This window comes from Hyla sarda, unplaced genomic scaffold, assembly GCF_029499605.1.
Source record: "Hyla sarda isolate aHylSar1 unplaced genomic scaffold, aHylSar1.hap1 scaffold_1783, whole genome shotgun sequence".
NCBI classification, from domain to species: Eukaryota; Metazoa; Chordata; class Amphibia; order Anura; family Hylidae; genus Hyla; species Hyla sarda.
Genome location: NW_026608428.1, coordinates 149 through 69553, shown reverse-complemented (window position 1 = coordinate 69553; position 69405 = coordinate 149). Strand labels below are relative to the sequence as shown.

At 45.8% G+C, this 69405-nt stretch overlaps 20 non-coding genes and 2 pseudogenes across 20 annotated transcripts; all 22 read right to left on the bottom strand.

Annotated features, from left to right (window-relative positions):
• Nucleotides 1-1384: 1384 nt before the first annotated feature.
• LOC130313810 (U2 spliceosomal RNA) lies at nt 1385-1575 on the bottom strand. Its single transcript, XR_008861668.1, has one exon. It is a non-coding gene; the product is annotated as a U2 spliceosomal RNA (small nuclear RNA).
• A 2087-nt stretch (nt 1576-3662) lies between these two features.
• LOC130313809 (U2 spliceosomal RNA) lies at nt 3663-3853 on the bottom strand. Its single transcript, XR_008861667.1, has one exon. It is a non-coding gene; the product is annotated as a U2 spliceosomal RNA (small nuclear RNA).
• Nucleotides 3854-5957: 2104 nt separating this feature from the next.
• On the bottom strand, nt 5958-6157 carry LOC130313815 (U2 spliceosomal RNA). Its single transcript, XR_008861673.1, has one exon. It is a non-coding gene; the product is annotated as a U2 spliceosomal RNA (small nuclear RNA).
• Nucleotides 6158-9778: 3621 nt separating this feature from the next.
• LOC130313808 (U2 spliceosomal RNA) lies at nt 9779-9969 on the bottom strand. Its single transcript, XR_008861666.1, has one exon. It is a non-coding gene; the product is annotated as a U2 spliceosomal RNA (small nuclear RNA).
• A 2088-nt stretch (nt 9970-12057) lies between these two features.
• LOC130313807 (U2 spliceosomal RNA) lies at nt 12058-12248 on the bottom strand. The gene has a single exon (XR_008861665.1). It is a non-coding gene; the product is annotated as a U2 spliceosomal RNA (small nuclear RNA).
• A 2111-nt stretch (nt 12249-14359) lies between these two features.
• LOC130313814 (U2 spliceosomal RNA) lies at nt 14360-14559 on the bottom strand. The gene has a single exon (XR_008861672.1). It is a non-coding gene; the product is annotated as a U2 spliceosomal RNA (small nuclear RNA).
• A 3633-nt stretch (nt 14560-18192) lies between these two features.
• On the bottom strand, nt 18193-18392 carry LOC130313813 (U2 spliceosomal RNA). The gene has a single exon (XR_008861671.1). It is a non-coding gene; the product is annotated as a U2 spliceosomal RNA (small nuclear RNA).
• Nucleotides 18393-22013: 3621 nt separating this feature from the next.
• Nucleotides 22014-22199, bottom strand: LOC130313817 (U2 spliceosomal RNA). Its single transcript, XR_008861674.1, has one exon. It is a non-coding gene; the product is annotated as a U2 spliceosomal RNA (small nuclear RNA).
• Nucleotides 22200-22892: 693 nt separating this feature from the next.
• On the bottom strand, nt 22893-23052 carry LOC130313818 (U2 spliceosomal RNA; annotated as a pseudogene).
• Nucleotides 23053-25148: 2096 nt separating this feature from the next.
• LOC130313812 (U2 spliceosomal RNA) lies at nt 25149-25334 on the bottom strand. Its single transcript, XR_008861670.1, has one exon. It is a non-coding gene; the product is annotated as a U2 spliceosomal RNA (small nuclear RNA).
• Nucleotides 25335-30723: 5389 nt separating this feature from the next.
• LOC130313819 (U2 spliceosomal RNA) lies at nt 30724-30941 on the bottom strand (annotated as a pseudogene).
• Nucleotides 30942-33029: 2088 nt separating this feature from the next.
• Nucleotides 33030-33220, bottom strand: LOC130313806 (U2 spliceosomal RNA). Its single transcript, XR_008861664.1, has one exon. It is a non-coding gene; the product is annotated as a U2 spliceosomal RNA (small nuclear RNA).
• A 2090-nt stretch (nt 33221-35310) lies between these two features.
• LOC130313804 (U2 spliceosomal RNA) lies at nt 35311-35501 on the bottom strand. Its single transcript, XR_008861663.1, has one exon. It is a non-coding gene; the product is annotated as a U2 spliceosomal RNA (small nuclear RNA).
• Nucleotides 35502-37593: 2092 nt separating this feature from the next.
• LOC130313803 (U2 spliceosomal RNA) lies at nt 37594-37784 on the bottom strand. The gene has a single exon (XR_008861662.1). It is a non-coding gene; the product is annotated as a U2 spliceosomal RNA (small nuclear RNA).
• Nucleotides 37785-39876: 2092 nt separating this feature from the next.
• Nucleotides 39877-40067, bottom strand: LOC130313802 (U2 spliceosomal RNA). The gene has a single exon (XR_008861661.1). It is a non-coding gene; the product is annotated as a U2 spliceosomal RNA (small nuclear RNA).
• A 2090-nt stretch (nt 40068-42157) lies between these two features.
• On the bottom strand, nt 42158-42348 carry LOC130313801 (U2 spliceosomal RNA). Its single transcript, XR_008861660.1, has one exon. It is a non-coding gene; the product is annotated as a U2 spliceosomal RNA (small nuclear RNA).
• A 2104-nt stretch (nt 42349-44452) lies between these two features.
• Nucleotides 44453-44643, bottom strand: LOC130313800 (U2 spliceosomal RNA). The gene has a single exon (XR_008861659.1). It is a non-coding gene; the product is annotated as a U2 spliceosomal RNA (small nuclear RNA).
• A 2093-nt stretch (nt 44644-46736) lies between these two features.
• LOC130313822 (U2 spliceosomal RNA) lies at nt 46737-46927 on the bottom strand. The gene has a single exon (XR_008861677.1). It is a non-coding gene; the product is annotated as a U2 spliceosomal RNA (small nuclear RNA).
• A 13955-nt stretch (nt 46928-60882) lies between these two features.
• On the bottom strand, nt 60883-61073 carry LOC130313821 (U2 spliceosomal RNA). Its single transcript, XR_008861676.1, has one exon. It is a non-coding gene; the product is annotated as a U2 spliceosomal RNA (small nuclear RNA).
• Nucleotides 61074-63161: 2088 nt separating this feature from the next.
• LOC130313820 (U2 spliceosomal RNA) lies at nt 63162-63352 on the bottom strand. The gene has a single exon (XR_008861675.1). It is a non-coding gene; the product is annotated as a U2 spliceosomal RNA (small nuclear RNA).
• Nucleotides 63353-65438: 2086 nt separating this feature from the next.
• Nucleotides 65439-65629, bottom strand: LOC130313811 (U2 spliceosomal RNA). Its single transcript, XR_008861669.1, has one exon. It is a non-coding gene; the product is annotated as a U2 spliceosomal RNA (small nuclear RNA).
• Nucleotides 65630-67720: 2091 nt separating this feature from the next.
• LOC130313799 (U2 spliceosomal RNA) lies at nt 67721-67911 on the bottom strand. The gene has a single exon (XR_008861658.1). It is a non-coding gene; the product is annotated as a U2 spliceosomal RNA (small nuclear RNA).
• Nucleotides 67912-69405: the final 1494 nt, after the last annotated feature.

Genomic DNA, 69405 nt, shown 5'->3' with positions numbered 1-69405 from the left:
TCACCAAACAGCTCCATAGTCACATACACAGCAAAGGAGAGATGTTGTTTACACCTAGTGATGTCAGTGGTATTGAGTGACATCACAGCACAGTGCTAAGGCTCCTGGGCCTGGACACAGCAGCGGCTGCAATATCTCAACGGAGAATACGTTTATATCTATGTGTGTGTGTGCGCATATATATATATATATATATATATATATATATATATTTCTCCGCCGAAATCACTTTTAAACCCATTTCCACCTTTTTTTCCCTTCTCTTCCTCTTACTTTTTTTTCACGTTTTTTTACGTTTTTCTCCTTTTCGCCTCTTTTCTGGGCGTATTATTCTTCTTTTTCTTCTTTTTTTTCGTCTAATGCATACCCCATCAGTGCAGCAATGCTTATTCAATACCGCCAGCAGATGGAGACACTGGGGGATAATTTTCTAAGGATTTATACTGATTTTTCCTGTCTGAATTTGTTGCACAGAAAGTTGCAGGCCAAATATGTGTGACATTTCTGCGACTTTAGCTTCTAGAGCATTTTTACAACATTATACATAGGTGCTGAATACATAAAAAGCGACTGTTCAGCGACAGACAAGTCGCATCGGCTGAAAGTAGGCCAGAATGTCAGTCCATGTTGGAGCAGGTTTAGATACAGTCTAAAGCATAGATCTCAAAGTCTGTGCACAGAATTTAGCAAGGGCCTCGCACCTTCTGATGCATCAGGTAGGTGCACAATAGCATAGCCTAACCCTCTGTACTTTGGTCTATATTGATGCGGGACATAGACAGCCAGCTGATGACCAATCCATTAGTGCAATGGATGGCTGGAAGCATTTGTCTTTGCCTTTGCAATACCACAGAAGCAATGCATGGTCAATGTACAGCAATGACACACCTGTGTGAACAGCCAGGAGACCCCCCCCCCCCCATGTTATGTTACATAGTTACATAGTTAGTACGGTCGAAAAAAGACATATGTCCATCACGTTCAACCAGGGAATTAAGGGGTAGGGGTGTGGCGCGATATTGGGGAAGGGATGAGATTTTATATTTCTTCATAAGCATTAATCTTATTTTGTCAATTAGGAACATTCAGCACCCACCCGCTATCAAGGCAGCTGCCTATCATGTCATGCCCTACCTGCACAGGTGTGCTGGCTACTCAAATGATCCAATTAAGGAGGCCATTTAGTCAGCAGCAGCAGAAGTCCTGTGCCTGGACGCTCCAACAGGGGCCAGACACAAGCAGAAGCAGAAGCAGCAGAAGCAGCAGCAGCACCACCTTTTGTTTTTTGGCTGCAGCAGCAGCAAGGCCCACAGGGCTGGCTAGCTGGCTAGCCAGCAAGCAGGTAGCAATGAAAGTAGGAATCTTTCTTTTTAACCCTGTAAGGGGGTGGTGCACTGTACCCGAAGATACTGCCATATCGGGTCAATGCATAGGGCGACGGAAGCAAGCTTCGAAATCGGCCCCCGTTCTCAAAAATCCATTTAATATATGGTCCCCAGATAGGGGACGTATCAGATATTAAACTGATAAGAACAGATACTACACTTGATCTTAGCCAAAAGGCCGAGAAGCGATAACCGTGAAAGGGGCGGGCCCAACAAGGTCCCCTTCATGGGCACTATCACTGCTTGCTGTCAGGGAGGCTGCCAGACAATTTTCCATGCACACTCTGGGCTGGGGGGCAGTCAACCACCAGTACACACAGCAGAACCTAAACCCATACCATTATTGCTAAGCAGCAAGACAGGGGCCCATTGCACTCCCACGGGGCCTTTTTAAATGCAATCCATAACCCGGATTTGCCAGGAACCCTTCTTACTCCTCCTACTTGCATGTGACACTGGGCTTAGGATCTGCATAGGAAACACACACACAAGCACACACCTACCTTTGTTGCCTGCAGATGCCTCCTTGGCTGTCCCCAAACGGTATCAAACCAACACCCACGGGAAGCTGTAAGCATAGAGGACATGCCTGCACCCCATTGGACTTACCTGTGTGGGTTAAATCCGGGTTATTTGACAACCTATGGCGGTGATGGTTCTGCTCAGGCAGAGCAGTGCTGATGCTCCTCATAAAGCTGTCGCTGCTGTGAAGGTTCTAGGTGACATCACAAATCCCTTTGGTTACATACACAACAAAGCTGGGTTGTTGTTGTTTACACTCTGCAAGGCCTGTGGAAGTGAGTGACATCATAGCACTGTAGTTCTGAGGGTTCAAGATGGATGCAACAATCTCCTGTTGCTTCTATGAAGGCCGTAATAGACGACATCACCAAACAGCTCCATAGTCACATACACAGCAAAGGAGAGATGTTGTTTACACCTAGTGATGTCAGTGGTATTGAGTGACATCACAGCACAGTGCTAAGGCTCCTGGGCCTGGACACAGCAGCGGCTGCAATATCTCAACGGAGAATACGTTTATATCTATGTGTGTGTGTGCGCATATATATATATATATATATATATATATATATATATTTCTCCGCCGAAATCACTTTTAAACCCATTTCCACCTTTTTTTCCCTTCTCTTCCTCTTACTTTTTTTTCACGTTTTTTTACGTTTTTCTCCTTTTCGCCTCTTTTCTGGGCGTATTATTCTTCTTTTTCTTCTTTTTTTTCGTCTAATGCATACCCCATCAGTGCAGCAATGCTTATTCAATACCGCCAGCAGATGGAGACACTGGGGGATAATTTTCTAAGGATTTATACTGATTTTTCCTGTCTGAATTTGTCGCACAGAAAGTTGCAGGCCAAATATGTGTGACATTTCTGCGACTTTAGCTTCTAGAGCATTTTTACAACATTATACATAGGTGCTGAATACATAAAAAGCGACTGTTCAGCGACAGACAAGTCGCATCGGCTGAAAGTAGGCCAGAATGTCAGTCCATGTTGGAGCAGGTTTAGATACAGTCTAAAGCATAGATCTCAAAGTCTGTGCACAGAATTTAGCAAGGGCCTCGCACCTTCTGATGCATCAGGTAGGTGCACAATAGCATAGCCTAACCCTCTGTACTTTGGTCTATATTGATGCGGGACATAGACAGCCAGCTGATGACCAATCCATTAGTGCAATGGATGGCTGGAAGCATTTGTCTTTGCCTTTGCAATACCACAGAAGCAATGCATGGTCAATGTACAGCAATGACACACCTGTGTGAACAGCCAGGAGACCCCCCCCCCCCCCCCCCCCATGTTATGTTACATAGTTACATAGTTAGTACGGTCGAAAAAAGACATATGTCCATCACGTTCAACCAGGGAATTAAGGGGTAGGGGTGTGGCGCGATATTGGGGAAGGGATGAGATTTTATATTTCTTCATAAGCATTAATCTTATTTTGTCAATTAGGAACATTCAGCACCCACCCGCTATCAAGGCAGCTGCCTATCATGTCATGCCCTACCTGCACAGGTGTGCTGGCTACTCAAATGATCCAATTAAGGAGGCCATTTAGTCAGCAGCAGCAGAAGTCCTGTGCCTGGACGCTCCAACAGGGGCCAGACACAAGCAGAAGCAGAAGCAGCAGAAGCAGCAGCAGCACCACCTTTTGTTTTTTGGCTGCAGCAGCAGCAAGGCCCACAGGGCTGGCTAGCTGGCTAGCCAGCAAGCAGGTAGCAATGAAAGTAGGAATCTTTCTTTTTAACCCTGTAAGGGGGTGGTGCACTGTACCCGAAGATACTGCCATATCGGGTCAATGCATAGGGCGACGGAAGCAAGCTTCGAAATCGGCCCCCGTTCTCAAAAATCCATTTAATATATGGTCCCCAGATAGGGGACGTATCAGATATTAAACTGATAAGAACAGATACTACACTTGATCTTAGCCAAAAGGCCGAGAAGCGATAACCGTGAAAGGGGCGGGCCCAACAAGGTCCCCTTCATGGGCACTATCACTGCTTGCTGTCAGGGAGGCTGCCAGACAATTTTCCATGCACACTCTGGGCTGGGGGGCAGTCAACCACCAGTACACACAGCAGAACCTAAACCCATACCATTATTGCTAAGCAGCAAGACAGGGGCCCATTGCACTCCCACGGGGCCTTTTTAAATGCAATCCATAACCCGGATTTGCCAGGAACCCTTCTTACTCCTCCTACTTGCATGTGACACTGGGCTTAGGATCTGCATAGGAAACACACACACAAGCACACACCTACCTTTGTTGCCTGCAGATGCCTCCTTGGCTGTCCCCAAACGGTATCAAACCAACACCCACGGGAAGCTGTAAGCATAGAGGACATGCCTGCACCCCATTGGACTTACCTGTGTGGGTTAAATCCGGGTTATTTGACAACCTATGGCGGTGATGGTTCTGCTCAGGCAGAGCAGTGCTGATGCTCCTCATAAAGCTGTCGCTGCTGTGAAGGTTCTAGGTGACATCACAAATCCCTTTGGTTACATACACAACAAAGCTGGGTTGTTGTTGTTTACACTCTGCAAGGCCTGTGGAAGTGAGTGACATCATAGCACTGTAGTTCTGAGGGTTCAAGATGGATGCAACAATCTCCTGTTGCTTCTATGAAGGCCGTAATAGACGACATCACCAAACAGCTCCATAGTCACATACACAGCAAAGGAGAGATGTTGTTTACACCTAGTGATGTCAGTGGTATTGAGTGACATCACAGCACAGTGCTAAGGCTCCTGGGCCTGGACACAGCAGCGGCTGCAATATCTCAACGGAGAATACGTTTATATCTATGTGTGTGTGTGCGCATATATATATATATATATATATATATATATATATATATATATATATATTTCTCCGCCGAAATCACTTTTAAACCCATTTCCACCTTTTTTTCCCTTCTCTTCCTCTTACTTTTTTTTCACGTTTTTTTACGTTTTTCTCCTTTTCGCCTCTTTTCTGGGCGTATTATTCTTCTTTTTCTTCTTTTTTTTCGTCTAATGCATACCCCATCAGTGCAGCAATGCTTATTCAATACCGCCAGCAGATGGAGACACTGGGGGATAATTTTCTAAGGATTTATACTGATTTTTCCTGTCTGAATTTGTCGCACAGAAAGTTGCAGGCCAAATATGTGTGACATTTCTGCGACTTTAGCTTCTAGAGCATTTTTACAACATTATACATAGGTGCTGAATACATAAAAAGCGACTGTTCAGCGACAGACAAGTCGCATCGGCTGAAAGTAGGCCAGAATGTCAGTCCATGTTGGAGCAGGTTTAGATACAGTCTAAAGCATAGATCTCAAAGTCTGTGCACAGAATTTAGCAAGGGCCTCGCACCTTCTGATGCATCAGGTAGGTGCACAATAGCATAGCCTAACCCTCTGTACTTTGGTCTATATTGATGCGGGACATAGACAGCCAGCTGATGACCAATCCATTTGTGCAATGGATGGCTGGAAGCATTTGTCTTTGCCTTTGCAATACCACAGAAGCAATGCATGGTCAATGTACAGCAATGACACACCTGTGTGAACAGCCAGGAGACCCCCCCCCCCCCCCCCTCCCCCCCATGTTATGTTACATAGTTACATAGTTAGTACGGTCGAAAAAAGACATATGTCCATCACGTTCAACCAGGGAATTAAGGGGTAGGGGTGTGGCGCGATATTGGGGAAGGGATGAGATTTTATATTTCTTCATAAGCATTAATCTTATTTTGTCAATTAGGAACATTCAGCACCCACCCGCTATCAAGGCAGCTGCCTATCATGTCATGCCCTACCTGCACAGGTGTGCTGGCTACTCAAATGATCCAATTAAGGAGGCCATTTAGTCAGCAGCAGCAGAAGTCCTGTGCCTGGACGCTCCAACAGGGGCCAGACACAAGCAGAAGCAGAAGCAGCAGAAGCAGCAGCAGCACCACCTTTTGTTTTTTGGCTGCAGCAGCAGCAAGGCCCACAGGGCTGGCTAGCTGGCTAGCCAGCAAGCAGGTAGCAATGAAAGTAGGAATCTTTCTTTTTAACCCTGTAAGGGGGTGGTGCACTGTACCCGAAGATACTGCCATATCGGGTCAATGCATAGGGCGACGGAAGCAAGCTTCGAAATCGGCCCCCGTTCTCAAAAATCCATTTAATATATGGTCCCCAGATAGGGGACGTATCAGATATTAAACTGATAAGAACAGATTTTTTTAAGTTGCCCTCAGAACTCACTCAGAGTTCCAAGATCTTATTTGAAACTCAATTATTGTGTTCATCCTTGGGTAACATAATTTAATTTCTTTTCTTAAACACCAAATGAAATAAAAAGAAACATTTTAAAATCAATACATAAAGAAAAAACTCATAAAATAACTAAACCATACCTTACTTTCTAATTAACAAATCTCCATTAGAAAGTCATTCCCTTCCTCCAAGCATACACCGTTAGGAAATCAATCAAACCTAGACTGATATTCCCTCTAGTCACATCACTCTTGGCTTGAGATGCCAACCAGGCTGGAATTTTATACGCTTCAATGAAACGATTCATATCCGCCTTAAAAGAAAAATAAACTTTGTCCCGCACCTCCTCCTCCCGTGACTTAAATCTTGCTTTTAGCTCAATCATTTCTTTATCAAATGTCCGTCTTTCTGTTTCTGACAGATTCTCCAATAAACTTCCAAGCACACCACCATATTGTGACGGCACAAACTCTTCCACCTCTTTCTTTTTCTTCTGTTCCGCTGCTCTTCTTATTGGAACCTGTTCTAGCTCAGGCTCTTTTGCTTCAACTACTTCCTCTCGGCTTCTTTTAACCGCCTCTTTTTTCCCAACCTTTTTCTTGGGACAAGAGCCAAGAAGATGGCCCTCATTCCCACACAGATGGCACTTCTTCTTCTTCTCACAATTCTCCGCCTCATGACCTTCTTCTTGGCACTTGAAGCACCACAGGAATGTACATACGTCCTTACTATGGCCATACTGCTTACACTTACGGCAAAACTCTTGCATGCCGGAGAAAAACAAGTCACCGTTTACCGTTCCAATTTTAAACCGCCCTGGCGGGACTATTAGCTTACCATCCACCGTTTCTTTAAATTTTACTTCAAACTTCCATTTGGTAGTCCATAATCCAAACTGGTTCAAAATCTTACCTTTGGGCAATACATTATCACAAAATCTTAACAGGAAAGTAACAATGTCTTCTTCTGGTGTATATGGGCTGTACATTCTTACAGTCACCAGTCTTTCTCTGCGAGGGAAGTGTGGAATTATCCCCACTCCTTCCAGGACCGAACTTCCTTTCCTTTGCTGAAAACGGCTCCAGAATACATCATAGTCCTCTTCTGACATAAGCACAACATCATAGTATCCACTCTTTGGAAATTCCAGCATGGAAAGAATTTGTTCCTTCCTGATCTCCAAGAGCTTGAACAAAACATCCTCGACCACGAATACCAGGCCTCTCTCCTTTTTCCGCACATCCTGCAAGGAAATCCGCACTCCATTCCGTAATCTTGCGAAGGATGGTACACCTTCAGAAGCAGATCCACGATCTTCAGCCATCTCCAAGGTATCCAGGCACCTCCCCCACGCAAGCAGGTAGGTGGGTGTGGATCGCCTCCCGTTGTCTGGGGACTAGGCCGGCTCCCTAATAGCAGCAGGGGGGTGAAGTCCCTCCGTTAAGAAGGACGATCCCCCCAGGCAAAGGAGCCGGGTACCCCAGACACCCTCTGGCCAGACCAAGTGAGCAGAACTACACTTGATCTTAGCCAAAAGGCCGAGAAGCGATAACCGTGAAAGGGGCGGGCCCAACAAGGTCCCCTTCATGGGCACTATCACTGCTTGCTGTCAGGGAGGCTGCCAGACAATTTTCCATGCACACTCTGGGCTGGGGGGCAGTCAACCACCAGTACACACAGCAGAACCTAAACCCATACCATTATTGCTAAGCAGCAAGACAGGGGCCCATTGCACTCCCACGGGGCCTTTTTAAATGCAATCCATAACCCGGATTTGCCAGGAACCCTTCTTACTCCTCCTACTTGCATGTGACACTGGGCTTAGGATCTGCATAGGAAACACACACACAAGCACACACCTACCTTTGTTGCCTGCAGATGCCTCCTTGGCTGTCCCCAAACGGTATCAAACCAACACCCACGGGAAGCTGTAAGCATAGAGGACATGCCTGCACCCCATTGGACTTACCTGTGTGGGTTAAATCCGGGTTATTTGACAACCTATGGCGGTGATGGTTCTGCTCAGGCAGAGCAGTGCTGATGCTCCTCATAAAGCTGTCGCTGCTGTGAAGGTTCTAGGTGACATCACAAATCCCTTTGGTTACATACACAACAAAGCTGGGTTGTTGTTGTTTACACTCTGCAAGGCCTGTGGAAGTGAGTGACATCATAGCACTGTAGTTCTGAGGGTTCAAGATGGATGCAACAATCTCCTGTTGCTTCTATGAAGGCCGTAATAGACGACATCACCAAACAGCTCCATAGTCACATACACAGCAAAGGAGAGATGTTGTTTACACCTAGTGATGTCAGTGGTATTGAGTGACATCACAGCACAGTGCTAAGGCTCCTGGGCCTGGACACAGCAGCGGCTGCAATATCTCAACGGAGAATACGTTTATATCTATGTGTGTGTGTGCGCATATATATATATATATATATATATATATATATATATTTCTCCGCCGAAATCACTTTTAAACCCATTTCCACCTTTTTTTCCCTTCTCTTCCTCTTACTTTTTTTTCACGTTTTTTTACGTTTTTCTCCTTTTCGCCTCTTTTCTGGGCGTATTATTCTTCTTTTTCTTCTTTTTTTTCGTCTAATGCATACCCCATCAGTGCAGCAATGCTTATTCAATACCGCCAGCAGATGGAGACACTGGGGGATAATTTTCTAAGGATTTATACTGATTTTTCCTGTCTGAATTTGTTGCACAGAAAGTTGCAGGCCAAATATGTGTGACATTTCTGCGACTTTAGCTTCTAGAGCATTTTTACAACATTATACATAGGTGCTGAATACATAAAAAGCGACTGTTCAGCGACAGACAAGTCGCATCGGCTGAAAGTAGGCCAGAATGTCAGTCCATGTTGGAGCAGGTTTAGATACAGTCTAAAGCATAGATCTCAAAGTCTGTGCACAGAATTTAGCAAGGGCCTCGCACCTTCTGATGCATCAGGTAGGTGCACAATAGCATAGCCTAACCCTCTGTACTTTGGTCTATATTGATGCGGGACATAGACAGCCAGCTGATGACCAATCCATTAGTGCAATGGATGGCTGGAAGCATTTGTCTTTGCCTTTGCAATACCACAGAAGCAATGCATGGTCAATGTACAGCAATGACACACCTGTGTGAACAGCCAGGAGACCCCCCCCCCCCATGTTATGTTACATAGTTACATAGTTAGTACGGTCGAAAAAAGACATATGTCCATCACGTTCAACCAGGGAATTAAGGGGTAGGGGTGTGGCGCGATATTGGGGAAGGGATGAGATTTTATATTTCTTCATAAGCATTAATCTTATTTTGTCAATTAGGAACATTCAGCACCCACCCGCTATCAAGGCAGCTGCCTATCATGTCATGCCCTACCTGCACAGGTGTGCTGGCTACTCAAATGATCCAATTAAGGAGGCCATTTAGTCAGCAGCAGCAGAAGTCCTGTGCCTGGACGCTCCAACAGGGGCCAGACACAAGCAGAAGCAGAAGCAGCAGAAGCAGCAGCAGCACCACCTTTTGTTTTTTGGCTGCAGCAGCAGCAAGGCCCACAGGGCTGGCTAGCTGGCTAGCCAGCAAGCAGGTAGCAATGAAAGTAGGAATCTTTCTTTTTAACCCTGTAAGGGGGTGGTGCACTGTACCCGAAGATACTGCCATATCGGGTCAATGCATAGGGCGACGGAAGCAAGCTTCGAAATCGGCCCCCGTTCTCAAAAATCCATTTAATATATGGTCCCCAGATAGGGGACGTATCAGATATTAAACTGATAAGAACAGATACTACACTTGATCTTAGCCAAAAGGCCGAGAAGCGATAACCGTGAAAGGGGCGGGCCCAACAAGGTCCCCTTCATGGGCACTATCACTGCTTGCTGTCAGGGAGGCTGCCAGACAATTTTCCATGCACACTCTGGGCTGGGGGGCAGTCAACCACCAGTACACACAGCAGAACCTAAACCCATACCATTATTGCTAAGCAGCAAGACAGGGGCCCATTGCACTCCCACGGGGCCTTTTTAAATGCAATCCATAACCCGGATTTGCCAGGAACCCTTCTTACTCCTCCTACTTGCATGTGACACTGGGCTTAGGATCTGCATAGGAAACACACACACAAGCACACACCTACCTTTGTTGCCTGCAGATGCCTCCTTGGCTGTCCCCAAACGGTATCAAACCAACACCCACGGGAAGCTGTAAGCATAGAGGACATGCCTGCACCCCATTGGACTTACCTGTGTGGGTTAAATCCGGGTTATTTGACAACCTATGGCGGTGATGGTTCTGCTCAGGCAGAGCAGTGCTGATGCTCCTCATAAAGCTGTCGCTGCTGTGAAGGTTCTAGGTGACATCACAAATCCCTTTGGTTACATACACAACAAAGCTGGGTTGTTGTTGTTTACACTCTGCAAGGCCTGTGGAAGTGAGTGACATCATAGCACTGTAGTTCTGAGGGTTCAAGATGGATGCAACAATCTCCTGTTGCTTCTATGAAGGCCGTAATAGACGACATCACCAAACAGCTCCATAGTCACATACACAGCAAAGGAGAGATGTTGTTTACACCTAGTGATGTCAGTGGTATTGAGTGACATCACAGCACAGTGCTAAGGCTCCTGGGCCTGGACACAGCAGCGGCTGCAATATCTCAACGGAGAATACGTTTATATCTATGTGTGTGTGTGCGCATATATATATATATATATATATATATATATATATATTTCTCCGCCGAAATCACTTTTAAACCCATTTCCACCTTTTTTTCCCTTCTCTTCCTCTTACTTTTTTTTCACGTTTTTTTACGTTTTTCTCCTTTTCGCCTCTTTTCTGGGCGTATTATTCTTCTTTTTCTTCTTTTTTTTCGTCTAATGCATACCCCATCAGTGCAGCAATGCTTATTCAATACCGCCAGCAGATGGAGACACTGGGGGATAATTTTCTAAGGATTTATACTGATTTTTCCTGTCTGAATTTGTCGCACAGAAAGTTGCAGGCCAAATATGTGTGACATTTCTGCGACTTTAGCTTCTAGAGCATTTTTACAACATTATACATAGGTGCTGAATACATAAAAAGCGACTGTTCAGCGACAGACAAGTCGCATCGGCTGAAAGTAGGCCAGAATGTCAGTCCATGTTGGAGCAGGTTTAGATACAGTCTAAAGCATAGATCTCAAAGTCTGTGCACAGAATTTAGCAAGGGCCTCGCACCTTCTGATGCATCAGGTAGGTGCACAATAGCATAGCCTAACCCTCTGTACTTTGGTCTATATTGATGCGGGACATAGACAGCCAGCTGATGACCAATCCATTAGTGCAATGGATGGCTGGAAGCATTTGTCTTTGCCTTTGCAATACCACAGAAGCAATGCATGGTCAATGTACAGCAATGACACACCTGTGTGAACAGCCAGGAGACCCCCCCCCCCCCCCCCCCCCATGTTATGTTACATAGTTACATAGTTAGTACGGTCGAAAAAAGACATATGTCCATCACGTTCAACCAGGGAATTAAGGGGTAGGGGTGTGGCGCGATATTGGGGAAGGGATGAGATTTTATATTTCTTCATAAGCATTAATCTTATTTTGTCAATTAGGAACATTCAGCACCCACCCGCTATCAAGGCAGCTGCCTATCATGTCATGCCCTACCTGCACAGGTGTGCTGGCTACTCAAATGATCCAATTAAGGAGGCCATTTAGTCAGCAGCAGCAGAAGTCCTGTGCCTGGACGCTCCAACAGGGGCCAGACACAAGCAGAAGCAGAAGCAGCAGAAGCAGCAGCAGCACCACCTTTTGTTTTTTGGCTGCAGCAGCAGCAAGGCCCACAGGGCTGGCTAGCTGGCTAGCCAGCAAGCAGGTAGCAATGAAAGTAGGAATCTTTCTTTTTAACCCTGTAAGGGGGTGGTGCACTGTACCCGAAGATACTGCCATATCGGGTCAATGCATAGGGCGACGGAAGCAAGCTTCGAAATCGGCCCCCGTTCTCAAAAATCCATTTAATATATGGTCCCCAGATAGGGGACGTATCAGATATTAAACTGATAAGAACAGATACTACACTTGATCTTAGCCAAAAGGCCGAGAAGCGATAACCGTGAAAGGGGCGGGCCCAACAAGGTCCCCTTCATGGGCACTATCACTGCTTGCTGTCAGGGAGGCTGCCAGACAATTTTCCATGCACACTCTGGGCTGGGGGGCAGTCAACCACCAGTACACACAGCAGAACCTAAACCCATACCATTATTGCTAAGCAGCAAGACAGGGGCCCATTGCACTCCCACGGGGCCTTTTTAAATGCAATCCATAACCCGGATTTGCCAGGAACCCTTCTTACTCCTCCTACTTGCATGTGACACTGGGCTTAGGATCTGCATAGGAAACACACACACAAGCACACACCTACCTTTGTTGCCTGCAGATGCCTCCTTGGCTGTCCCCAAACGGTATCAAACCAACACCCACGGGAAGCTGTAAGCATAGAGGACATGCCTGCACCCCATTGGACTTACCTGTGTGGGTTAAATCCGGGTTATTTGACAACCTATGGCGGTGATGGTTCTGCTCAGGCAGAGCAGTGCTGATGCTCCTCATAAAGCTGTCGCTGCTGTGAAGGTTCTAGGTGACATCACAAATCCCTTTGGTTACATACACAACAAAGCTGGGTTGTTGTTGTTTACACTCTGCAAGGCCTGTGGAAGTGAGTGACATCATAGCACTGTAGTTCTGAGGGTTCAAGATGGATGCAACAATCTCCTGTTGCTTCTATGAAGGCCGTAATAGACGACATCACCAAACAGCTCCATAGTCACATACACAGCAAAGGAGAGATGTTGTTTACACCTAGTGATGTCAGTGGTATTGAGTGACATCACAGCACAGTGCTAAGGCTCCTGGGCCTGGACACAGCAGCGGCTGCAATATCTCAACGGAGAATACGTTTATATCTATGTGTGTGTGTGCGCATATATATATATATATATATATATATATATATATATATATATATATATATATATTTCTCCGCCGAAATCACTTTTAAACCCATTTCCACCTTTTTTTCCCTTCTCTTCCTCTTACTTTTTTTTCACGTTTTTTTACGTTTTTCTCCTTTTCGCCTCTTTTCTGGGCGTATTATTCTTCTTTTTCTTCTTTTTTTTCGTCTAATGCATACCCCATCAGTGCAGCAATGCTTATTCAATACCGCCAGCAGATGGAGACACTGGGGGATAATTTTCTAAGGATTTATACTGATTTTTCCTGTCTGAATTTGTCGCACAGAAAGTTGCAGGCCAAATATGTGTGACATTTCTGCGACTTTAGCTTCTAGAGCATTTTTACAACATTATACATAGGTGCTGAATACATAAAAAGCGACTGTTCAGCGACAGACAAGTCGCATCGGCTGAAAGTAGGCCAGAATGTCAGTCCATGTTGGAGCAGGTTTAGATACAGTCTAAAGCATAGATCTCAAAGTCTGTGCACAGAATTTAGCAAGGGCCTCGCACCTTCTGATGCATCAGGTAGGTGCACAATAGCATAGCCTAACCCTCTGTACTTTGGTCTATATTGATGCGGGACATAGACAGCCAGCTGATGACCAATCCATTTGTGCAATGGATGGCTGGAAGCATTTGTCTTTGCCTTTGCAATACCACAGAAGCAATGCATGGTCAATGTACAGCAATGACACACCTGTGTGAACAGCCAGGAGACCCCCCCCCCCCCCCCCCTCCCCCCCATGTTATGTTACATAGTTACATAGTTAGTACGGTCGAAAAAAGACATATGTCCATCACGTTCAACCAGGGAATTAAGGGGTAGGGGTGTGGCGCGATATTGGGGAAGGGATGAGATTTTATATTTCTTCATAAGCATTAATCTTATTTTGTCAATTAGGAACATTCAGCACCCACCCGCTATCAAGGCAGCTGCCTATCATGTCATGCCCTACCTGCACAGGTGTGCTGGCTACTCAAATGATCCAATTAAGGAGGCCATTTAGTCAGCAGCAGCAGAAGTCCTGTGCCTGGACGCTCCAACAGGGGCCAGACACAAGCAGAAGCAGAAGCAGCAGAAGCAGCAGCAGCACCACCTTTTGTTTTTTGGCTGCAGCAGCAGCAAGGCCCACAGGGCTGGCTAGCTGGCTAGCCAGCAAGCAGGTAGCAATGAAAGTAGGAATCTTTCTTTTTAACCCTGTAAGGGGGTGGTGCACTGTACCCGAAGATACTGCCATATCGGGTCAATGCATAGGGCGACGGAAGCAAGCTTCGAAATCGGCCCCCGTTCTCAAAAATCCATTTAATATATGGTCCCCAGATAGGGGACGTATCAGATATTAAACTGATAAGAACAGATTTTTTTAAGTTGCCCTCAGAACTCACTCAGAGTTCCAAGATCTTATTTGAAACTCAATTATTGTGTTCATCCTTGGGTAACATAATTTAATTTCTTTTCTTAAACACCAAATGAAATAAAAAGAAACATTTTAAAATCAATACATAAAGAAAAAACTCATAAAATAACTAAACCATACCTTACTTTCTAATTAACAAATCTCCATTAGAAAGTCATTCCCTTCCTCCAAGCATACACCGTTAGGAAATCAATCAAACCTAGACTGATATTCCCTCTAGTCACATCACTCTTGGCTTGAGATGCCAACCAGGCTGGAATTTTATACGCTTCAATGAAACGATTCATATCCGCCTTAAAAGAAAAATAAACTTTGTCCCGCACCTCCTCCTCCCGTGACTTAAATCTTGCTTTTAGCTCAATCATTTCTTTATCAAATGTCCGTCTTTCTGTTTCTGACAGATTCTCCAATAAACTTCCAAGCACACCACCATATTGTGACGGCACAAACTCTTCCACCTCTTTCTTTTTCTTCTGTTCCGCTGCTCTTCTTATTGGAACCTGTTCTAGCTCAGGCTCTTTTGCTTCAACTACTTCCTCTCGGCTTCTTTTAACCGCCTCTTTTTTCCCAACCTTTTTCTTGGGACAAGAGCCAAGAAGATGGCCCTCATTCCCACACAGATGGCACTTCTTCTTCTTCTCACAATTCTCCGCCTCATGACCTTCTTCTTGGCACTTGAAGCACCACAGGAATGTACATACGTCCTTACTATGGCCATACTGCTTACACTTACGGCAAAACTCTTGCATGCCGGAGAAAAACAAGTCACCGTTTACCGTTCCAATTTTAAACCGCCCTGGCGGGACTATTAGCTTACCATCCACCGTTTCTTTAAATTTTACTTCAAACTTCCATTTGGTAGTCCATAATCCAAACTGGTTCAAAATCTTACCTTTGGGCAATACATTATCACAAAATCTTAACAGGAAAGTAACAATGTCTTCTTCTGGTGTATATGGGCTGTACATTCTTACAGTCACCAGTCTTTCTCTGCGAGGGAAGTGTGGAATTATCCCCACTCCTTCCAGGACCGAACTTCCTTTCCTTTGCTGAAAACGGCTCCAGAATACATCATAGTCCTCTTCTGACATAAGCACAACATCATAGTATCCACTCTTTGGAAATTCCAGCATGGAAAGAATTTGTTCCTTCCTGATCTCCAAGAGCTTGAACAAAACATCCTCGACCACGAATACCAGGCCTCTCTCCTTTTTCCGCACATCCTGCAAGGAAATCCGCACTCCATTCCGTAATCTTGCGAAGGATGGTACACCTTCAGAAGCAGATCCACGATCTTCAGCCATCTCCAAGGTATCCAGGCACCTCCCCCACGCAAGCAGGTAGGTGGGTGTGGATCGCCTCCCGTTGTCTGGGGACTAGGCCGGCTCCCTAATAGCAGCAGGGGGGTGAAGTCCCTCCGTTAAGAAGGACGATCCCCCCAGGCAAAGGAGCCGGGTACCCCAGACACCCTCTGGCCAGACCAAGTGAGCAGAACTACACTTGATCTTAGCCAAAAGGCCGAGAAGCGATAACCGTGAAAGGGGCGGGCCCAACAAGGTCCCCTTCATGGGCACTATCACTGCTTGCTGTCAGGGAGGCTGCCAGACAATTTTCCATGCACACTCTGGGCTGGGGGGCAGTCAACCACCAGTACACACAGCAGAACCTAAACCCATACCATTATTGCTAAGCAGCAAGACAGGGGCCCATTGCACTCCCACGGGGCCTTTTTAAATGCAATCCATAACCCGGATTTGCCAGGAACCCTTCTTACTCCTCCTACTTGCATGTGACACTGGGCTTAGGATCTGCATAGGAAACACACACACAAGCACACACCTACCTTTGTTGCCTGCAGATGCCTCCTTGGCTGTCCCCAAACGGTATCAAACCAACACCCACGGGAAGCTGTAAGCATAGAGGACATGCCTGCACCCCATTGGACTTACCTGTGTGGGTTAAATCCGGGTTATTTGACAACCTATGGCGGTGATGGTTCTGCTCAGGCAGAGCAGTGCTGATGCTCCTCATAAAGCTGTCGCTGCTGTGAAGGTTCTAGGTGACATCACAAATCCCTTTGGTTACATACACAACAAAGCTGGGTTGTTGTTGTTTACACTCTGCAAGGCCTGTGGAAGTGAGTGACATCATAGCACTGTAGTTCTGAGGGTTCAAGATGGATGCAACAATCTCCTGTTGCTTCTATGAAGGCCGTAATAGACGACATCACCAAACAGCTCCATAGTCACATACACAGCAAAGGAGAGATGTTGTTTACACCTAGTGATGTCAGTGGTATTGAGTGACATCACAGCACAGTGCTAAGGCTCCTGGGCCTGGACACAGCAGCGGCTGCAATATCTCAACGGAGAATACGTTTATATCTATGTGTGTGTGTGCGCATATATATATATATATATATATATATATATATATATATATATATATATTTCTCCGCCGAAATCACTTTTAAACCCATTTCCACCTTTTTTTCCCTTCTCTTCCTCTTACTTTTTTTTCACGTTTTTTTACGTTTTTCTCCTTTTCGCCTCTTTTCTGGGCGTATTATTCTTCTTTTTCTTCTTTTTTTTCGTCTAATGCATACCCCATCAGTGCAGCAATGCTTATTCAATACCGCCAGCAGATGGAGACACTGGGGGATAATTTTCTAAGGATTTATACTGATTTTTCCTGTCTGAATTTGTTGCACAGAAAGTTGCAGGCCAAATATGTGTGACATTTCTGCGACTTTAGCTTCTAGAGCATTTTTACAACATTATACATAGGTGCTGAATACATAAAAAGCGACTGTTCAGCGACAGACAAGTCGCATCGGCTGAAAGTAGGCCAGAATGTCAGTCCATGTTGGAGCAGGTTTAGATACAGTCTAAAGCATAGATCTCAAAGTCTGTGCACAGAATTTAGCAAGGGCCTCGCACCTTCTGATGCATCAGGTAGGTGCACAATAGCATAGCCTAACCCTCTGTACTTTGGTCTATATTGATGCGGGACATAGACAGCCAGCTGATGACCAATCCATTAGTGCAATGGATGGCTGGAAGCATTTGTCTTTGCCTTTGCAATACCACAGAAGCAATGCATGGTCAATGTACAGCAATGACACACCTGTGTGAACAGCCAGGAGACCCCCCCCCCCCATGTTATGTTACATAGTTACATAGTTAGTACGGTCGAAAAAAGACATATGTCCATCACGTTCAACCAGGGAATTAAGGGGTAGGGGTGTGGCGCGATATTGGGGAAGGGATGAGATTTTATATTTCTTCATAAGCATTAATCTTATTTTGTCAATTAGGAACATTCAGCACCCACCCGCTATCAAGGCAGCTGCCTATCATGTCATGCCCTACCTGCACAGGTGTGCTGGCTACTCAAATGATCCAATTAAGGAGGCCATTTAGTCAGCAGCAGCAGAAGTCCTGTGCCTGGACGCTCCAACAGGGGCCAGACACAAGCAGAAGCAGAAGCAGCAGAAGCAGCAGCAGCACCACCTTTTGTTTTTTGGCTGCAGCAGCAGCAAGGCCCACAGGGCTGGCTAGCTGGCTAGCCAGCAAGCAGGTAGCAATGAAAGTAGGAATCTTTCTTTTTAACCCTGTAAGGGGGTGGTGCACTGTACCCGAAGATACTGCCATATCGGGTCAATGCATAGGGCGACGGAAGCAAGCTTCGAAATCGGCCCCCGTTCTCAAAAATCCATTTAATATATGGTCCCCAGATAGGGGACGTATCAGATATTAAACTGATAAGAACAGATTTTTTTAAGTTGCCCTCAGAACTCACTCAGAGTTCCAAGATCTTATTTGAAACTCAATTATTGTGTTCATCCTTGGGTAACATAATTTAATTTCTTTTCTTAAACACCAAATGAAATAAAAAGAAACATTTTAAAATCAATACATAAAGAAAAAACTCATAAAATAACTAAACCATACCTTACTTTCTAATTAACAAATCTCCATTAGAAAGTCATTCCCTTCCTCCAAGCATACACCGTTAGGAAATCAATCAAACCTAGACTGATATTCCCTCTAGTCACATCACTCTTGGCTTGAGATGCCAACCAGGCTGGAATTTTATACGCTTCAATGAAACGATTCATATCCGCCTTAAAAGAAAAATAAACTTTGTCCCGCACCTCCTCCTCCCGTGACTTAAATCTTGCTTTTAGCTCAATCATTTCTTTATCAAATGTCCGTCTTTCTGTTTCTGACAGATTCTCCAATAAACTTCCAAGCACACCACCATATTGTGACGGCACAAACTCTTCCACCTCTTTCTTTTTCTTCTGTTCCGCTGCTCTTCTTATTGGAACCTGTTCTAGCTCAGGCTCTTTTGCTTCAACTACTTCCTCTCGGCTTCTTTTAACCGCCTCTTTTTTCCCAACCTTTTTCTTGGGACAAGAGCCAAGAAGATGGCCCTCATTCCCACACAGATGGCACTTCTTCTTCTTCTCACAATTCTCCGCCTCATGACCTTCTTCTTGGCACTTGAAGCACCACAGGAATGTACATACGTCCTTACTATGGCCATACTGCTTACACTTACGGCAAAACTCTTGCATGCCGGAGAAAAACAAGTCACCGTTTACCGTTCCAATTTTAAACCGCCCTGGCGGGACTATTAGCTTACCATCCACCGTTTCTTTAAATTTTACTTCAAACTTCCATTTGGTAGTCCATAATCCAAACTGGTTCAAAATCTTACCTTTGGGCAATACATTATCACAAAATCTTAACAGGAAAGTAACAATGTCTTCTTCTGGTGTATATGGGCTGTACATTCTTACAGTCACCAGTCTTTCTCTGCGAGGGAAGTGTGGAATTATCCCCACTCCTTCCAGGACCGAACTTCCTTTCCTTTGCTGAAAACGGCTCCAGAATACATCATAGTCCTCTTCTGACATAAGCACAACATCATAGTATCCACTCTTTGGAAATTCCAGCATGGAAAGAATTTGTTCCTTCCTGATCTCCAAGAGCTTGAACAAAACATCCTCGACCACGAATACCAGGCCTCTCTCCTTTTTCCGCACATCCTGCAAGGAAATCCGCACTCCATTCCGTAATCTTGCGAAGGATGGTACACCTTCAGAAGCAGATCCACGATCTTCAGCCATCTCCAAGGTATCCAGGCACCTCCCCCACGCAAGCAGGTAGGTGGGTGTGGATCGCCTCCCGTTGTCTGGGGACTAGGCCGGCTCCCTAATAGCAGCAGGGGGGTGAAGTCCCTCCGTTAAGAAGGACGATCCCCCCAGGCAAAGGAGCCGGGTACCCCAGACACCCTCTGGCCAGACCAAGTGAGCAGAACTACACTTGATCTTAGCCAAAAGGCCGAGAAGCGATAACCGTGAAAGGGGCGGGCCCAACAAGGTCCCCTTCATGGGCACTATCACTGCTTGCTGTCAGGGAGGCTGCCAGACAATTTTCCATGCACACTCTGGGCTGGGGGGCAGTCAACCACCAGTACACACAGCAGAACCTAAACCCATACCATTATTGCTAAGCAGCAAGACAGGGGCCCATTGCACTCCCACGGGGCCTTTTTAAATGCAATCCATAACCCGGATTTGCCAGGAACCCTTCTTACTCCTCCTACTTGCATGTGACACTGGGCTTAGGATCTGCATAGGAAACACACACACAAGCACACACCTACCTTTGTTGCCTGCAGATGCCTCCTTGGCTGTCCCCAAACGGTATCAAACCAACACCCACGGGAAGCTGTAAGCATAGAGGACATGCCTGCACCCCATTGGACTTACCTGTGTGGGTTAAATCCGGGTTATTTGACAACCTATGGCGGTGATGGTTCTGCTCAGGCAGAGCAGTGCTGATGCTCCTCATAAAGCTGTCGCTGCTGTGAAGGTTCTAGGTGACATCACAAATCCCTTTGGTTACATACACAACAAAGCTGGGTTGTTGTTGTTTACACTCTGCAAGGCCTGTGGAAGTGAGTGACATCATAGCACTGTAGTTCTGAGGGTTCAAGATGGATGCAACAATCTCCTGTTGCTTCTATGAAGGCCGTAATAGACGACATCACCAAACAGCTCCATAGTCACATACACAGCAAAGGAGAGATGTTGTTTACACCTAGTGATGTCAGTGGTATTGAGTGACATCACAGCACAGTGCTAAGGCTCCTGGGCCTGGACACAGCAGCGGCTGCAATATCTCAACGGAGAATACGTTTATATCTATGTGTGTGTGTGCGCATATATATATATATATATATATATATATATATATATTTCTCCGCCGAAATCACTTTTAAACCCATTTCCACCTTTTTTTCCCTTCTCTTCCTCTTACTTTTTTTTCACGTTTTTTTACGTTTTTCTCCTTTTCGCCTCTTTTCTGGGCGTATTATTCTTCTTTTTCTTCTTTTTTTTCGTCTAATGCATACCCCATCAGTGCAGCAATGCTTATTCAATACCGCCAGCAGATGGAGACACTGGGGGATAATTTTCTAAGGATTTATACTGATTTTTCCTGTCTGAATTTGTCGCACAGAAAGTTGCAGGCCAAATATGTGTGACATTTCTGCGACTTTAGCTTCTAGAGCATTTTTACAACATTATACATAGGTGCTGAATACATAAAAAGCGACTGTTCAGCGACAGACAAGTCGCATCGGCTGAAAGTAGGCCAGAATGTCAGTCCATGTTGGAGCAGGTTTAGATACAGTCTAAAGCATAGATCTCAAAGTCTGTGCACAGAATTTAGCAAGGGCCTCGCACCTTCTGATGCATCAGGTAGGTGCACAATAGCATAGCCTAACCCTCTGTACTTTGGTCTATATTGATGCGGGACATAGACAGCCAGCTGATGACCAATCCATTAGTGCAATGGATGGCTGGAAGCATTTGTCTTTGCCTTTGCAATACCACAGAAGCAATGCATGGTCAATGTACAGCAATGACACACCTGTGTGAACAGCCAGGAGACCCCCCCCCCCCATGTTATGTTACATAGTTACATAGTTAGTACGGTCGAAAAAAGACATATGTCCATCACGTTCAACCAGGGAATTAAGGGGTAGGGGTGTGGCGCGATATTGGGGAAGGGATGAGATTTTATATTTCTTCATAAGCATTAATCTTATTTTGTCAATTAGGAACATTCAGCACCCACCCGCTATCAAGGCAGCTGCCTATCATGTCATGCCCTACCTGCACAGGTGTGCTGGCTACTCAAATGATCCAATTAAGGAGGCCATTTAGTCAGCAGCAGCAGAAGTCCTGTGCCTGGACGCTCCAACAGGGGCCAGACACAAGCAGAAGCAGAAGCAGCAGAAGCAGCAGCAGCACCACCTTTTGTTTTTTGGCTGCAGCAGCAGCAAGGCCCACAGGGCTGGCTAGCTGGCTAGCCAGCAAGCAGGTAGCAATGAAAGTAGGAATCTTTCTTTTTAACCCTGTAAGGGGGTGGTGCACTGTACCCGAAGATACTGCCATATCGGGTCAATGCATAGGGCGACGGAAGCAAGCTTCGAAATCGGCCCCCGTTCTCAAAAATCCATTTAATATATGGTCCCCAGATAGGGGACGTATCAGATATTAAACTGATAAGAACAGATTTTTTTTTTTTTTTTTTTTATCTAAAGCCGAGGAACGTGCTTTCGATTCACCCAAAGTGCAAGAAAAAGTGCAAACGTGTTACACTAAAAAAACGTGCACAAAGGATGCGGTCTATCGCAAGCCCTTCTCCGATAGGAGAGAGGCCCCCCAACAAACCTTACCCTTCGCCTCCGGACCAAAAGGTACCTGCGAGGTTCCAGGTTCGATGTCCCTTTTCGCCGAAGCTACTAGGGGACCACAAATGCTCCCGGCATCCCCCTTGGCGTTAGCCAAGGTATCTGCCCGCAGAGCCGATTACGGTAGGTACCCTGCCAAAGCAGGAGTACCCGGGGTGTTTGCAGGGAGGTGCGGAACCTAATGGCCACACACACCTCCCCTAGACCGCCAGGAGGGACACCCAGAAGGGCTACCGCATCCTGACCAATCCTGTGAACACACAACACGCAAAAAGTGACACAGTAAGACAAAAAAGAAATAAATAAGTGAATGTGTGCAGATATACTGCCCGGACATCCGGCCGGATCTATAAAAATTTCTCTGATCCTAGCCAGAAGGCCGGGAATCAAGAGGTGAGTGCCACAAGGTGAAGAGATTATGGTGCCCGTGCTTCAACTCAGTGAGTCTATTCTCCCAGTGAGTTTCGGCACCTCGGGGTCACCACTCCCCGAGGCACAAAAGTACCTCGGCTCTAGACCCTCTCAGCCTCATGGCGAGACCCGGAGGGAACAGGTCACATCGGGGCAGCCGTCGAGCTGATTCCTCAGAACCAGCCCCGGAAAGCCCTGGTACACCTGCATCCTCCATGCAGCACCCATCCCCACCAGCATGAAAACTGATAAGAACAGATACTACACTTGATCTTAGCCAAAAGGCCGAGAAGCGATAACCGTGAAAGGGGCGGGCCCAACAAGGTCCCCTTCATGGGCACTATCACTGCTTGCTGTCAGGGAGGCTGCCAGACAATTTTCCATGCACACTCTGGGCTGGGGGGCAGTCAACCACCAGTACACACAGCAGAACCTAAACCCATACCATTATTGCTAAGCAGCAAGACAGGGGCCCATTGCACTCCCACGGGGCCTTTTTAAATGCAATCCATAACCCGGATTTGCCAGGAACCCTTCTTACTCCTCCTACTTGCATGTGACACTGGGCTTAGGATCTGCATAGGAAACACACACACAAGCACACACCTACCTTTGTTGCCTGCAGATGCCTCCTTGGCTGTCCCCAAACGGTATCAAACCAACACCCACGGGAAGCTGTAAGCATAGAGGACATGCCTGCACCCCATTGGACTTACCTGTGTGGGTTAAATCCGGGTTATTTGACAACCTATGGCGGTGATGGTTCTGCTCAGGCAGAGCAGTGCTGATGCTCCTCATAAAGCTGTCGCTGCTGTGAAGGTTCTAGGTGACATCACAAATCCCTTTGGTTACATACACAACAAAGCTGGGTTGTTGTTGTTTACACTCTGCAAGGCCTGTGGAAGTGAGTGACATCATAGCACTGTAGTTCTGAGGGTTCAAGATGGATGCAACAATCTCCTGTTGCTTCTATGAAGGCCGTAATAGACGACATCACCAAACAGCTCCATAGTCACATACACAGCAAAGGAGAGATGTTGTTTACACCTAGTGATGTCAGTGGTATTGAGTGACATCACAGCACAGTGCTAAGGCTCCTGGGCCTGGACACAGCAGCGGCTGCAATATCTCAACGGAGAATACGTTTATATCTATGTGTGTGTGTGCGCATATATATATATATATATATATATATATATATATATATATATATTTCTCCGCCGAAATCACTTTTAAACCCATTTCCACCTTTTTTTCCCTTCTCTTCCTCTTACTTTTTTTTCACGTTTTTTTACGTTTTTCTCCTTTTCGCCTCTTTTCTGGGCGTATTATTCTTCTTTTTCTTCTTTTTTTTCGTCTAATGCATACCCCATCAGTGCAGCAATGCTTATTCAATACCGCCAGCAGATGGAGACACTGGGGGATAATTTTCTAAGGATTTATACTGATTTTTCCTGTCTGAATTTGTCGCACAGAAAGTTGCAGGCCAAATATGTGTGACATTTCTGCGACTTTAGCTTCTAGAGCATTTTTACAACATTATACATAGGTGCTGAATACATAAAAAGCGACTGTTCAGCGACAGACAAGTCGCATCGGCTGAAAGTAGGCCAGAATGTCAGTCCATGTTGGAGCAGGTTTAGATACAGTCTAAAGCATAGATCTCAAAGTCTGTGCACAGAATTTAGCAAGGGCCTCGCACCTTCTGATGCATCAGGTAGGTGCACAATAGCATAGCCTAACCCTCTGTACTTTGGTCTATATTGATGCGGGACATAGACAGCCAGCTGATGACCAATCCATTAGTGCAATGGATGGCTGGAAGCATTTGTCTTTGCCTTTGCAATACCACAGAAGCAATGCATGGTCAATGTACAGCAATGACACACCTGTGTGAACAGCCAGGAGACCCCCCCCCCCCCCCCCCCCCATGTTATGTTACATAGTTACATAGTTAGTACGGTCGAAAAAAGACATATGTCCATCACGTTCAACCAGGGAATTAAGGGGTAGGGGTGTGGCGCGATATTGGGGAAGGGATGAGATTTTATATTTCTTCATAAGCATTAATCTTATTTTGTCAATTAGGAACATTCAGCACCCACCCGCTATCAAGGCAGCTGCCTATCATGTCATGCCCTACCTGCACAGGTGTGCTGGCTACTCAAATGATCCAATTAAGGAGGCCATTTAGTCAGCAGCAGCAGAAGTCCTGTGCCTGGACGCTCCAACAGGGGCCAGACACAAGCAGAAGCAGAAGCAGCAGAAGCAGCAGCAGCACCACCTTTTGTTTTTTGGCTGCAGCAGCAGCAAGGCCCACAGGGCTGGCTAGCTGGCTAGCCAGCAAGCAGGTAGCAATGAAAGTAGGAATCTTTCTTTTTAACCCTGTAAGGGGGTGGTGCACTGTACCCGAAGATACTGCCATATCGGGTCAATGCATAGGGCGACGGAAGCAAGCTTCGAAATCGGCCCCCGTTCTCAAAAATCCATTTAATATATGGTCCCCAGATAGGGGACGTATCAGATATTAAACTGATAAGAACAGATAAGGTTTCAACAAAATTTTATTGAATAAATAAGAAACCATACAAAATTTAAAATGCAAAATAATAAAAGGTTCACAAAAGTTTTAAAATACAAATAATAAAACCAGTAATAAAAGGAGAAAAAATAAAAATGGCAGGATAAAACATTATACAAATGTCATAAAAACTGATTATACTGTTATTTCGTTCCATAGAGGCAGACACCACATGGATGCTGCCTCGCTGGCCCCCAACTGTTTCTTGTCTCTTAGGTAATAGATGTACATCTCACTCAGGGCCAGCTTTATACAGTTTTTAACATCAATAAAATCATGTTTAAAAAGTAAGATGTTCCTAACTTTCCAGATGGCATTTTTAAAACAATTAATAATCATCCAGCAGATCATCTGCTGTTTAAAATTGGGGCAGTTAAAAAGACCGTAAAAGACACATTCGTGATTAAAATCTTTTAGGCCGCAGGCCCACTTCAAAAGTGGGCCTACCTTCCTCCAAAGCTCCCGTGCAAAAGTGCAGTTCCAAAATATGTGCAGCACCGTTTCGTCCACTCCGCAGCCATCTCTCGGGCACTTGGCTCTCGCCACCAGTCCTCGCCTGTGCTGGAACTCACGAGTAGGGAGGCACTGGTGGACGATTGCCCAGGCAAGATCCCTGTGTACATTCGCCAGAAACTTCCCGTACACGTTCCGCCATACCTTTTTGGATCTTGCCTGTGTGAAATTGGACACTGCCAGGGTAACCTCACTCCGCCTGAGGACCTTTGATACCTTTCTCTGGTCCCCCAGTATGTCAGGCTCCAAATCTTGGAGACCTAGGAGCCTGACTGTCTTTTCCAACACCACATAATGTTTTGGGGGACACAGAAGCACCGGAGCGTTCAGAGGGATGCGCAACCATCTTTTAAAAACCATGCCCGCAGCGTACCTTAAAAAGCAGCTAAAAATGCCATCGGATTTAATAATTTTAAAACAGAAACAGAAATACTTTATGTAAAAGAAAGTAAAAAGGTTAGGAACATCTTTCCCGCCATTATCTTTACTTTTGTACATAAAATCACGCTTTAATTTCTCCATTTTTGAACCCCATAAAAAAGTAAAAACAATTCTAGTTACTTTTTTAATGTATAAAATAGATGGAGGAAATACCATGGCAATGTATAGCATAATAGGGAGTAAAACCATCTTTATTATTAAAATCTTCCCCTCCATGGTAAGGTTTCTAAGATTCCACATTAAAATCTTCTTCTCCATCTTAGCTATAGCTGAATCCCAGTTAGGGCTCCCATCATTGACCTGGTTAAAAACAATACCTAAAACTTTAATTTGATCCTGTTGCATTGTGACTCCTGGGGTGATGGATGAATCCCAGGAGCCAATATAAAAACAGTCACATTTATCTGTGTTTAGCTTAAAACCAGAGACCTCGCAGAAATAGCTGGTGTTCCTCAATGCCCCCCTCATGGATGGAGAGTCCGGGCACAGTATGGTGACATCATCCATGTACCCCAACACCTTTAGATGGGTCCCTCCTCCACCAGGTATCGGTACGCCTCTTACTACCCGGTCTTTTCTGAGGAGGGCCATCAGTGGTTCGATTGCGCAAATAAAAAGGAGTGGGGACAGGGGGCAGCCCTGTTTGACACCTGATAAAAGAGGAACACCGCTGGTTAAAAAGCCATTAACAGAGACTTGACTAAAACAGGATCGGTATAAAAGCATGATTCGGCTTAAAATCGTTTCAGGCACTGCCATCTTTTTAAGAACTAAAAACAGGTATTCATGGGAGACCCTATCAAAGGCTTTTTCAAAGTCTAAGGATAAAATTGCTACAGTTTGATTTCTATCCTTAAAATACCATAAAACATCTCTTAAAATATTTAGGGATTCAGCTATAGACCTTCCAGGTACCCCACAAACCTGATTTGGGTGAATTAATTTATGAATAAAAGGTTTAAAACGGACAGCTAATAACTTGGCTAAAACTTTATAATCGACATTTAAAAGTGTGATGGGGCGCCAATTTTTTAGCATATCCTTTTCACCCTTTTTAAAAAGTAATGATACAATCCCCCTCCTCCAGGAAGGGGGAAGTTCATTAACAATAAAAGTTTCTTTATACAATAAAACCATATCATCCTTTAAAATATCCCAAAAAGCTAAATAAAATTCGATGGGTAAACCATCTTCCCCAGGGGCCTTCCCACTAGAAAAACTTTTAAAAACAAATAAAAGTTCATCTAAGTTAAGATCACGGGATAAAACCTCCTGGTCTAAAACATCTAGCTTAAAATCAAGGGAATTAAGAACATGTTCTAAAAAGGATGGATTAAGATCTTTCTTATTAAAAAGAAGCTGGTAGAAGTTAAAAACTGCATCTAACATGCCTTTTGGAGTGGATTCACCCTCAAGGTTTTGGATGATATCCCTCCTATTCATCACTTTTTTAAAAAAGAAACGGGAACATTTCTCGCCCTCCTCCAGGTGCTGCACATGTGAGTTAAAAATGATTTGTTTCCCTTTCTTTTCTATGGCATGTTTTATTTCAGTTTTAAGGTTTAAAATATCATTTTCTACATCCATACCAGCTTCTTTCAATTTAAAAAGTACATTTAAACGCATGTTAAGAACATAAAACCACTGTTTTTCCATTTTTGCCTTCTTCTTACCTGCTTTGATAAAAAAAAATCTGATTTTAGATTTGGTGCCCTCCCACCAGTGCAGCATAGGCTCGTGGGGTTTTCTTTGTGATTGCCAGCATTGGTAGGTCCGCACAAACTCCTCTTTTATCTCAGGGTCCTCTAGGAGTGTGGTGTTTAATCTCCAGAGGCCCCTTTTTGCTTTTTGCTCCCCCTCTAGCTCCAGGCCCACCAAGAGGAGCTTATGATCAGAGAAGATATTCTGCTCGAGCGTGCATTTCAGGGGTTTAAAAGCTCTAGAGGAAAAAATAAAATCGATTCTGGAGCTCACTCTTCCATTGGACCATGTGGCGCCCGGGTCCTCCGGCAAGAGATCCTTCCAGCAATCTTTCAAATTAAAATCATCAATAAAATTTTTAAGCAGGTAAGAAGTGCGGTCTTTACGATTAATATCCCCACCCTGCCGGTGTTCCCCATCACGTATGCAGTTAAAATCACCTCCCACCAGCAGGGGGGAAGACCCAACACAAAACAGTGGTAAAATTTCAAATAGTTCTGCCCGCTCCTGTTTATCAGGAGGGGCATACACATTTAAAACACGAATTAAAAGTCCATTAAAATATAGATGAATTAAAAGAGCTCTGCCAGGCACAATCTCAGTTACTGTATGAATAGAAAAGGACTGGCCTCGGCAGAGCAGCCCAACACCCACAGAACGACAGTCATTTGCACCGGACCATATGGATGGGCCCAGCTTCCAGTCTTCTTTTAAGTCTTTATAGTCCATTTTACTAGGGATTCCACATTCTTGTAGCAGGCAAAGGTCAAAGTCACATGTCTCTAGATAAGAAAATAAAGCAGCCCTGCGATCAGGGCTCTTTAAGGACCTCACATTGAGTGAGGCAATTTTTACAGGGATAGGCATAGTTTATGGAGAGTCCGTGCTTGGAGAATCAAAGTCAATAATAAGCTGCGTACCGTCATCCCCCGCCTGCGGGGTCATCAGCTCCTTGATGTTCTGAGGGTCGGAGCTTGAGATCGATGATGCCCCGACCCTGAGCTCGCTCTCGTCCGAACTACGGCACGCCGCTTTCCTTTGAATGTCTTCCTCTTCTTCTTCTCTTTGTCTTTTAAATGTCACACTGCTGTCCATATCCTCTGTGTTGCTCTCACTCGATGTAATCTCTGGCCCCCGGCTGATGGATCTGCGTCTTCTTTCATCATTTGACGACTGGAACTGCTGCACAGGGGCCTGTGAGGCCTCTTTTCCGGAACCTTTGCCGCTACCTTGGGAAGTTTTCATCGCTTGTTCCCCAGCAAGCGTTGCTGAGGACTGTTGCTCCAACTTCCCCATCGATCGACGATGGCCAGTTTTACCCACCGGGTCCATTGCTGGCGGGGCAGCAAACCCTGGTTTGGCGCCACTTGTCTTCTTGGCCCTGTCCTGTATAGGCGGAGTAACAGGACCGGGCTCAGACCTGGCCACCTGGCTCCCCTTCCGGCGGGCTTTCACCGGGGCCTCTTCGTCCGGAGCAGGGCGACCCTGGGCCAAGCCAGTACCTGGCTTATGCTGCAATTTTGGGTCCACTTTTGCCCCCACCGAGGCCCGTCGGCTGCCACCCGCCACAGGTGAGCCCCCTTCAGAAGTTTCGGCGGGCTCTTGAGCCAGGTAGGAAGTCGATCGACGTCTTTCAATTTCCCGGGCAGTAAACTCGATCACCCGCCCGGGCTTCGTGGAATCCCCATGGCCTCCCCCTAGCACTACCACCGGTGGGCCCCCCGATGGAGCACCAGAGGTCTTGGGCCTGGACCCATCAGTACCTGCCATCTGGGGTTTGGGCATCTTAAAAAAGGACGTCTTTTGTCCTGTCCCCTCTTTGGGTGGGCCCAGCCTTGACCCACCCATCGTAGTTTTTGCTTTATGGGGACAGGAATTAAAATCGTGTTTTTCCTCTCCGCAGAGGTTGCACCTTATCGTATGGCTACATCTTGAGGCTATGTGACCTTCTTGGCCACACCTATTGCAGCGAATCACACGCTCCGCGCCGCAGGTCTCCTGGGTGTGGCCAAACCTCAAGCAATTTCGGCAATACATAGGCATTTGAGGATAGAACAGGAAGCCCCGAACTCTCCCGATGGCAAAATTTGGGGGCGGATGGCAAAGACCCCCAATACCACCGGGATCCTTACGGAGCTTGACCCAGAACTTCCTCTTGCCGTTCCAGAACCGCACGGAGTTCAAGATTTTGTTTGCGAATCGCACCTCTTCGCAGTATCGCCGAAGAAAAGTGGCTATATCCTCCGTGGTCACATGAGGGCTGTGCATAGCCACCACCAACGGTATATGTTCCTCACCATAGAGGAACTGGAACGAAAGACCGTCGAGTCGATCGTCCCTCTGGTCCGCACCAGACAAGGTTGCATAGATGTTATCGCAACACGCCGTGGCCGTGAAGGTGACGGTATACAGGCCACGGCTTTCCTGGTCATTTAGACACAGGATGTCCTCCCTATTGAGGCGGAAGTAGTCAAGAAGAATCACCTCCGCAATGAAGCGGAGGTTCTTCAACTGACGATGGCTCTCCGACACCTCTATGCGGATGGTATTTCGCATCGACATTTCCCCAGAGGGGAAAGCCCAGGAGAACGGCATCTTCCACACCCAGGGACTAAGCCCCTTCCCCAATAGCAGCAGGGGCTCGGAATCCCGCTATAAAAGCGGAACCCTTACCCAAGGCAGAGGTCGGGGGTACCCTAGGTGCTTCCGAAGCTACAGGTAACGCTCAACGTACCGAAAATGCCTTCTGAGACACAAGGTCCCAGAGACAGGGGGATCGCAACCCGTTGTCCGTGGACTAAGCCCGCTCCCCAATAGCAGCAAGGGGGTGAAGTCCCTCCGTAAGGAGAGACAATCCCCCAAGGCCGAGAAGCGGGGTACCACAGACACCTTCCGACCAGACCAAATGCAGATACTACACTTGATCTTAGCCAAAAGGCCGAGAAGCGATAACCGTGAAAGGGGCGGGCCCAACAAGGTCCCCTTCATGGGCACTATCACTGCTTGCTGTCAGGGAGGCTGCCAGACAATTTTCCATGCACACTCTGGGCTGGGGGGCAGTCAACCACCAGTACACACAGCAGAACCTAAACCCATACCATTATTGCTAAGCAGCAAGACAGGGGCCCATTGCACTCCCACGGGGCCTTTTTAAATGCAATCCATAACCCGGATTTCCCAGGAACCCTTCTTACTCCTCCTACTTGCATGTGACACTGGGCTTAGGATCTGCATAGGAAACACACACACAAGCACACACCTACCTTTGTTGCCTGCAGATGCCTCCTTGGCTGTCCCCAAACGGTATCAAACCAACACCCACGGGAAGCTGTAAGCATAGAGGACATGCCTGCACCCCATTGGACTTACCTGTGTGGGTTAAATCCGGGTTATTTGACAACCTATGGCGGTGATGGTTCTGCTCAGGCAGAGCAGTGCTGATGCTCCTCATAAAGCTGTCGCTGCTGTGAAGGTTCTAGGTGACATCACAAATCCCTTTGGTTACATACACAACAAAGCTGGGTTGTTGTTGTTTACACTCTGCAAGGCCTGTGGAAGTGAGTGACATCATAGCACTGTAGTTCTGAGGGTTCAAGATGGATGCAACAATCTCCTGTTGCTTCTATGAAGGCCGTAATAGACGACATCACCAAACAGCTCCATAGTCACATACACAGCAAAGGAGAGATGTTGTTTACACCTAGTGATGTCAGTGGTATTGAGTGACATCACAGCACAGTGCTAAGGCTCCTGGGCCTGGACACAGCAGCGGCTGCAATATCTCAACGGAGAATACGTTTATATCTATGTGTGTGTGTGCGCATATATATATATATATATATATATATATATATATATATATATTTCTCCGCCGAAATCACTTTTAAACCCATTTCCACCTTTTTTTCCCTTCTCTTCCTCTTACTTTTTTTTCACGTTTTTTTACGTTTTTCTCCTTTTCGCCTCTTTTCTGGGCGTATTATTCTTCTTTTTCTTCTTTTTTTTCGTCTAATGCATACCCCATCAGTGCAGCAATGCTTATTCAATACCGCCAGCAGATGGAGACACTGGGGGATAATTTTCTAAGGATTTATACTGATTTTTCCTGTCTGAATTTGTCGCACAGAAAGTTGCAGGCCAAATATGTGTGACATTTCTGCGACTTTAGCTTCTAGAGCATTTTTACAACATTATACATAGGTGCTGAATACATAAAAAGCGACTGTTCAGCGACAGACAAGTCGCATCGGCTGAAAGTAGGCCAGAATGTCAGTCCATGTTGGAGCAGGTTTAGATACAGTCTAAAGCATAGATCTCAAAGTCTGTGCACAGAATTTAGCAAGGGCCTCGCACCTTCTGATGCATCAGGTAGGTGCACAATAGCATAGCCTAACCCTCTGTACTTTGGTCTATATTGATGCGGGACATAGACAGCCAGCTGATGACCAATCCATTAGTGCAATGGATGGCTGGAAGCATTTGTCTTTGCCTTTGCAATACCACAGAAGCAATGCATGGTCAATGTACAGCAATGACACACCTGTGTGAACAGCCAGGAGACCCCCCCCCCCCCCCATGTTATGTTACATAGTTACATAGTTAGTACGGTCGAAAAAAGACATATGTCCATCACGTTCAACCAGGGAATTAAGGGGTAGGGGTGTGGCGCGATATTGGGGAAGGGATGAGATTTTATATTTCTTCATAAGCATTAATCTTATTTTGTCAATTAGGAACATTCAGCACCCACCCGCTATCAAGGCAGCTGCCTATCATGTCATGCCCTACCTGCACAGGTGTGCTGGCTACTCAAATGATCCAATTAAGGAGGCCATTTAGTCAGCAGCAGCAGAAGTCCTGTGCCTGGACGCTCCAACAGGGGCCAGACACAAGCAGAAGCAGAAGCAGCAGAAGCAGCAGCAGCACCACCTTTTGTTTTTTGGCTGCAGCAGCAGCAAGGCCCACAGGGCTGGCTAGCTGGCTAGCCAGCAAGCAGGTAGCAATGAAAGTAGGAATCTTTCTTTTTAACCCTGTAAGGGGGTGGTGCACTGTACCCGAAGATACTGCCATATCGGGTCAATGCATAGGGCGACGGAAGCAAGCTTCGAAATCGGCCCCCGTTCTCAAAAATCCATTTAATATATGGTCCCCAGATAGGGGACGTATCAGATATTAAACTGATAAGAACAGATACTACACTTGATCTTAGCCAAAAGGCCGAGAAGCGATAACCGTGAAAGGGGCGGGCCCAACAAGGTCCCCTTCATGGGCACTATCACTGCTTGCTGTCAGGGAGGCTGCCAGACAATTTTCCATGCACACTCTGGGCTGGGGGGCAGTCAACCACCAGTACACACAGCAGAACCTAAACCCATACCATTATTGCTAAGCAGCAAGACAGGGGCCCATTGCACTCCCACGGGGCCTTTTTAAATGCAATCCATAACCCGGATTTGCCAGGAACCCTTCTTACTCCTCCTACTTGCATGTGACACTGGGCTTAGGATCTGCATAGGAAACACACACACAAGCACACACCTACCTTTGTTGCCTGCAGATGCCTCCTTGGCTGTCCCCAAACGGTATCAAACCAACACCCACGGGAAGCTGTAAGCATAGAGGACATGCCTGCACCCCATTGGACTTACCTGTGTGGGTTAAATCCGGGTTATTTGACAACCTATGGCGGTGATGGTTCTGCTCAGGCAGAGCAGTGCTGATGCTCCTCATAAAGCTGTCGCTGCTGTGAAGGTTCTAGGTGACATCACAAATCCCTTTGGTTACATACACAACAAAGCTGGGTTGTTGTTGTTTACACTCTGCAAGGCCTGTGGAAGTGAGTGACATCATAGCACTGTAGTTCTGAGGGTTCAAGATGGATGCAACAATCTCCTGTTGCTTCTATGAAGGCCGTAATAGACGACATCACCAAACAGCTCCATAGTCACATACACAGCAAAGGAGAGATGTTGTTTACACCTAGTGATGTCAGTGGTATTGAGTGACATCACAGCACAGTGCTAAGGCTCCTGGGCCTGGACACAGCAGCGGCTGCAATATCTCAACGGAGAATACGTTTATATCTATGTGTGTGTGTGCGCATATATATATATATATATATATATATATATATATATATATATATATTCTCCGCCGAAATCACTTTTAAACCCATTTCCACCTTTTTTTCCCTTCTCTTCCTCTTACTTTTTTTTCACGTTTTTTTACGTTTTTCTCCTTTTCGCCTCTTTTCTGGGCGTATTATTCTTCTTTTTCTTCTTTATTTTCGTCTAATGCATACCCCATCAGTGCAGCAATGCTTATTCAATACCGCCAGCAGATGGAGACACTGGGGGATAATTTTCTAAGGATTTATACTGATTTTTCCTGTCTGAATTTGTCGCACAGAAAGTTGCAGGCCAAATATGTGTGACATTTCTGCGACTTTAGCTTCTAGAGCATTTTTACAACATTATACATAGGTGCTGAATACATAAAAAGCGACTGTTCAGCGACAGACAAGTCGCATCGGCTGAAAGTAGGCCAGAATGTCAGTCCATGTTGGAGCAGGTTTAGATACAGTCTAAAGCATAGATCTCAAAGTCTGTGCACAGAATTTAGCAAGGGCCTCGCACCTTCTGATGCATCAGGTAGGTGCACAATAGCATAGCCTAACCCTCTGTACTTTGGTCTATATTGATGCGGGACATAGACAGCCAGCTGATGACCAATCCATTAGTGCAATGGATGGCTGGAAGCATTTGTCTTTGCCTTTGCAATACCACAGAAGCAATGCATGGTCAATGTACAGCAATGACACACCTGTGTGAACAGCCAGGAGACCCCCCCCCCCCCCATGTTATGTTACATAGTTACATAGTTAGTACGGTCGAAAAAAGACATATGTCCATCACGTTCAACCAGGGAATTAAGGGGTAGGGGTGTGGCGCGATATTGGGGAAGGGATGAGATTTTATATTTCTTCATAAGCATTAATCTTATTTTGTCAATTAGGAACATTCAGCACCCACCCGCTATCAAGGCAGCTGCCTATCATGTCATGCCCTACCTGCACAGGTGTGCTGGCTACTCAAATGATCCAATTAAGGAGGCCATTTAGTCAGCAGCAGCAGAAGTCCTGTGCCTGGACGCTCCAACAGGGGCCAGACACAAGCAGAAGCAGAAGCAGCAGAAGCAGCAGCAGCACCACCTTTTGTTTTTTGGCTGCAGCAGCAGCAAGGCCCACAGGGCTGGCTAGCTGGCTAGCCAGCAAGCAGGTAGCAATGAAAGTAGGAATCTTTCTTTTTAACCCTGTAAGGGGGTGGTGCACTGTACCCGAAGATACTGCCATATCGGGTCAATGCATAGGGCGACGGAAGCAAGCTTCGAAATCGGCCCCCGTTCTCAAAAATCCATTTAATATATGGTCCCCAGATAGGGGACGTATCAGATATTAAACTGATAAGAACAGATACTACACTTGATCTTAGCCAAAAGGCCGAGAAGCGATAACCGTGAAAGGGGCGGGCCCAACAAGGTCCCCTTCATGGGCACTATCACTGCTTGCTGTCAGGGAGGCTGCCAGACAATTTTCCATGCACACTCTGGGCTGGGGGGCAGTCAACCACCAGTACACACAGCAGAACCTAAACCCATACCATTATTGCTAAGCAGCAAGACAGGGGCCCATTGCACTCCCACGGGGCCTTTTTAAATGCAATCCATAACCCGGATTTGCCAGGAACCCTTCTTACTCCTCCTACTTGCATGTGACACTGGGCTTAGGATCTGCATAGGAAACACACACACAAGCACACACCTACCTTTGTTGCCTGCAGATGCCTCCTTGGCTGTCCCCAAACGGTATCAAACCAACACCCACGGGAAGCTGTAAGCATAGAGGACATGCCTGCACCCCATTGGACTTACCTGTGTGGGTTAAATCCGGGTTATTTGACAACCTATGGCGGTGATGGTTCTGCTCAGGCAGAGCAGTGCTGATGCTCCTCATAAAGCTGTCGCTGCTGTGAAGGTTCTAGGTGACATCACAAATCCCTTTGGTTACATACACAACAAAGCTGGGTTGTTGTTGTTTACACTCTGCAAGGCCTGTGGAAGTGAGTGACATCATAGCACTGTAGTTCTGAGGGTTCAAGATGGATGCAACAATCTCCTGTTGCTTCTATGAAGGCCGTAATAGACGACATCACCAAACAGCTCCATAGTCACATACACAGCAAAGGAGAGATGTTGTTTACACCTAGTGATGTCAGTGGTATTGAGTGACATCACAGCACAGTGCTAAGGCTCCTGGGCCTGGACACAGCAGCGGCTGCAATATCTCAACGGAGAATACGTTTATATCTATGTGTGTGTGTGCGCATATATATATATATATATATATATATATATATATATATATATATATTTCTCCGCCGAAATCACTTTTAAACCCATTTCCACCTTTTTTTCCCTTCTCTTCCTCTTACTTTTTTTTCACGTTTTTTTACGTTTTTCTCCTTTTCGCCTCTTTTCTGGGCGTATTATTCTTCTTTTTCTTCTTTTTTTTCGTCTAATGCATACCCCATCAGTGCAGCAATGCTTATTCAATACCGCCAGCAGATGGAGACACTGGGGGATAATTTTCTAAGGATTTATACTGATTTTTCCTGTCTGAATTTGTCGCACAGAAAGTTGCAGGCCAAATATGTGTGACATTTCTGCGACTTTAGCTTCTAGAGCATTTTTACAACATTATACATAGGTGCTGAATACATAAAAAGCGACTGTTCAGCGACAGACAAGTCGCATCGGCTGAAAGTAGGCCAGAATGTCAGTCCATGTTGGAGCAGGTTTAGATACAGTCTAAAGCATAGATCTCAAAGTCTGTGCACAGAATTTAGCAAGGGCCTCGCACCTTCTGATGCATCAGGTAGGTGCACAATAGCATAGCCTAACCCTCTGTACTTTGGTCTATATTGATGCGGGACATAGACAGCCAGCTGATGACCAATCCATTAGTGCAATGGATGGCTGGAAGCATTTGTCTTTGCCTTTGCAATACCACAGAAGCAATGCATGGTCAATGTACAGCAATGACACACCTGTGTGAACAGCCAGGAGACCCCCCCCCCCCCCCATGTTATGTTACATAGTTACATAGTTAGTACGGTCGAAAAAAGACATATGTCCATCACGTTCAACCAGGGAATTAAGGGGTAGGGGTGTGGCGCGATATTGGGGAAGGGATGAGATTTTATATTTCTTCATAAGCATTAATCTTATTTTGTCAATTAGGAACATTCAGCACCCACCCGCTATCAAGGCAGCTGCCTATCATGTCATGCCCTACCTGCACAGGTGTGCTGGCTACTCAAATGATCCAATTAAGGAGGCCATTTAGTCAGCAGCAGCAGAAGTCCTGTGCCTGGACGCTCCAACAGGGGCCAGACACAAGCAGAAGCAGAAGCAGCAGAAGCAGCAGCAGCACCACCTTTTGTTTTTTGGCTGCAGCAGCAGCAAGGCCCACAGGGCTGGCTAGCTGGCTAGCCAGCAAGCAGGTAGCAATGAAAGTAGGAATCTTTCTTTTTAACCCTGTAAGGGGGTGGTGCACTGTACCCGAAGATACTGCCATATCGGGTCAATGCATAGGGCGACGGAAGCAAGCTTCGAAATCGGCCCCCGTTCTCAAAAATCCATTTAATATATGGTCCCCAGATAGGGGACGTATCAGATATTAAACTGATAAGAACAGATACTACACTTGATCTTAGCCAAAAGGCCGAGAAGCGATAACCGTGAAAGGGGCGGGCCCAACAAGGTCCCCTTCATGGGCACTATCACTGCTTGCTGTCAGGGAGGCTGCCAGACAATTTTCCATGCACACTCTGGGCTGGGGGGCAGTCAACCACCAGTACACACAGCAGAACCTAAACCCATACCATTATTGCTAAGCAGCAAGACAGGGGCCCATTGCACTCCCACGGGGCCTTTTTAAATGCAATCCATAACCCGGATTTGCCAGGAACCCTTCTTACTCCTCCTACTTGCATGTGACACTGGGCTTAGGATCTGCATAGGAAACACACACACAAGCACACACCTACCTTTGTTGCCTGCAGATGCCTCCTTGGCTGTCCCCAAACGGTATCAAACCAACACCCACGGGAAGCTGTAAGCATAGAGGACATGCCTGCACCCCATTGGACTTACCTGTGTGGGTTAAATCCGGGTTATTTGACAACCTATGGCGGTGATGGTTCTGCTCAGGCAGAGCAGTGCTGATGCTCCTCATAAAGCTGTCGCTGCTGTGAAGGTTCTAGGTGACATCACAAATCCCTTTGGTTACATACACAACAAAGCTGGGTTGTTGTTGTTTACACTCTGCAAGGCCTGTGGAAGTGAGTGACATCATAGCACTGTAGTTCTGAGGGTTCAAGATGGATGCAACAATCTCCTGTTGCTTCTATGAAGGCCGTAATAGACGACATCACCAAACAGCTCCATAGTCACATACACAGCAAAGGAGAGATGTTGTTTACACCTAGTGATGTCAGTGGTATTGAGTGACATCACAGCACAGTGCTAAGGCTCCTGGGCCTGGACACAGCAGCGGCTGCAATATCTCAACGGAGAATACGTTTATATCTATGTGTGTGTGTGCGCATATATATATATATATATATATATATATATATATATATATATATATTTCTCCGCCGAAATCACTTTTAAACCCATTTCCACCTTTTTTTCCCTTCTCTTCCTCTTACTTTTTTTTCACGTTTTTTTACGTTTTTCTCCTTTTCGCCTCTTTTCTGGGCGTATTATTCTTCTTTTTCTTCTTTTTTTTCGTCTAATGCATACCCCATCAGTGCAGCAATGCTTATTCAATACCGCCAGCAGATGGAGACACTGGGGGATAATTTTCTAAGGATTTATACTGATTTTTCCTGTCTGAATTTGTCGCACAGAAAGTTGCAGGCCAAATATGTGTGACATTTCTGCGACTTTAGCTTCTAGAGCATTTTTACAACATTATACATAGGTGCTGAATACATAAAAAGCGACTGTTCAGCGACAGACAAGTCGCATCGGCTGAAAGTAGGCCAGAATGTCAGTCCATGTTGGAGCAGGTTTAGATACAGTCTAAAGCATAGATCTCAAAGTCTGTGCACAGAATTTAGCAAGGGCCTCGCACCTTCTGATGCATCAGGTAGGTGCACAATAGCATAGCCTAACCCTCTGTACTTTGGTCTATATTGATGCGGGACATAGACAGCCAGCTGATGACCAATCCATTAGTGCAATGGATGGCTGGAAGCATTTGTCTTTGCCTTTGCAATACCACAGAAGCAATGCATGGTCAATGTACAGCAATGACACACCTGTGTGAACAGCCAGGAGACCCCCCCCCCCCCCCATGTTATGTTACATAGTTACATAGTTAGTACGGTCGAAAAAAGACATATGTCCATCACGTTCAACCAGGGAATTAAGGGGTAGGGGTGTGGCGCGATATTGGGGAAGGGATGAGATTTTATATTTCTTCATAAGCATTAATCTTATTTTGTCAATTAGGAACATTCAGCACCCACCCGCTATCAAGGCAGCTGCCTATCATGTCATGCCCTACCTGCACAGGTGTGCTGGCTACTCAAATGATCCAATTAAGGAGGCCATTTAGTCAGCAGCAGCAGAAGTCCTGTGCCTGGACGCTCCAACAGGGGCCAGACACAAGCAGAAGCAGAAGCAGCAGAAGCAGCAGCAGCACCACCTTTTGTTTTTTGGCTGCAGCAGCAGCAAGGCCCACAGGGCTGGCTAGCTGGCTAGCCAGCAAGCAGGTAGCAATGAAAGTAGGAATCTTTCTTTTTAACCCTGTAAGGGGGTGGTGCACTGTACCCGAAGATACTGCCATATCGGGTCAATGCATAGGGCGACGGAAGCAAGCTTCGAAATCGGCCCCCGTTCTCAAAAATCCATTTAATATATGGTCCCCAGATAGGGGACGTATCAGATATTAAACTGATAAGAACAGATACTACACTTGATCTTAGCCAAAAGGCCGAGAAGCGATAACCGTGAAAGGGGCGGGCCCAACAAGGTCCCCTTCATGGGCACTATCACTGCTTGCTGTCAGGGAGGCTGCCAGACAATTTTCCATGCACACTCTGGGCTGGGGGGCAGTCAACCACCAGTACACACAGCAGAACCTAAACCCATACCATTATTGCTAAGCAGCAAGACAGGGGCCCATTGCACTCCCACGGGGCCTTTTTAAATGCAATCCATAACCCGGATTTGCCAGGAACCCTTCTTACTCCTCCTACTTGCATGTGACACTGGGCTTAGGATCTGCATAGGAAACACACACACAAGCACACACCTACCTTTGTTGCCTGCAGATGCCTCCTTGGCTGTCCCCAAACGGTATCAAACCAACACCCACGGGAAGCTGTAAGCATAGAGGACATGCCTGCACCCCATTGGACTTACCTGTGTGGGTTAAATCCGGGTTATTTGACAACCTATGGCGGTGATGGTTCTGCTCAGGCAGAGCAGTGCTGATGCTCCTCATAAAGCTGTCGCTGCTGTGAAGGTTCTAGGTGACATCACAAATCCCTTTGGTTACATACACAACAAAGCTGGGTTGTTGTTGTTTACACTCTGCAAGGCCTGTGGAAGTGAGTGACATCATAGCACTGTAGTTCTGAGGGTTCAAGATGGATGCAACAATCTCCTGTTGCTTCTATGAAGGCCGTAATAGACGACATCACCAAACAGCTCCATAGTCACATACACAGCAAAGGAGAGATGTTGTTTACACCTAGTGATGTCAGTGGTATTGAGTGACATCACAGCACAGTGCTAAGGCTCCTGGGCCTGGACACAGCAGCGGCTGCAATATCTCAACGGAGAATACGTTTATATCTATGTGTGTGTGTGCGCATATATATATATATATAGTATATATATATATATATATATATATATATTCTCCGCCGAAATCACTTTTAAACCCATTTCCACCTTTTTTTCCCTTCTCTTCCTCTTACTTTTTTTTCACGTTTTTTTACGTTTTTCTCCTTTTCGCCTCTTTTCTGGGCGTATTATTCTTCTTTTTCTTCTTTTTTTTCGTCTAATGCATACCCCATCAGTGCAGCAATGCTTATTCAATACCGCCAGCAGATGGAGACACTGGGGGATAATTTTCTAAGGATTTATACTGATTTTTCCTGTCTGAATTTGTCGCACAGAAAGTTGCAGGCCAAATATGTGTGACATTTCTGCGACTTTAGCTTCTAGAGCATTTTTACAACATTATACATAGGTGCTGAATACATAAAAAGCGACTGTTCAGCGACAGACAAGTCGCATCGGCTGAAAGTAGGCCAGAATGTCAGTCCATGTTGGAGCAGGTTTAGATACAGTCTAAAGCATAGATCTCAAAGTCTGTGCACAGAATTTAGCAAGGGCCTCGCACCTTCTGATGCATCAGGTAGGTGCACAATAGCATAGCCTAACCCTCTGTACTTTGGTCTATATTGATGCGGGACATAGACAGCCAGCTGATGACCAATCCATTAGTGCAATGGATGGCTGGAAGCATTTGTCTTTGCCTTTGCAATACCACAGAAGCAATGCATGGTCAATGTACAGCAATGACACACCTGTGTGAACAGCCAGGAGACCCCCCCCCCCCCATGTTATGTTACATAGTTACATAGTTAGTACGGTCGAAAAAAGACATATGTCCATCACGTTCAACCAGGGAATTAAGGGGTAGGGGTGTGGCGCGATATTGGGGAAGGGATGAGATTTTATATTTCTTCATAAGCATTAATCTTATTTTGTCAATTAGGAACATTCAGCACCCACCCGCTATCAAGGCAGCTGCCTATCATGTCATGCCCTACCTGCACAGGTGTGCTGGCTACTCAAATGATCCAATTAAGGAGGCCATTTAGTCAGCAGCAGCAGAAGTCCTGTGCCTGGACGCTCCAACAGGGGCCAGACACAAGCAGAAGCAGAAGCAGCAGAAGCAGCAGCAGCACCACCTTTTGTTTTTTGGCTGCAGCAGCAGCAAGGCCCACAGGGCTGGCTAGCTGGCTAGCCAGCAAGCAGGTAGCAATGAAAGTAGGAATCTTTCTTTTTAACCCTGTAAGGGGGTGGTGCACTGTACCCGAAGATACTGCCATATCGGGTCAATGCATAGGGCGACGGAAGCAAGCTTCGAAATCGGCCCCCGTTCTCAAAAATCCATTTAATATATGGTCCCCAGATAGGGGACGTATCAGATATTAAACTGATAAGAACAGATACTACACTTGATCTTAGCCAAAAGGCCGAGAAGCGATAACCGTGAAAGGGGCGGGCCCAACAAGGTCCCCTTCATGGGCACTATCACTGCTTGCTGTCAGGGAGGCTGCCAGACAATTTTCCATGCACACTCTGGGCTGGGGGGCAGTCAACCACCAGTACACACAGCAGAACCTAAACCCATACCATTATTGCTAAGCAGCAAGACAGGGGCCCATTGCACTCCCACGGGGCCTTTTTAAATGCAATCCATAACCCGGATTTGCCAGGAACCCTTCTTACTCCTCCTACTTGCATGTGACACTGGGCTTAGGATCTGCATAGGAAACACACACACAAGCACACACCTACCTTTGTTGCCTGCAGATGCCTCCTTGGCTGTCCCCAAACGGTATCAAACCAACACCCACGGGAAGCTGTAAGCATAGAGGACATGCCTGCACCCCATTGGACTTACCTGTGTGGGTTAAATCCGGGTTATTTGACAACCTATGGCGGTGATGGTTCTGCTCAGGCAGAGCAGTGCTGATGCTCCTCATAAAGCTGTCGCTGCTGTGAAGGTTCTAGGTGACATCACAAATCCCTTTGGTTACATACACAACAAAGCTGGGTTGTTGTTGTTTACACTCTGCAAGGCCTGTGGAAGTGAGTGACATCATAGCACTGTAGTTCTGAGGGTTCAAGATGGATGCAACAATCTCCTGTTGCTTCTATGAAGGCCGTAATAGACGACATCACCAAACAGCTCCATAGTCACATACACAGCAAAGGAGAGATGTTGTTTACACCTAGTGATGTCAGTGGTATTGAGTGACATCACAGCACAGTGCTAAGGCTCCTGGGCCTGGACACAGCAGCGGCTGCAATATCTCAACGGAGAATACGTTTATATCTATGTGTGTGTGTGCGCATATATATATATATATATATATATATATATATATATATATATATATATATATTTCTCCGCCGAAATCACTTTTAAACCCATTTCCACCTTTTTTTCCCTTCTCTTCCTCTTACTTTTTTTTCACGTTTTTTTACGTTTTTCTCCTTTTCGCCTCTTTTCTGGGCGTATTATTCTTCTTTTTCTTCTTTTTTTTCGTCTAATGCATACCCCATCAGTGCAGCAATGCTTATTCAATACCGCCAGCAGATGGAGACACTGGGGGATAATTTTCTAAGGATTTATACTGATTTTTCCTGTCTGAATTTGTCGCACAGAAAGTTGCAGGCCAAATATGTGTGACATTTCTGCGACTTTAGCTTCTAGAGCATTTTTACAACATTATACATAGGTGCTGAATACATAAAAAGCGACTGTTCAGCGACAGACAAGTCGCATCGGCTGAAAGTAGGCCAGAATGTCAGTCCATGTTGGAGCAGGTTTAGATACAGTCTAAAGCATAGATCTCAAAGTCTGTGCACAGAATTTAGCAAGGGCCTCGCACCTTCTGATGCATCAGGTAGGTGCACAATAGCATAGCCTAACCCTCTGTACTTTGGTCTATATTGATGCGGGACATAGACAGCCAGCTGATGACCAATCCATTAGTGCAATGGATGGCTGGAAGCATTTGTCTTTGCCTTTGCAATACCACAGAAGCAATGCATGGTCAATGTACAGCAATGACACACCTGTGTGAACAGCCAGGAGACCCCCCCCCCCCCCCCCCCCCATGTTATGTTACATAGTTACATAGTTAGTACGGTCGAAAAAAGACATATGTCCATCACGTTCAACCAGGGAATTAAGGGGTAGGGGTGTGGCGCGATATTGGGGAAGGGATGAGATTTTATATTTCTTCATAAGCATTAATCTTATTTTGTCAATTAGGAACATTCAGCACCCACCCGCTATCAAGGCAGCTGCCTATCATGTCATGCCCTACCTGCACAGGTGTGCTGGCTACTCAAATGATCCAATTAAGGAGGCCATTTAGTCAGCAGCAGCAGAAGTCCTGTGCCTGGACGCTCCAACAGGGGCCAGACACAAGCAGAAGCAGAAGCAGCAGAAGCAGCAGCAGCACCACCTTTTGTTTTTTGGCTGCAGCAGCAGCAAGGCCCACAGGGCTGGCTAGCTGGCTAGCCAGCAAGCAGGTAGCAATGAAAGTAGGAATCTTTCTTTTTAACCCTGTAAGGGGGTGGTGCACTGTACCCGAAGATACTGCCATATCGGGTCAATGCATAGGGCGACGGAAGCAAGCTTCGAAATCGGCCCCCGTTCTCAAAAATCCATTTAATATATGGTCCCCAGATAGGGGACGTATCAGATATTAAACTGATAAGAACAGATACTACACTTGATCTTAGCCAAAAGGCCGAGAAGCGATAACCGTGAAAGGGGCGGGCCCAACAAGGTCCCCTTCATGGGCACTATCACTGCTTGCTGTCAGGGAGGCTGCCAGACAATTTTCCATGCACACTCTGGGCTGGGGGGCAGTCAACCACCAGTACACACAGCAGAACCTAAACCCATACCATTATTGCTAAGCAGCAAGACAGGGGCCCATTGCACTCCCACGGGGCCTTTTTAAATGCAATCCATAACCCGGATTTGCCAGGAACCCTTCTTACTCCTCCTACTTGCATGTGACACTGGGCTTAGGATCTGCATAGGAAACACACACACAAGCACACACCTACCTTTGTTGCCTGCAGATGCCTCCTTGGCTGTCCCCAAACGGTATCAAACCAACACCCACGGGAAGCTGTAAGCATAGAGGACATGCCTGCACCCCATTGGACTTACCTGTGTGGGTTAAATCCGGGTTATTTGACAACCTATGGCGGTGATGGTTCTGCTCAGGCAGAGCAGTGCTGATGCTCCTCATAAAGCTGTCGCTGCTGTGAAGGTTCTAGGTGACATCACAAATCCCTTTGGTTACATACACAACAAAGCTGGGTTGTTGTTGTTTACACTCTGCAAGGCCTGTGGAAGTGAGTGACATCATAGCACTGTAGTTCTGAGGGTTCAAGATGGATGCAACAATCTCCTGTTGCTTCTATGAAGGCCGTAATAGACGACATCACCAAACAGCTCCATAGTCACATACACAGCAAAGGAGAGATGTTGTTTACACCTAGTGATGTCAGTGGTATTGAGTGACATCACAGCACAGTGCTAAGGCTCCTGGGCCTGGACACAGCAGCGGCTGCAATATCTCAACGGAGAATACGTTTATATCTATGTGTGTGTGTGCGCATATATATATATATATATATATATATATATATATATATATATATATTTCTCCGCCGAAATCACTTTTAAACCCATTTCCACCTTTTTTTCCCTTCTCTTCCTCTTACTTTTTTTTCACGTTTTTTTACGTTTTTCTCCTTTTCGCCTCTTTTCTGGGCGTATTATTCTTCTTTTTCTTCTTTTTTTTCGTCTAATGCATACCCCATCAGTGCAGCAATGCTTATTCAATACCGCCAGCAGATGGAGACACTGGGGGATAATTTTCTAAGGATTTATACTGATTTTTCCTGTCTGAATTTGTCGCACAGAAAGTTGCAGGCCAAATATGTGTGACATTTCTGCGACTTTAGCTTCTAGAGCATTTTTACAACATTATACATAGGTGCTGAATACATAAAAAGCGACTGTTCAGCGACAGACAAGTCGCATCGGCTGAAAGTAGGCCAGAATGTCAGTCCATGTTGGAGCAGGTTTAGATACAGTCTAAAGCATAGATCTCAAAGTCTGTGCACAGAATTTAGCAAGGGCCTCGCACCTTCTGATGCATCAGGTAGGTGCACAATAGCATAGCCTAACCCTCTGTACTTTGGTCTATATTGATGCGGGACATAGACAGCCAGCTGATGACCAATCCATTAGTGCAATGGATGGCTGGAAGCATTTGTCTTTGCCTTTGCAATACCACAGAAGCAATGCATGGTCAATGTACAGCAATGACACACCTGTGTGAACAGCAAGGAGACCCCCCCCCCCCCCCCATGTTATGTTACATAGTTACATAGTTAGTACGGTCGAAAAAAGACATATGTCCATCACGTTCAACCAGGGAATTAAGGGGTAGGGGTGTGGCGCGATATTGGGGAAGGGATGAGATTTTATATTTCTTCATAAGCATTAATCTTATTTTGTCAATTAGGAACATTCAGCACCCACCCGCTATCAAGGCAGCTGCCTATCATGTCATGCCCTACCTGCACAGGTGTGCTGGCTACTCAAATGATCCAATTAAGGAGGCCATTTAGTCAGCAGCAGCAGAAGTCCTGTGCCTGGACGCTCCAACAGGGGCCAGACACAAGCAGAAGCAGAAGCAGCAGAAGCAGCAGCAGCACCACCTTTTGTTTTTTGGCTGCAGCAGCAGCAAGGCCCACAGGGCTGGCTAGCTGGCTAGCCAGCAAGCAGGTAGCAATGAAAGTAGGAATCTTTCTTTTTAACCCTGTAAGGGGGTGGTGCACTGTACCCGAAGATACTGCCATATCGGGTCAATGCATAGGGCGACGGAAGCAAGCTTCGAAATCGGCCCCCGTTCTCAAAAATCCATTTAATATATGGTCCCCAGATAGGGGACGTATCAGATATTAAACTGATAAGAACAGATACTACACTTGATCTTAGCCAAAAGGCCGAGAAGCGATAACCGTGAAAGGGGCGGGCCCAACAAGGTCCCCTTCATGGGCACTATCACTGCTTGCTGTCAGGGAGGCTGCCAGACAATTTTCCATGCACACTCTGGGCTGGGGGGCAGTCAACCACCAGTACACACAGCAGAACCTAAACCCATACCATTATTGCTAAGCAGCAAGACAGGGGCCCATTGCACTCCCACGGGGCCTTTTTAAATGCAATCCATAACCCGGATTTGCCAGGAACCCTTCTTACTCCTCCTACTTGCATGTGACACTGGGCTTAGGATCTGCATAGGAAACACACACACAAGCACACACCTACCTTTGTTGCCTGCAGATGCCTCCTTGGCTGTCCCCAAACGGTATCAAACCAACACCCACGGGAAGCTGTAAGCATAGAGGACATGCCTGCACCCCATTGGACTTACCTGTGTGGGTTAAATCCGGGTTATTTGACAACCTATGGCGGTGATGGTTCTGCTCAGGCAGAGCAGTGCTGATGCTCCTCATAAAGCTGTCGCTGCTGTGAAGGTTCTAGGTGACATCACAAATCCCTTTGGTTACATACACAACAAAGCTGGGTTGTTGTTGTTTACACTCTGCAAGGCCTGTGGAAGTGAGTGACATCATAGCACTGTAGTTCTGAGGGTTCAAGATGGATGCAACAATCTCCTGTTGCTTCTATGAAGGCCGTAATAGACGACATCACCAAACAGCTCCATAGTCACATACACAGCAAAGGAGAGATGTTGTTTACACCTAGTGATGTCAGTGGTATTGAGTGACATCACAGCACAGTGCTAAGGCTCCTGGGCCTGGACACAGCAGCGGCTGCAATATCTCAACGGAGAATACGTTTATATCTATGTGTGTGTGTGCGCATATATATATATATATATATATATATATATATATATATATATAAAACAAAGGATAAGGAGCAGCACTCTGTAGATTATAGGTCGAGGATGGGTGCACACGGTCGGAATCCCAGGTCACGGGAGACACTTCACAATGTAGAAAGGAGAAGACTGTAGCACTCCAATAAGATGAAAAGTGAATGTGGCTTTATTCCAATTCAAACATCAAGGCAACGTTTCAGCTGCACGCAGGCAGCCTTTGTCAAGCAGTTACATAGTGCACATGGTGCGGTATATATATGGTGGAAGGACATGACGTCACAATTACATCACATCATTAGCATATCAAAACAAACAATCAACATGTATTATATTACACCATAATCATTATATATCAGGCAGTAGTGAACTTCAAGTGCATATTAGGTGTACAGTGGTAATAAACATAAGAGAATGTGAAGAGAACTCACAACGTAAATCTACAGAGACGGGATCACTGGGCGGGTCCTGCGTGATGTCACAGAAGAGCATCGGGCGCTCCGTCCTATGGCGGAGTGGCGCGCGATGTTCAATGCAGCGGAGAAATGCTTGGACCGCAACCGGAAGGTGGGGGTGGAACGCAACCGGAAATGGTGCGATCGCATCCAATCGCATGGGTGGAAAGGAGCAGAGGAGACTGCAGTACGGGCATAGGAGGATGTCGCGCACGCGCAGTGAATGAGTGTCACATGCGCATGCGCAGAGAGAGCAAGAAAGCATATCTGGCCATTATTGTTAAGGGCAGCTAAAAGGGCAAAAATAAAATGAGAGAAAATAATAGAGAGAGTAATAAAGAGGTGGCGGAGCAGCAGAAGTATGATTAGGGGTGCACCTAAAAGTAGTTGTTGTCCTGTGTAAGGGCGAAAGGTCTTATACATATCTCTCGCCTAGCACAGACAGCAATGGATAAATGGGGCCACACAAGCAGAACCATGCATACAGGACACTGCACTCTGGACCCTCTCTAGGGAGTTGGGAGACCTACCGAAAGGATCCCCAACATACAGATGGAGGGAAGGGACTACCTCTATGTAGATAGGGGAGTCCTGCCCTCCAAACCCCAGTCACTGAGGGTGGCCTTTATTTGATGCCCACGCCAGAAGTGTCCATCAAGTACTCGCACACGTCGTTGGCCCACCTATAATGAAGGTAAGTAAGGGGTGCACAAATTAGAAAATAGAAAATATGCTCCACCACTGCGGTTAAGAAATTGCAACAGAGGAAAACAACAGGCATGAAAAGTAGGCCATATAAGTATCAGGAAAATATAGAAGAATAAACAGTAAATAAAAATGATACATAAAAAAGGATAATGAAGGCAAAAAATGAAATAAAATAAAATAGGACTGATGAGGTTTTTCCGGTTGCTGTTCAAGATGAGAGGTGCAGGTGGATATAGGTCACGCAGGATCCGTTCCGCCGTCTCTGTAAGAAGGAAATAAAAGGAGGAGATAAATCATCTCAAATGGCGATATGTAAACACACATACTCAGGGGGGCAATCTACAAGACAACAGAGTGTCTGGGGTAACTTAGATGTTAGAAATAGGAAAATCGATATTCAGGCCGTTAGGTTTCAGACATTTTAATTCAAAGATCCACCATAGTTCGCGTTTATGTAGTAAGGCCATTCGGTTACCACCTCTTTTGAGAGGAGGGATATGGTCGAGAAGTACAAAACGTAAATCACGTTCAGAATGGCCGGACTCAATAAAGTGTTTCGGGACTGGGAGATCCAATCTCCCCTTGCGGATTGTGTACCGGTGTTGATTGAATCTGGTGCGGAACTCACCGGTTGTTTCCCCCACATACAAGAGATTGCAGGGACAGAGAAGAACGTAAATGACAAAACTGGAGGTACATGTGAGGTAGTGTCTCAACGTATAAATTTTACCGGAGTTGGGGTGTAGAAAAGTGGGGCCTTTTATCATTTTGGGACAGTTGATGCAGTGGCAGCATGGATAGCTGCCTCTGCTTCTCACTGTCAGGTAGCGTTGTCCTGTGCGGGATGTATCCGCCACATCTGCCTTAACAAGCCTGTCACGTAAGTTGGGTGGTCTTCTATATGACATGAGAGGTGGTGCTTGAAACTCTTGAATATGTGGGAAAGCCTGTTTGAGTAGGGGCCAGTGTTGTCGGATAATGGATGAAATTTGACTGGATTTGTCGCAAAACTGTGTGACAAATGCAATGCGGTTAGAGGAGGACTTAGTTTTTGGTTGATGAATCAGGGACTGACGGTCCATCGCTAGGACTTCCTGTTTGCATTGTGCAGTAAGTTTTTTGGGGTAACCCCGTTTGGAGAAATTGAAGACCATCTTATCCAATGTGTCAGAGATCAGGTATTGATCACTGACGATCCTGCGGGCCCTAACCATCTGGCTGCGGGGAAGGGACTTAATCATGGGGCGTGGATGATGACTGGAAAAGTGGAGAATCGAGTTACAATCAGTGGGTTTGGTAAAGAGACTGGTGGTTAGTGTGCCTTCACTAACAGAGACCAAGGTGTCTAGAAACTGAATAGAAGAGTGAGAAAAATTGAGAGTAAACTGAATGTGTGGACAGATAGAGTTGAGGAAGGACTGAAAAGAAAGCAGAGATTCGTCGGAACCGCACCAAATGAGGAACACATCGTCGATGTATCGCCACCACCCCAGCACTTGGCTGAAGTGGTGGGATACATAGACGTGTGACTCTTCCAGCGACGCAACAAAAATGTTGGCGTACGTTGGGGCCACATTGGTCCCCATGGCGGTTCCGGCGATTTGTGCATAAAATGTGTCATTGAACAAAAAATAGTTGTTAGAGAGAACAAAATCGAGAAGAGAGATAATAAACTGAGTTTCAGATAAAGAGAAATCAGGAGTGATAGCGTGAGTGACTGCTGCGATGCCTTCCGCATGGGGGATTGAGGTGTACAGGGACACTATATCGAGGGATGCTAGTGTGACATCCCTCGGTAGTGGTACCGATTCAAGTTTTAATAGAAAGTCAGAGGTGTCTCTAAGGAATGATTTAGCACGAGTGGCATATGGGCGTAGAAGCTGGTCAAGAAAAATGGAGGCATGACTGGTGATGGAATCCCTCCCGGAGACAATTGGTCGTCCGGGAGGGTCCACCAAGGACTTATGAATTTTGGGTAGTAGGTAGAGAATTGGTGTCACCGGGTGCGAAACCATCAGAAAAGAACAAAGATTGTCGTCAATCAATTGTTGGTCGAGGGCAGGAGTAAGTATAGCTGCTAATTTACGTTCAATATCATTGATGGGGTCTCTGGACAGTTGTTTATATGTACTGTGGTCATTAAGCTGGCGTAAGGCCTCGCAAATGTATTTGCTGCGGTCGAGGACAACTATTGCGCCTCCTTTGTCGGCAGGTTTTAAAATCAAATTATGGTCCTGCATAAAGGATTGTAAAGCTAAGATTTGCTGAGAAGTAAGATTAGGGTGCTTAAGTTGACCCGGACTAGATCTAAGTGTAGCAACATCTTGGTTCACAAAAGTACAGAAAGTATCAAGTATACTATTGTTAACAGTAGGAGTAAATTTACTTTTCTTGGGTAAAGTAAAATCATCAAATTTAAAGGAAATCTTAGCTGATTCTGCGGGTGTGGTTCCAGGCCCCACAAGAGCATGGTTGGGGTCAGAGAACCAGAGCCGCAGTTTCAGTTTACGAAAAAACTGTTGTAAATCAATTTCAAGAGAAAACCAATCTACTCTGTTAGCGGGGCAAAAATTTAAACCTTTACTCAAAACATCAAGTTGATCATGAGACAAATTAGTTGAAGAAATATTTACCACGTTTTGTTTTGACGTTTCGTGGTCGCTTTCACTGGTTGGGCTTTGGGGGGACGTCCCCTTGTTCTTCCTACGCCGCCATTGTTTGCTTCCTCCCCGTCTGGTGGGTCGCTTAAAGGTGGACGAGGTCCTAAAAAAGACTGGCTATTATGTTTGAGTCCATGAGAGCCGGTGGTAGTGTCCGTTGAGGAAGAGGTTTGTGCAGTCCGAATGTCCTGATTCTTAAAGTCTCTAATCCGCTTAGAACGTTTGTTAGTGAGATCATTCCATGTGTACACACGGGCATTCTCATAGTCAAGGCTGTCCCTATGCCATTTATGGCGTTTAAAGTTCTCTTGCTCGCTCCTCGATTTTTGGAGGGAGCCAATTTGTTTTTGCATAAAGGTATCAACCTCAGTAGGAGAGGAGGATGACTTTAAAGTGTCCTCCAGTGAAGTCATTTTAGTGCGTGTAGTCACAATGTCTCTCTGGAGAAAGTCGATATTAAGCAAAATCAGTTCAAGAGAGAATCGATTAGCAATAGATTCATATTTGGTCCGGTATTCTGGGTCACTTGTATATGCATTGTCCTGTGGTTGTATCCTAAGGCCACGGGGGATCCTTTGGGTTTTAAAATATTCGCCCAAGGTGGTAAGATGTAAGGTTAAAGACAACATTTTGCGAGATTCCATTTCATATAGACGTTGAATATCGTTAACAGAAGGGGTATGAAGGAAAGTAGCGTCCCCATCAACACAGGACAGAAGTCTGTCAATGTCCCCATCTGAGTATGTGGATGTTGTAGTTGGTGCCACAGTACCTGTTGGTAAGGAGATGGAAGATGCATCCATATTGAAGGTGTTGAAATCCAACTGTAGGTGCAAGCTCTGATGACCAGTAGCAAAACAAAGGATAAGGAGCAGCACTCTGTAGATTATAGGTCGAGGATGGGTGCACACGGTCGGAATCCCAGGTCACGGGAGACACTTCACAATGTAGAAAGGAGAAGACTGTAGCACTCCAATAAGATGAAAAGTGAATGTGGCTTTATTCCAATTCAAACATCAAGGCAACGTTTCAGCTGCACGCAGGCAGCCTTTGTCAAGCAGTTACATAGTGCACATGGTGCGGTATATATATGGTGGAAGGACATGACGTCACAATTACATCACATCATTAGCATATCAAAACAAACAATCAACATGTATTATATTACACCATAATCATTATATATCAGGCAGTAGTGAACTTCAAGTGCATATTAGGTGTACAGTGGTAATAAACATAAGAGAATGTGAAGAGAACTCACAACGTAAATCTACAGAGACGGGATCACTGGGCGGGTCCTGCGTGATGTCACAGAAGAGCATCGGGCGCTCCGTCCTATGGCGGAGTGGCGCGCGATGTTCAATGCAGCGGAGAAATGCTTGGACCGCAACCGGAAGGTGGGGGTGGAACGCAACCGGAAATGGTGCGATCGCATCCAATCGCATGGGTGGAAAGGAGCAGAGGAGACTGCAGTACGGGCATAGGAGGATGTCGCGCACGCGCAGTGAATGAGTGTCACATGCGCATGCGCAGAGAGAGCAAGAAAGCATATCTGGCCATTATTGTTAAGGGCAGCTAAAAGGGCAAAAATAAAATGAGAGAAAATAATAGAGAGAGTAATAAAGAGGTGGCGGAGCAGCAGAAGTATGATTAGGGGTGCACCTAAAAGTAGTTGTTGTCCTGTGTAAGGGCGAAAGGTCTTATACATATCTCTCGCCTAGCACAGACAGCAATGGATAAATGGGGCCACACAAGCAGAACCATGCATACAGGACACTGCACTCTGGACCCTCTCTAGGGAGTTGGGAGACCTACCGAAAGGATCCCCAACATACAGATGGAGGGAAGGGACTACCTCTATGTAGATAGGGGAGTCCTGCCCTCCAAACCCCAGTCACTGAGGGTGGCCTTTATTTGATGCCCACGCCAGAAGTGTCCATCAAGTACTCGCACACGTCGTTGGCCCACCTATAATGAAGGTAAGTAAGGGGTGCACAAATTAGAAAATAGAAAATATGCTCCACCACTGCGGTTAAGAAATTGCAACAGAGGAAAACAACAGGCATGAAAAGTAGGCGGAACGGATCCTGCGTGACCTATATCCACCTGCACCTCTCATCTTGAACAGCAACCGGAAAAACCTCATCAGTCCTATTTTATTTTATTTCATTTTTTGCCTTCATTATCCTTTTTTATGTATCATTTTTATTTACTGTTTATTCTTCTATATTTTCCTGATACTTATATGGCCTACTTTTCATGCCTGTTGTTTTCCTCTGTTGCAATTTCTTAACCGCAGTGGTGGAGCATATTTTCTATTTTCTAATTTGTGCACCCCTTACTTACCTTCATTATAGGTGGGCCAACGACGTGTGCGAGTACTTGATGGACACTTCTGGCGTGGGCATCAAATAAAGGCCACCCTCAGTGACTGGGGTTTGGAGGGCAGGACTCCCCTATCTACATAGAGGTAGTCCCTTCCCTCCATCTGTATGTTGGGGATCCTTTCGGTAGGTCTCCCAACTCCCTAGAGAGGGTCCAGAGTGCAGTGTCCTGTATGCATGGTTCTGCTTGTGTGGCCCCATTTATCCATTGCTGTCTGTGCTAGGCGAGAGATATGTATAAGACCTTTCGCCCTTACACAGGACAACAACTACTTTTAGGTGCACCCCTAATCATACTTCTGCTGCTCCGCCACCTCTTTATTACTCTCTCTATTATTTTCTCTCATTTTATTTTTGCCTTTTAGCTGCCCTTAACAATAATGGCCAGATATGCTTTCTTGCTCTCTCTGCGCATGCGCATGTGACACTCATTCACTGCGCGTGCGCGACATCCTCCTATGCCCGTACTGCAGTCTCCTCTGCTCCTTTCCACCCATGCGATTGGATGCGATCGCACCATTTCCGGTTGCGTTCCACCCCCACCTTCCGGTTGCGGTCCAAGCATTTCTCCGCTGCATTGAACATCGCGCGCCACTCCGCCATAGGACGGAGCGCCCGATGCTCTTCTGTGACATCACGCAGGACCCGCCCAGTGATCCCGTCTCTGTAGATTTACGTTGTGAGTTCTCTTCACATTCTCTTATGTTTATTACCACTGTACACCTAATATGCACTTGAAGTTCACTACTGCCTGATATATAATGATTATGGTGTAATATAATACATGTTGATTGTTTGTTTTGATATGCTAATGATGTGATGTAATTGTGACGTCATGTCCTTCCACATATATATACCGCACCATGTGCACTATGTAACTGCTTGACAAAGGCTGCCTGCGTGCAGCTGAAACGTTGCCTTGATGTTTGAATTGGAATAAAGCCACATTCACTTTTCATCTTATTGGAGTGCTACAGTCTTCTCCTTTCTACATTGTGAAGTGTCTCCCGTGACCTGGGATTCCGACCGTGTGCACCCATCCTCGACCTATAATCTACAGAGTGCTGCTCCTTATCCTTTGTTTTGCTACTGGTCATCAGAGCTTGCACCTACAGTTGGATTTCAACACCTTCAATATGGATGCATCTTCCATCTCCTTACCAACAGGTACTGTGGCACCAACTACAACATCCACATACTCAGATGGGGACATTGACAGACTTCTGTCCTGTGTTGATGGGGACGCTACTTTCCTTCATACCCCTTCTGTTAACGATATTCAACGTCTATATGAAATGGAATCTCGCAAAATGTTGTCTTTAACCTTACATCTTACCACCTTGGGCGAATATTTTAAAACCCAAAGGATCCCCCGTGGCCTTAGGATACAACCACAGGACAATGCATATACAAGTGACCCAGAATACCGGACCAAATATGAATCTATTGCTAATCGATTCTCTCTTGAACTGATTTTGCTTAATATCGACTTTCTCCAGAGAGACATTGTGACTACACGCACTAAAATGACTTCACTGGAGGACACTTTAAAGTCATCCTCCTCTCCTACTGAGGTTGATACCTTTATGCAAAAACAAATTGGCTCCCTCCAAAAATCGAGGAGCGAGCAAGAGAACTTTAAACGCCATAAATGGCATAGGGACAGCCTTGACTACGAGAATGCCCGTGTGTACACATGGAATGATCTCACTAACAAACGTTCTAAGCGGATTAGAGACTTTAAGAATCAGGACATTCGGACTGCACAAACCTCTTCCTCAACGGACACTACCACCGGCTCTCATGGACTCAAACATAATAGCCAGTCTTTTTTAGGACCTCGTCCACCTTTAAGCGACCCACCAGACGGGGAGGAAGCAAACAATGGCGGCGTAGGAAGAACAAGGGGACGTCCCCCCAAAGCCCAACCAGTGAAAGCGACCACGAAACGTCAAAACAAAACGTGGTAAATATTTCTTCAACTAATTTGTCTCATGATCAACTTGATGTTTTGAGTAAAGGTTTAAATTTTTGCCCCGCTAACAGAGTAGATTGGTTTTCTCTTGAAATTGATTTACAACAGTTTTTTCGTAAACTGAAACTGCGGCTCTGGTTCTCTGACCCCAACCATGCTCTTGTGGGGCCTGGAACCACACCCGCAGAATCAGCTAAGATTTCCTTTAAATTTGATGATTTTACTTTACCCAAGAAAAGTAAATTTACTCCTACTGTTAACAATAGTATACTTGATACTTTCTGTACTTTTGTGAACCAAGATGTTGCTACACTTAGATCTAGTCCGGGTCAACTTAAGCACCCTAATCTTACTTCTCAGCAAATCTTAGCTTTACAATCCTTTATGCAGGACCATAATTTGATTTTAAAACCTGCCGACAAAGGAGGCGCAATAGTTGTCCTCGACCGCAGCAAATACATTTGCGAGGCCTTACGCCAGCTTAATGACCACAGTACATATAAACAACTGTCCAGAGACCCCATCAATGATATTGAACGTAAATTAGCAGCTATACTTACTCCTGCCCTCGACCAACAATTGATTGACGACAATCTTTGTTCTTTTCTGATGGTTTCGCACCCGGTGACACCAATTCTCTACCTACTACCCAAAATTCATAAGTCCTTGGTGGACCCTCCCGGACGACCAATTGTCTCCGGGAGGGATTCCATCACCAGTCATGCCTCCATTTTTCTTGACCAGCTTCTACGCCCATATGCCACTCGTGCTAAATCATTCCTTAGAGACACCTCTGACTTTCTATTAAAACTTGAATCGGTACCACTACCGAGGGATGTCACACTAGCATCCCTCGATATAGTGTCCCTGTACACCTCAATCCCCCATGCGGAAGGCATCGCAGCAGTCACTCACGCTATCACTCCTGATTTCTCTTTATCTGAAACTCAGTTTATTATCTCTCTTCTCGATTTTGTTCTCTCTAACAACTATTTTTTGTTCAATGACACATTTTATGCACAAATCGCCGGAACCGCCATGGGGACCAATGTGGCCCCAACGTACGCCAACATTTTTGTTGCGTCGCTGGAAGAGTCACACGTCTATGTATCCCACCACTTCAGCCAAGTGCTGGGGTGGTGGCGATACATCGACGATGTGTTCCTCATTTGGTGCGGTTCCGACGAATCTCTGCTTTCTTTTCAGTCCTTCCTCAACTCTATCTGTCCACACATTCAGTTTACTCTCAATTTTTCTCACTCTTCTATTCAGTTTCTAGACACCTTGGTCTCTGTTAGTGAAGGCACACTAACCACCAGTCTCTTTACCAAACCCACTGATTGTAACTCGATTCTCCACTTTTCCAGTCATCATCCACGCCCCATGATTAAGTCCCTTCCCCGCAGCCAGATGGTTAGGGCCCGCAGGATCGTCAGTGATCAATACCTGATCTCTGACACATTGGATAAGATGGTCTTCAATTTCTCCAAACGGGGTTACCCCAAAAAACTTACTGCACAATGCAAACAGGAAGTCCTAGCGATGGACCGTCAGTCCCTGATTCATCAACCAAAAACTAAGTCCTCCTCTAACCGCATTGCATTTGTCACACAGTTTTGCGACAAATCCAGTCAAATTTCATCCATTATCCGACAACACTGGCCCCTACTCAAACAGGCTTTCCCACATATTCAAGAGTTTCAAGCACCACCTCTCATGTCATATAGAAGACCACCCAACTTACGTGACAGGCTTGTTAAGGCAGATGTGGCGGATACATCCCGCACAGGACAACGCTACCTGACAGTGAGAAGCAGAGGCAGCTATCCATGCTGCCACTGCATCAACTGTCCCAAAATGATAAAAGGCCCCACTTTTCTACACCCCAACTCCGGTAAAATTTATACGTTGAGACACTACCTCACATGTACCTCCAGTTTTGTCATTTACGTTCTTCTCTGTCCCTGCAATCTCTTGTATGTGGGGGAAACAACCGGTGAGTTCCGCACCAGATTCAATCAACACCGGTACACAATCCGCAAGGGGAGATTGGATCTCCCAGTCCCGAAACACTTTATTGAGTCCGGCCATTCTGAACGTGATTTACGTTTTGTACTTCTCGACCATATCCCTCCTCTCAAAAGAGGTGGTAACCGAATGGCCTTACTACATAAACGCGAACTATGGTGGATCTTTGAATTAAAATGTCTGAAACCTAACGGCCTGAATATCGATTTTCCTATTTCTAACATCTAAGTTACCCCAGACACTCTGTTGTCTTGTAGATTGCCCCCCTGAGTATGTGTGTTTACATATCGCCATTTGAGATGATTTATCTCCTCCTTTTATTTCCTTCTTACAGAGACGGCGGAACGGATCCTGCGTGACCTATATCCACCTGCACCTCTCATCTTGAACAGCAACCGGAAAAACCTCATCAGTCCTATTTTATTTTATTTCATTTTTTGCCTTCATTATCCTTTTTTATGTATCATTTTTATTTACTGTTTATTCTTCTATATTTTCCTGATACTTATATGGCCTACTTTTCATGCCTGTTGTTTTCCTCTGTTGCAATTTCTTAACCGCAGTGGTGGAGCATATTTTCTATTTTCTAATTTGTGCACCCCTTACTTACCTTCATTATAGGTGGGCCAACGACGTGTGCGAGTACTTGATGGACACTTCTGGCGTGGGCATCAAATAAAGGCCACCCTCAGTGACTGGGGTTTGGAGGGCAGGACTCCCCTATCTACATAGAGGTAGTCCCTTCCCTCCATCTGTATGTTGGGGATCCTTTCGGTAGGTCTCCCAACTCCCTAGAGAGGGTCCAGAGTGCAGTGTCCTGTATGCATGGTTCTGCTTGTGTGGCCCCATTTATCCATTGCTGTCTGTGCTAGGCGAGAGATATGTATAAGACCTTTCGCCCTTACACAGGACAACAACTACTTTTAGGTGCACCCCTAATCATACTTCTGCTGCTCCGCCACCTCTTTATTACTCTCTCTATTATTTTCTCTCATTTTATTTTTGCCCTTTTAGCTGCCCTTAACAATAATGGCCAGATATGCTTTCTTGCTCTCTCTGCGCATGCGCATGTGACACTCATTCACTGCGCGTGCGCGACATCCTCCTATGCCCGTACTGCAGTCTCCTCTGCTCCTTTCCACCCATGCGATTGGATGCGATCGCACCATTTCCGGTTGCGTTCCACCCCCACCTTCCGGTTGCGGTCCAAGCATTTCTCCGCTGCATTGAACATCGCGCGCCACTCCGCCATAGGACGGAGCGCCCGATGCTCTTCTGTGACATCACGCAGGACCCGCCCAGTGATCCCGTCTCTGTAGATTTACGTTGTGAGTTCTCTTCACATTCTCTTATGTTTATTACCACTGTACACCTAATATGCACTTGAAGTTCACTACTGCCTGATATATAATGATTATGGTGTAATATAATACATGTTGATTGTTTGTTTTGATATGCTAATGATGTGATGTAATTGTGACGTCATGTCCTTCCACCATATATATACCGCACCATGTGCACTATGTAACTGCTTGACAAAGGCTGCCTGCGTGCAGCTGAAACGTTGCCTTGATGTTTGAATTGGAATAAAGCCACATTCACTTTTCATCTTATTGGAGTGCTACAGTCTTCTCCTTTCTATATATATATATATATATATATATATATATATATATATTTCTCCGCCGAAATCACTTTTAAACCCATTTCCACCTTTTTTTCCCTTCTCTTCCTCTTACTTTTTTTTCACGTTTTTTTACGTTTTTCTCCTTTTCGCCTCTTTTCTGGGCGTATTATTCTTCTTTTTCTTCTTTTTTTTCGTCTAATGCATACCCCATCAGTGCAGCAATGCTTATTCAATACCGCCAGCAGATGGAGACACTGGGGGATAATTTTCTAAGGATTTATACTGATTTTTCCTGTCTGAATTTGTCGCACAGAAAGTTGCAGGCCAAATATGTGTGACATTTCTGCGACTTTAGCTTCTAGAGCATTTTTACAACATTATACATAGGTGCTGAATACATAAAAAGCGACTGTTCAGCGACAGACAAGTCGCATCGGCTGAAAGTAGGCCAGAATGTCAGTCCATGTTGGAGCAGGTTTAGATACAGTCTAAAGCATAGATCTCAAAGTCTGTGCACAGAATTTAGCAAGGGCCTCGCACCTTCTGATGCATCAGGTAGGTGCACAATAGCATAGCCTAACCCTCTGTACTTTGGTCTATATTGATGCGGGACATAGACAGCCAGCTGATGACCAATCCATTAGTGCAATGGATGGCTGGAAGCATTTGTCTTTGCCTTTGCAATACCACAGAAGCAATGCATGGTCAATGTACAGCAATGACACACCTGTGTGAACAGCCAGGAGACCCCCCCCCCCCCCCCCCATGTTATGTTACATAGTTACATAGTTAGTACGGTCGAAAAAAGACATATGTCCATCACGTTCAACCAGGGAATTAAGGGGTAGGGGTGTGGCGCGATATTGGGGAAGGGATGAGATTTTATATTTCTTCATAAGCATTAATCTTATTTTGTCAATTAGGAACATTCAGCACCCACCCGCTATCAAGGCAGCTGCCTATCATGTCATGCCCTACCTGCACAGGTGTGCTGGCTACTCAAATGATCCAATTAAGGAGGCCATTTAGTCAGCAGCAGCAGAAGTCCTGTGCCTGGACGCTCCAACAGGGGCCAGACACAAGCAGAAGCAGAAGCAGCAGAAGCAGCAGCAGCACCACCTTTTGTTTTTTGGCTGCAGCAGCAGCAAGGCCCACAGGGCTGGCTAGCTGGCTAGCCAGCAAGCAGGTAGCAATGAAAGTAGGAATCTTTCTTTTTAACCCTGTAAGGGGGTGGTGCACTGTACCCGAAGATACTGCCATATCGGGTCAATGCATAGGGCGACGGAAGCAAGCTTCGAAATCGGCCCCCGTTCTCAAAAATCCATTTAATATATGGTCCCCAGATAGGGGACGTATCAGATATTAAACTGATAAGAACAGATACTACACTTGATCTTAGCCAAAAGGCCGAGAAGCGATAACCGTGAAAGGGGCGGGCCCAACAAGGTCCCCTTCATGGGCACTATCACTGCTTGCTGTCAGGGAGGCTGCCAGACAATTTTCCATGCACACTCTGGGCTGGGGGGCAGTCAACCACCAGTACACACAGCAGAACCTAAACCCATACCATTATTGCTAAGCAGCAAGACAGGGGCCCATTGCACTCCCACGGGGCCTTTTTAAATGCAATCCATAACCCGGATTTGCCAGGAACCCTTCTTACTCCTCCTACTTGCATGTGACACTGGGCTTAGGATCTGCATAGGAAACACACACACAAGCACACACCTACCTTTGTTGCCTGCAGATGCCTCCTTGGCTGTCCCCAAACGGTATCAAACCAACACCCACGGGAAGCTGTAAGCATAGAGGACATGCCTGCACCCCATTGGACTTACCTGTGTGGGTTAAATCCGGGTTATTTGACAACCTATGGCGGTGATGGTTCTGCTCAGGCAGAGCAGTGCTGATGCTCCTCATAAAGCTGTCGCTGCTGTGAAGGTTCTAGGTGACATCACAAATCCCTTTGGTTACATACACAACAAAGCTGGGTTGTTGTTGTTTACACTCTGCAAGGCCTGTGGAAGTGAGTGACATCATAGCACTGTAGTTCTGAGGGTTCAAGATGGATGCAACAATCTCCTGTTGCTTCTATGAAGGCCGTAATAGACGACATCACCAAACAGCTCCATAGTCACATACACAGCAAAGGAGAGATGTTGTTTACACCTAGTGATGTCAGTGGTATTGAGTGACATCACAGCACAGTGCTAAGGCTCCTGGGCCTGGACACAGCAGCGGCTGCAATATCTCAACGGAGAATACGTTTATATCTATGTGTGTGTGTGCGCATATATATATATATATATATATATATATATATATATATATATATATTTCTCCGCCGAAATCACTTTTAAACCCATTTCCACCTTTTTTTCCCTTCTCTTCCTCTTACTTTTTTTTCACGTTTTTTTACGTTTTTCTCCTTTTCGCCTCTTTTCTGGGCGTATTATTCTTCTTTTTCTTCTTTTTTTTCGTCTAATGCATACCCCATCAGTGCAGCAATGCTTATTCAATACCGCCAGCAGATGGAGACACTGGGGGATAATTTTCTAAGGATTTATACTGATTTTTCCTGTCTGAATTTGTCGCACAGAAAGTTGCAGGCCAAATATGTGTGACATTTCTGCGACTTTAGCTTCTAGAGCATTTTTACAACATTATACATAGGTGCTGAATACATAAAAAGCGACTGTTCAGCGACAGACAAGTCGCATCGGCTGAAAGTAGGCCAGAATGTCAGTCCATGTTGGAGCAGGTTTAGATACAGTCTAAAGCATAGATCTCAAAGTCTGTGCACAGAATTTAGCAAGGGCCTCGCACCTTCTGATGCATCAGGTAGGTGCACAATAGCATAGCCTAACCCTCTGTACTTTGGTCTATATTGATGCGGGACATAGACAGCCAGCTGATGACCAATCCATTAGTGCAATGGATGGCTGGAAGCATTTGTCTTTGCCTTTGCAATACCACAGAAGCAATGCATGGTCAATGTACAGCAATGACACACCTGTGTGAACAGCCAGGAGACCCCCCCCCCCATGTTATGTTACATAGTTACATAGTTAGTACGGTCGAAAAAAGACATATGTCCATCACGTTCAACCAGGGAATTAAGGGGTAGGGGTGTGGCGCGATATTGGGGAAGGGATGAGATTTTATATTTCTTCATAAGCATTAATCTTATTTTGTCAATTAGGAACATTCAGCACCCACCCGCTATCAAGGCAGCTGCCTATCATGTCATGCCCTACCTGCACAGGTGTGCTGGCTACTCAAATGATCCAATTAAGGAGGCCATTTAGTCAGCAGCAGCAGAAGTCCTGTGCCTGGACGCTCCAACAGGGGCCAGACACAAGCAGAAGCAGAAGCAGCAGAAGCAGCAGCAGCACCACCTTTTGTTTTTTGGCTGCAGCAGCAGCAAGGCCCACAGGGCTGGCTAGCTGGCTAGCCAGCAAGCAGGTAGCAATGAAAGTAGGAATCTTTCTTTTTAACCCTGTAAGGGGGTGGTGCACTGTACCCGAAGATACTGCCATATCGGGTCAATGCATAGGGCGACGGAAGCAAGCTTCGAAATCGGCCCCCGTTCTCAAAAATCCATTTAATATATGGTCCCCAGATAGGGGACGTATCAGATATTAAACTGATAAGAACAGATACTACACTTGATCTTAGCCAAAAGGCCGAGAAGCGATAACCGTGAAAGGGGCGGGCCCAACAAGGTCCCCTTCATGGGCACTATCACTGCTTGCTGTCAGGGAGGCTGCCAGACAATTTTCCATGCACACTCTGGGCTGGGGGGCAGTCAACCACCAGTACACACAGCAGAACCTAAACCCATACCATTATTGCTAAGCAGCAAGACAGGGGCCCATTGCACTCCCACGGGGCCTTTTTAAATGCAATCCATAACCCGGATTTGCCAGGAACCCTTCTTACTCCTCCTACTTGCATGTGACACTGGGCTTAGGATCTGCATAGGAAACACACACACAAGCACACACCTACCTTTGTTGCCTGCAGATGCCTCCTTGGCTGTCCCCAAACGGTATCAAACCAACACCCACGGGAAGCTGTAAGCATAGAGGACATGCCTGCACCCCATTGGACTTACCTGTGTGGGTTAAATCCGGGTTATTTGACAACCTATGGCGGTGATGGTTCTGCTCAGGCAGAGCAGTGCTGATGCTCCTCATAAAGCTGTCGCTGTTGTGAAGGTTCTAGGTGACATCACAAATCCCTTTGGTTACATACACAACAAAGCTGGGTTGTTGTTGTTTACACTCTGCAAGGCCTGTGGAAGTGAGTGACATCATAGCACTGTAGTTCTGAGGGTTCAAGATGGATGCAACAATCTCCTGTTGCTTCTATGAAGGCCGTAATAGACGACATCACCAAACAGCTCCATAGTCACATACACAGCAAAGGAGAGATGTTGTTTACACCTAGTGATGTCAGTGGTATTGAGTGACATCACAGCACAGTGCTAAGGCTCCTGGGCCTGGACACAGCAGCGGCTGCAATATCTCAACGGAGAATACGTTTATATCTATGTGTGTGTGTGCGCATATATATATATATATATATATATATATATATATATATATATATTTCTCCGCCGAAATCACTTTTAAACCCATTTCCACCTTTTTTTCCCTTCTCTTCCTCTTACTTTTTTTTCACGTTTTTTTACGTTTTTCTCCTTTTCGCCTCTTTTCTGGGCGTATTATTCTTCTTTTTCTTCTTTTTTTTCGTCTAATGCATACCCCATCAGTGCAGCAATGCTTATTCAATACCGCCAGCAGATGGAGACACTGGGGGATAATTTTCTAAGGATTTATACTGATTTTTCCTGTCTGAATTTGTCGCACAGAAAGTTGCAGGCCAAATATGTGTGACATTTCTGCGACTTTAGCTTCTAGAGCATTTTTACAACATTATACATAGGTGCTGAATACATAAAAAGCGACTGTTCAGCGACAGACAAGTCGCATCGGCTGAAAGTAGGCCAGAATGTCAGTCCATGTTGGAGCAGGTTTAGATACAGTCTAAAGCATAGATCTCAAAGTCTGTGCACAGAATTTAGCAAGGGCCTCGCACCTTCTGATGCATCAGGTAGGTGCACAATAGCATAGCCTAACCCTCTGTACTTTGGTCTATATTGATGCGGGACATAGACAGCCAGCTGATGACCAATCCATTAGTGCAATGGATGGCTGGAAGCATTTGTCTTTGCCTTTGCAATACCACAGAAGCAATGCATGGTCAATGTACAGCAATGACACACCTGTGTGAACAGCCAGGAGACCCCCCCCCCCATGTTATGTTACATAGTTACATAGTTAGTACGGTCGAAAAAAGACATATGTCCATCACGTTCAACCAGGGAATTAAGGGGTAGGGGTGTGGCGCGATATTGGGGAAGGGATGAGATTTTATATTTCTTCATAAGCATTAATCTTATTTTGTCAATTAGGAACATTCAGCACCCACCCGCTATCAAGGCAGCTGCCTATCATGTCATGCCCTACCTGCACAGGTGTGCTGGCTACTCAAATGATCCAATTAAGGAGGCCATTTAGTCAGCAGCAGCAGAAGTCCTGTGCCTGGACGCTCCAACAGGGGCCAGACACAAGCAGAAGCAGAAGCAGCAGAAGCAGCAGCAGCACCACCTTTTGTTTTTTGGCTGCAGCAGCAGCAAGGCCCACAGGGCTGGCTAGCTGGCTAGCCAGCAAGCAGGTAGCAATGAAAGTAGGAATCTTTCTTTTTAACCCTGTAAGGGGGTGGTGCACTGTACCCGAAGATACTGCCATATCGGGTCAATGCATAGGGCGACGGAAGCAAGCTTCGAAATCGGCCCCCGTTCTCAAAAATCCATTTAATATATGGTCCCCAGATAGGGGACGTATCAGATATTAAACTGATAAGAACAGATACTACACTTGATCTTAGCCAAAAGGCCGAGAAGCGATAACCGTGAAAGGGGCGGGCCCAACAAGGTCCCCTTCATGGGCACTATCACTGCTTGCTGTCAGGGAGGCTGCCAGACAATTTTCCATGCACACTCTGGGCTGGGGGGCAGTCAACCACCAGTACACACAGCAGAACCTAAACCCATACCATTATTGCTAAGCAGCAAGACAGGGGCCCATTGCACTCCCACGGGGCCTTTTTAAATGCAATCCATAACCCGGATTTGCCAGGAACCCTTCTTACTCCTCCTACTTGCATGTGACACTGGGCTTAGGATCTGCATAGGAAACACACACACAAGCACACACCTACCTTTGTTGCCTGCAGATGCCTCCTTGGCTGTCCCCAAACGGTATCAAACCAACACCCACGGGAAGCTGTAAGCATAGAGGACATGCCTGCACCCCATTGGACTTACCTGTGTGGGTTAAATCCGGGTTATTTGACAACCTATGGCGGTGATGGTTCTGCTCAGGCAGAGCAGTGCTGATGCTCCTCATAAAGCTGTCGCTGCTGTGAAGGTTCTAGGTGACATCACAAATCCCTTTGGTTACATACACAACAAAGCTGGGTTGTTGTTGTTTACACTCTGCAAGGCCTGTGGAAGTGAGTGACATCATAGCACTGTAGTTCTGAGGGTTCAAGATGGATGCAACAATCTCCTGTTGCTTCTATGAAGGCCGTAATAGACGACATCACCAAACAGCTCCATAGTCACATACACAGCAAAGGAGAGATGTTGTTTACACCTAGTGATGTCAGTGGTATTGAGTGACATCACAGCACAGTGCTAAGGCTCCTGGGCCTGGACACAGCAGCGGCTGCAATATCTCAACGGAGAATACGTTTATATCTATGTGTGTGTGTGCGCATATATATATATATATATATATATATATATATATATATATATATTTCTCCGCCGAAATCACTTTTAAACCCATTTCCACCTTTTTTTCCCTTCTCTTCCTCTTACTTTTTTTTCACGTTTTTTTACGTTTTTCTCCTTTTCGCCTCTTTTCTGGGCGTATTATTCTTCTTTTTCTTCTTTTTTTTCGTCTAATGCATACCCCATCAGTGCAGCAATGCTTATTCAATACCGCCAGCAGATGGAGACACTGGGGGATAATTTTCTAAGGATTTATACTGATTTTTCCTGTCTGAATTTGTCGCACAGAAAGTTGCAGGCCAAATATGTGTGACATTTCTGCGACTTTAGCTTCTAGAGCATTTTTACAACATTATACATAGGTGCTGAATACATAAAAAGCGACTGTTCAGCGACAGACAAGTCGCATCGGCTGAAAGTAGGCCAGAATGTCAGTCCATGTTGGAGCAGGTTTAGATACAGTCTAAAGCATAGATCTCAAAGTCTGTGCACAGAATTTAGCAAGGGCCTCGCACCTTCTGATGCATCAGGTAGGTGCACAATAGCATAGCCTAACCCTCTGTACTTTGGTCTATATTGATGCGGGACATAGACAGCCAGCTGATGACCAATCCATTAGTGCAATGGATGGCTGGAAGCATTTGTCTTTGCCTTTGCAATACCACAGAAGCAATGCATGGTCAATGTACAGCAATGACACACCTGTGTGAACAGCCAGGAGACCCCCCCCCCCCCCCCATGTTATGTTACATAGTTACATAGTTAGTACGGTCGAAAAAAGACATATGTCCATCACGTTCAACCAGGGAATTAAGGGGTAGGGGTGTGGCGCGATATTGGGGAAGGGATGAGATTTTATATTTCTTCATAAGCATTAATCTTATTTTGTCAATTAGGAACATTCAGCACCCACCCGCTATCAAGGCAGCTGCCTATCATGTCATGCCCTACCTGCACAGGTGTGCTGGCTACTCAAATGATCCAATTAAGGAGGCCATTTAGTCAGCAGCAGCAGAAGTCCTGTGCCTGGACGCTCCAACAGGGGCCAGACACAAGCAGAAGCAGAAGCAGCAGAAGCAGCAGCAGCACCACCTTTTGTTTTTTGGCTGCAGCAGCAGCAAGGCCCACAGGGCTGGCTAGCTGGCTAGCCAGCAAGCAGGTAGCAATGAAAGTAGGAATCTTTCTTTTTAACCCTGTAAGGGGGTGGTGCACTGTACCCGAAGATACTGCCATATCGGGTCAATGCATAGGGCGACGGAAGCAAGCTTCGAAATCGGCCCCCGTTCTCAAAAATCCATTTAATATATGGTCCCCAGATAGGGGACGTATCAGATATTAAACTGATAAGAACAGATACTACACTTGATCTTAGCCAAAAGGCCGAGAAGCGATAACCGTGAAAGGGGCGGGCCCAACAAGGTCCCCTTCATGGGCACTATCACTGCTTGCTGTCAGGGAGGCTGCCAGACAATTTTCCATGCACACTCTGGGCTGGGGGGCAGTCAACCACCAGTACACACAGCAGAACCTAAACCCATACCATTATTGCTAAGCAGCAAGACAGGGGCCCATTGCACTCCCACGGGGCCTTTTTAAATGCAATCCATAACCCGGATTTGCCAGGAACCCTTCTTACTCCTCCTACTTGCATGTGACACTGGGCTTAGGATCTGCATAGGAAACACACACACAAGCACACACCTACCTTTGTTGCCTGCAGATGCCTCCTTGGCTGTCCCCAAACGGTATCAAACCAACACCCACGGGAAGCTGTAAGCATAGAGGACATGCCTGCACCCCATTGGACTTACCTGTGTGGGTTAAATCCGGGTTATTTGACAACCTATGGCGGTGATGGTTCTGCTCAGGCAGAGCAGTGCTGATGCTCCTCATAAAGCTGTCGCTGCTGTGAAGGTTCTAGGTGACATCACAAATCCCTTTGGTTACATACACAACAAAGCTGGGTTGTTGTTGTTTACACTCTGCAAGGCCTGTGGAAGTGAGTGACATCATAGCACTGTAGTTCTGAGGGTTCAAGATGGATGCAACAATCTCCTGTTGCTTCTATGAAGGCCGTAATAGACGACATCACCAAACAGCTCCATAGTCACATACACAGCAAAGGAGAGATGTTGTTTACACCTAGTGATGTCAGTGGTATTGAGTGACATCACAGCACAGTGCTAAGGCTCCTGGGCCTGGACACAGCAGCGGCTGCAATATCTCAACGGAGAATACGTTTATATCTATGTGTGTGTGTGCGCATATATATATATATATATATATATATATATATATATATATATTTCTCCGCCGAAATCACTTTTAAACCCATTTCCACCTTTTTTTCCCTTCTCTTCCTCTTACTTTTTTTTCACGTTTTTTTACGTTTTTCTCCTTTTCGCCTCTTTTCTGGGCGTATTATTCTTCTTTTTCTTCTTTTTTTTCGTCTAATGCATACCCCATCAGTGCAGCAATGCTTATTCAATACCGCCAGCAGATGGAGACACTGGGGGATAATTTTCTTAGGATTTATACTGATTTTTCCTGTCTGAATTTGTCGCACAGAAAGTTGCAGGCCAAATATGTGTGACATTTCTGCGACTTTAGCTTCTAGAGCATTTTTACAACATTATACATAGGTGCTGAATACATAAAAAGCGACTGTTCAGCGACAGACAAGTCGCATCGGCTGAAAGTAGGCCAGAATGTCAGTCCATGTTGGAGCAGGTTTAGATACAGTCTAAAGCATAGATCTCAAAGTCTGTGCACAGAATTTAGCAAGGGCCTCGCACCTTCTGATGCATCAGGTAGGTGCACAATAGCATAGCCTAACCCTCTGTACTTTGGTCTATATTGATGCGGGACATAGACAGCCAGCTGATG